Here is a 51,629-nt window from a genome sequence, read left to right as displayed (position 1 = left end):
CAAGTGTCCCCTCCCCGCCCCGTTTCCCTGTGTTTTAGATTTTCATTCCTTAGCAAAATGCCCTTTCTTTCCGCAGGCCCAACACGGTCCTCTGGGTTGGTTCCGACGTGGGGGAGGCGCTATTAGTGGCTTTTCCGACTGAGGACAGTTTGGTGCAATGTGGCCCACCCAGCCACACTTAAAACATGCTGTCATATTAGCCATCGTGGTGTGGACAGCCGCCTGGATCGGGGCCAGTTGCTCTTCTTTTGCGACATGCTTAATCATGTCTGCAATGCTTGACCTTGCCGGCAATGATCGTAAAATTTCTTCGGTTGTCAAATTGCATTGCTGGCGTAAGCATTCTGTGACAACTGCGCCTTTCGCTTCCGCAGGCAGGGACGAGGAGTCGACCGCTGCCTGGAGGCGGTCTACAAATTGTGTAAAACTCTCACTTTCATTTTGTTTTATTGTAGACCATGGTGATGGCTTGGCAACGACTCTAGAAGCTTCACGAATAGCTTCTCTGGCTGCACGGGTAGTTGTCACTACTTCACAGGGCCGCAGGCCCTGGGCCTGTGCCTGGGGGGTGGTCATTGCCGGATCTATACCCGTTAATCGCTGCAGGCTGGAGCCGTGTAGTGGATGATCCGCCCCGGTTACTTGAGCTAGTTGTGCTATACAGTTGTATTCCCATTCTTGATTAAAAACAATCATCCCTGCCCCGTCAAGAATCATTCTACAGGTTTGTTTTATATGGAACGGGAGCATATCATCTCCCCCAAAAACACCATCTATGAGGGTGGAGACCATGGCAGAATTAAGCCCTTTATCTGCGATTGCCTTAACAATCGCTTGTATATCTTTTGGATTTACTGGCGAGTAGACCCTCTGCCCCCCACCTGTCACCCGGACCGGGAACGCTAATTTGGGTGATGGGGTCCAGTCGGCGCAAGCAATCTTTATTTTCCTCCAGTCCGTGAGGGGGAGTCCTCCCCCTTTGTCCATCTGCGTTTCCTCCTCCTGTAGGCGTGAATCAGTTCCGACCCACTCGCCCCGGCTGGTGCCTGCTTCAGAGTCAGAGCTCGACTGACTGCTCCCTGCCGGCTCCCTGCGCCTTCCTGCCGCGCTCCGGCCCCGCCCGCTTTTCTTGTGGGCGGGCCGCTCCCTCCCTCTCGGTTCGCCCCCCCTCCTCGGCGGGCTGTTTGCCGTACGAGGACATTTTCCCCGGTGCCCGCTCCGATCGCTCTCTGCCCCTCGCTCGCGCCCTCCTCCCGTTCCCGGGTGCCCCCCCAGTTCTCTCCTCCCCGTTCCTTCTCTCCTCCCTCTCCTCGCTGTGTGCCCAATATGATACCGGCGCTTTCTCCTTTTTCCCGCCACGGGCGTCTTCGCCCCGCCCTCCGCCTTTCTGCTCGGCGCCATCTTGGGGCGCATACGGCGGCGGTCTAGGCCAGGCTGCCTCAGACTCCGCTTTCTCCGCGGCTCTCCTGGCCTCCTCGGCTAGCCTGCCCCAGAAAGATTTATCTCGATTCTGTCCCTCCGTTAACGTATCGGGGCCCGTGTCGGGACCCGGTCGAGGGGACGAGTCGCCCTCTTGGTGATCTTTGGGCTCAATACAATCAGCATCATCTGGGGGGTGCAAAGTCTGCGTGGCCGCCCCGACTCCCAATTTCGGGGTGGCCAACAAACAGTTCTCTGCCGCTTTCCAGGTCACCTGCTCTTGTATGGCCTTTTTCAGAGCCTGTACAACTTTCCCCAATGACTTAAGGTTTTTCCCACAACCCAAAGACATCGTTTCTTCGGCTAACACTTCAGTACATTTATCCCACACTTCGGGGTGGCGAATATCCACCAGCTGGGCAATAACCCCAGTTTGCAAAAGCCTCGCAACTGCGAGAGTAAAATCTTTGGGTTTACAATCAATACCCCACTGACTATGTAACTGCGATACGACCTTCGCAAGGGCTTCCATCCTCCTTGTTGGTCCGGGAGCATCCTCCCCGCCGGGCTGGGGCAGCTGCTCCAGCCGCCGTTCACCCGTCCAGGCGATTCCCGAAACCCCATTCCCGGGTTTCAGCACCACTTGTTGCCTTCGTTGACTTGACGACCAATCTCAGGAACAGCACGGCGACCAACCCCAGGCCGCTTGGGCCATCAGCTCGCAGACACCAATGTGGTGGACGGCAAATGGCCTTTATTGACGGGTAACACGGTGTTATATACCCTGAGTTTACAACATCACTTCCGTCTGCTTACGTCATAAACCAAGTGTTACTCGCTCCAGGGAGAGCGGTCTTATCTTCTTATCTTTCATTACAACACGACATCTTCCGACCGCCGAACCCTCACTACCACAGTAGCTCACTTCATCACAGGCGTTTTACAGTCCCATAGCCACCTGTGCTGGCATTCCTCTCACCTAATTATAGGTAACTGCTGTGTATGTTTCTACAGCAAAGCTTGACAGCAGGGCTTCCAGGACAGTTCAAGGGTCTACAGTCGTGGATTGAAGCCTGTTGGTTGCACGGTCTACACACAGTGAAGTCAACAGCAGAGTCTCTTAACAGCCACCTATGGGCGGAGGACTACAGTCCTTTGGCTTCAACAGGACACAGTGTTAAGCTTTTATTCTGCAGACTTGTGAAGCCAGGGGAGTTGAACCCTAGCCTCAGAAGTCCACACACCCTATCTCTGGTGGGAGTTATCTCTCCCACGCCACTTGAGGCACCGAATCTCCACCGTCTTGGCCGGCCCCAGCTAGCTGATGTCATGGCTTATTGATGAATCAAGGGCTAGGTACGATCCAAGTTGGATGCCAGAAGCAGTACAGCCACACGCTGCCTTCCTTGACATAAACACCAAGGAAGCCAACTCTAGCACGAAGCCCTGAAGCCCCTTCCTGCGCTGTGCTCTTTACCAAGACCACTGCAATACTCACAGTCAGAAAACAAGGGCAACAATACGGGCAAGTTCCCTGCTTTTAGCAGGGAGTTGAGAGCTGCCCCTCACCGTGTGCTGCCACCACCACCCTTTCCACCCAGGTGCCCTCTTGCTGCCACCTTCAGCAGCAACCGAGCATCCTCCTCCTCCTGCTGCACTGCCCAAGCTCCCCCAGCCCCACTCTGGGGCCACAGGCTCCCCTAGCAGGGGCCAGCGGGGCCACACAGGGCTCACGGAGGTGGCGCGGGGAGCGCAGCAGCTCAAGTTGCTCAGACCCCGGGGATGAGGAGCAGAGGGGTGGCCAGGGGCTGTTTTCAGCTCCTTCAGTGACACGTGGCCACAGGCCAAGGGCAGATGCCAAGCCAGGGTTCCCCCCCTCAGGCCACACAGGCGCTTTGCTGAGTATCACCCTTTATTGCTGCTGCTGGGAGCTACTTCCTCGCACCTGCTGGGGTGCCGGGGCAATGGGATTCAGCTGGTGACCCCCAGTCCAGCCCGGCTGCCGCGTTGCTGCATCCGTCCTGCGGGGCTGGAGGGGCGGGTGCGGCCGGTGTCCCTGGACAAGGAGGCTGTGGGATGAGCCTGACCTTTGTTCCAGTGGGCCAGTGGTGCCTGGGGCCGAGGGGCAGGGGCCAGCCCTGCAGCTGTCCTGCCCCAACAGCTCTATCTTGTCCTGCTGGGGAGGAGAGAATGGGTCGGCGAAGGCAGGGCGCTGAATTCAGCGGCCCCAAGCAACCCTCTGTACCCGTCTCTCCCGCAGAAAGGGAGGCATGGATCCCCCCCAGAGGCTCAGCATCACCCTCCCTCCCAACCTCAGTCACACCCACCAGATCCCTTCTTTCTTCATCCCTACCTTGCTGGGGAGCAGGGTGGATGGCTGGAGTGCCTCTGGGGCGCTGGGCTGGATGAGCGGGAGGCGCAGGCTGCGCTGCAGCGGGCGTGTGAGGGTATGCTGGCCCCCACACTGCCGTGGCACGGTGGGGTACCTGCATGCAGCCATCGGCTCCCTGCAGGATAGGGTATGGGAACACTCAGCACCCAGCACCCAACTCAGCACGTGTGGCTTCCGCGCCACTGAGAGAGAGAGAGACGGGGCAGCACAGGGGCGAGGCTGTAAAACCGCCAGGCCTGGGGCAAGCCCAGCTGAGCCTCTGTGGCACATCTCTGCTCCCCTGCCCTGCCCAGGGAGCAGGGTCCTTTGCCCCGATGCAGGGAAGGACTCTCCCTTGCTGGGGCAGGGCCACCATGCACCCCAGGGATGGGGATGGGTCCCGTGTCCCCTACCTGTGGGTTTGCTCCGTCTTTAGAACGGGCTGGGATCGTCCAGTGACGTGAGGGACCAGCGGTGGAAAGGGCGGGATGGGCGGGATAGGCCTGGGGAGGGCAAGAGCCGTCAGTGGGTGACAGGGGACAAACGACCCACCCTGGCTCGTGGCAGCCCCCCAAACCCCACAGGCTTGTACCTCACGGCACCCCCTGCCCGCTGCCCTCCGCAAGGGCTCCTAATCCTCCCGCCGAGCTGACGGGCAGGCCTGTGCAGGGGGCTGGGCACGATCAGACCCTCGCAGGCAGACACCCCCAACCCCATGCCTGGTCTGGAGCACCACCAGCACCCATCCTCCCCCATCCCACCCATGCAGACTCCTGATGCGCCTGTGCTGGGCGGTACTCACGAGCCAGGCACCCGCAGGCCGAGTTGCCTGTCACAAGACAGGCACTGGAAATCCACCAGCAGCTGCCTGGGGAGGGGACAAAGGGCTGGGTGAGTTGGGAAACCTGGGTTTCAGCCTGCTTCATCCCCCCCCCAACACCAACAAGGTCCCAGCCTGCTGGCTGCTTACAGAAGAAAGGGGATAGGATGAGGGAGAGTGGTTGGTTGTGGGCTCCCTCCTGGGAAAAAGCTCCACTTCATCTTAGGCACAGGAGAATTCCCAGAGCGGAGCACCCAAGAACCTCCAATGCCCTGGGAACCGCTGCCACAGGCACCGTGGCAACAGGGGATGCAGGCAAGGACAAAGCGGGAACAAGGCGAGTGCTGTCCCTCTTGCACTCACTTCCTAATCCCGGCTGCATCGTCAGCTTCCATTGGGGGTGCCGTTTCCTTGAGCTGCTCAAGGCTGCTCTTCCAGTGTTCATCCAGCTCTTGCTGGAATGGCCCCAGCTCCAGGCGATCCAGCTGCAGACAGACACACTCCCTCAGCCAGCGGCTCCGCGATGGGACACCGCGTCCCCAGGGAAAAGCCAGGAGCAGGAATCCTCAGGAGGATGCTGCCTTGGGCCACCGAGCCCCGAAGGTGCCGGTTTTGCGCAGCGGCGATGAGCCGCCCCTCACCTTGGAGGCCATCTCCTCCCGCAGCTGCTGCTGGACCTCGTGCAGCCCCTGCTCCTGGCCTGTCACCCGGCTCAGCACCTCCTGGTTTCTCTCCTTCAGCAGCTCCAGGCTCGCCTCAAATTGGGCGCGGCTGACTTTGCTTTCCAAGGCGCCTTTGTCTGCTTTCTAGCAACAGGGAAAGGCAGGAGAACGGTGGGGAAAGGATGGAGGTGCAACAGCCAGGGTCAGCCCATTGCAGGGGCAGAGGCAAAAGCACTCCGGCAGGACCACTGTGCTCCTCCCGCGGCTGTGTGGTCCCACTCGCCCCATCACCCCCCATTGCGTCGGTCCCACCAGCCCCAGGGACATGGAGGGGGGAGACAGAGGGACCTGCAGCTGGGCTAGGAATCCTCCCTCCCCCAGGGCCAGCTCTGCCACCAAGCTCCCAGGGGGACAAGGGGCATTTGTCACCCTGCCCAGGACCCCTTGGCTGCTGCTTAGGCCCCTTGAGGTTGTACCTCATCCATTCCCATCTCCAGGTCCTCCTTGTCTGCCTTCTCCTTCTCCAGCCTCTCCACGGACTGCAGCAGACCCTTCCAACACAGAAAGCATCCTATGACCTTGTGGCAGGAGCACCCCTGCTTCTCCCCACACACAGAATCCTCCGCGAAAGGTACTCTTAATCTCCACAGGGCAAATCGCCTGTGGTCCCCAGCCTGGGCTCTGCCTGGAGGATGCTCTAAGCCCACGGGGGTTTCAGCCACCTACCTCGATGTCTTTCTGCTGCTGGCGACTGTCATCCAGGAGGCTCCCCGTGACAGAGTTGAGCTTCTCACACTCCCCTTGCATCTGCAGGATGGCAGCCTGGATGCGCTTCAGCACCTCCTCGTCCTGCTCCAGGGAGGAAAATAACAAGGTAGTGCCACGCAAGGTGGGGAGGCTGCCCCACGGGGACAGACCTGCCTTACTGGGCCAGTGGCCACAGGCTCTCAGTGCCAGCAGGACATCTGCAGCACGCCTTCAATCTCCCTCTATGCTGCGGACCTTACGAGACAGGATGGGGGGGAGCACGCAACTCCCCCACATAGCACCGAAGCACAAAGAGCCGGGCACGGTTCTGGCAGCCCCCTCCCAAGTCCCCCACGCTGCCATCTCCCTACCTGGCTCTTCCCTGGCAGCTGCCTCACCGCCTTGCCCGTCTTCTTCCTCGACATGAGGGACTCCACCAGCCCCTGCAGCTTCTCATAGCGTCGCAGGACCATCCCCAAGCGCGTGCTCGTGTCGCTGCTGCACATGGGGCATGCTGCCGCCTCCTGCCCCGTGCTCTCCATCACTCTCACCTCTTCCAGCTGCAGAAGGGGAACAGGAATCACCTCTGAGACGGGACAGATGCAGCCAAGAATCCCAGGTGCCGTGGAGGCTCCGTGGCCCCAGCCAGCCACGGCACGTGCCTGGGAATCCCACCAGGACCACCTCAAAGAGCCAGCGGGTGGTGGCAGCTCCCCCCACGCCTCACCTGCTCCTGCTCCCCCTCGGCCCTCTGCCTCACCACCTGATCCAGTGCAGCCTTGCTTATTTGCTGCTGCTCTGCCAGATGCTTCACATCCCGCTTTCCCTCCTGCGGTGGGGACCTGGCCAGCGAGACAGGGGCACAGGCAGGCTTAAGTCTTCACAAGCTTACTTGCTCAGGGGGCGGCCCTCACCGCCCAGCATGGGATGCTCCCAGCCCTCCCGGGCTCCCCTGCAGCCCCACAGGGAACGAAACCCTCTCCTGTCCTTTTACCCCAAGAGCAGGCTCGGCTGGTCGCTCGCATCCGTTTGCCAGCTGGCGCTGGCCGCCTCCAGTTTGCCAACGGCGCTCTCCAGCTTCCTGATCTGGGAACGGCAGCGGGGGCAGAGTCAGGGCACGGCCCCTGTGTCACCCCAGCACAGGGGCTCTTCAGCTGCCTCCTCCGGGCCCAACTCTCGCAGCATCCCTGCGTCTCCCTCGGGGACTCCTTACCTTCCCCTTCTCTCCCTGCACCTCCCTGGCCAGGCCCTGCAGCTCCCTGGCCAGGCCCTGCAGGGATGACACCTGGGCCTGGAGGTCACCCAGCGTGTTGGCAACGCTCTCCTGGCCTAGAAGGGCATGGGACAAGGGGACACGCTGTCAGTGAAGGGCTCTCACCCTACGCGCCAGGCTCCCAGCACAACCAGCTCCACACCCAGCATTTCAAACACCCCCCACAAGCCTCCCACAGCTCCCACCTCCCTCCTGCAGGAGCGGGCGCAGCTTCTCCAGTTCAGTCCGCTCCAGCCTGCTGGCTTCTAGCTGGGCCACCTGCTCCTTCAGGGCAGCATAGAGGTGTCTGAGCTGCCCAATCTGCTTGACAGCCTCCACCGTCTCCGCGTAGCACTTGTAGGCGTTGTGGTAGGCACTGCCGGAGCCCGAGGGCAAGGCCAGCTCTTGCACGTGGGCCGTGGCCCTGGCATCAGCGTCCACTGGGATCTCGAATCCCTGGGCTGTCGGCAAGAGAGTCCCTGCTGCCAGGGGGCCAGCCCCGGCAAGCTGTGTGCTGAGCCGCTCCCCCGAGATGGGGGTCTGAGTGATGGTGGACTCCGCCTGCGTCCCCAGCCTGCTGGTGGTCTGGGTGCCCGTGGACTCTGGCCGTGTTGGCTGGGTCCCCAAGCTGGTGGTCTGCACGTCCCGAGACGCTGTCTGCATCATCGCTCTGGTGCCAGCATCCCTCCTGCGATCTGAGGGAACGCCTGCCTGCTGCTCGGGGGCCGTCAGAGCTGCCCCTGGATCCTCTAGCCCCGCTGGGCTCTCTCTAGGTCCCAGCACTGAGCTTGCCCCCTGTGGGGTGTCCGCATCTGAAGCGGGAGACTTGGTGGTAGCAGACGGCTCTTCTTCTTCTCGTCTGGGTCTTCCTCCATCTCTGCCCCGTTCTCCTTTGCTGCCCACCAGGCAATCCTCCAGCACGTCCCAGTGCACCATGTTGCTGACCTCCTCCGGGTCCGGGTACAGGCCCAGCCTTTCCTTCAGCATTTGCTGGGGAAGGAAGAGATCAGCCATGTAGCCAGGGGCACGGTGGGGCCCACAGGAGCACTCCCCCTCCCACCCAGCGCTGCTGGGGACCGTGCCCTAGTGCAGAGGGAGCGCCTGAACTGGGCCCCCAGGGATGCCGCCATCTCCTGTCCTGCAGCAGGATCCGGCGCGCTCGTAACCGTACCACGTCACTGCCCAGAGTCCTCAGGTCGCAGAGGCCTGGCAGCCGGCCAGCAGCATCCTGGCGGTTCCCCTAAAGTGGGGCGAGGAGAGGGACGGCAGTCAGGACACAGGAGCAGGACTGAACGGAAGCATCTGCAAATCATCTTGGGCACTAGACAGACGGACGCTGGGCAGGCGCGTGCCGGGGAGGGGGGCTGCTGCTGTATTGTACCAGTAGCTCTTGACCCTCCTTCCCAGCACCCACGGTACTTTCACGGGTGCTCAGCTAAGAAGCGCCTCAGCGCCACTTGGGTGGACACACACAGTTACCACCTCTGCCAGCAGCTTGAGCCGCAGGCAGCGCTGCCCATTTCTGCCCTCCCCGGGGCTCCAGGCAGGGTGGGGCTGAGCTCCCGTGCTTCCCTCTTGGGGCACCCTTCCCACTCCTCCCTCCCAGTGCCCTTCACACCGGGTGACACCCGAGGCCGGAGGACAGGGCCCGCAGGGAGATGCGGGGTGATGCGGGGAGGGGAGCAAGAGGCCAGCTCCCTCCTGGGGACAGCAGCAGCAGCAGCAGCAGCAGCAGCTCACCAAGCCAAGCGCCTCCTGGATCATGCGGATTTCTCCCTGCATGCGGGACTGCGCCTCCTTCATCTGGCTGATCTCCTCCAGGAGAGCCCGGTAGCCAGCCGTGTCCTAGGAGAGGAGGGGGGCAGGCGTGAGCCCCGCGGGAGGAGCCCTGCAGAGCAGGAACTCGGTCCCCACCCTGCCCCAAGGGAAGCCATCACACAAAGCCGTGCGGGCAGGGCTGCATCCAGCCCTGCCTGCCCGCGCCGAGCTCTGTGCAGGAGCGCTGAAGCTGATGCCCAGGGCAAAGAGCCGCCCCTGGAGGAGGAGGAGGCGCCTCAGCGGGGCCGCACCCGGGGGACTGGGGAGAGCCTCTACCTCAGAGCCGCTGCTCTCGTCGCCTTCCACCCTCTGCACCGGCTGCCCCACGCCGGCAGCCACATCAGCTTCGGAGCCGCCGGCGGTGTCCTGCAGCGGGTCCTTCGCAGGCAGCTGCTCACCCGCCTGCTGCGGCTGCTGCCCCGCGGCCGGGGTCCTTGCCCTGTCCCGCTCCGCAGGCTGCTCCAAGCCCCGGGGGGAGCGGTCCTGCAGGCCCAGGTGCCCCAGCACGGCCTGCAGCAGGCTGTGCAGCGCTCGGAAGTTCACGCTCTGGAAATCGGGCGCCGCGATGGCGGCGTCCAGCAACTGGCTCAAGCTGAGCGGAGCCATGGCTGCCGCTGTGGCCGACAACACGAGTCTGACCTGCTGGCGGGAGGAGAGACAGCGGGCAGCGGGCAGCCTGCCTCCTGCTCGTGCTCCTGCCCCCGCAGGGATGTGGCGGCCCCTTCCCCGCCGCCTCTGCCCCCTCCAGCCCCACCGCCGGCCCCCCTGACCCCCGCTCCCCGCGCCCCCCGCGCCCCCCGGCCCCGCACCTGCAGCAGCTGACGCTGCCCCCCGCCCTGCCGCGCCTCTTTACCGACCACCGCCGCCCGCTCCTCGACGCCCATTGGCCGAGCCCGTTCTCGACCGCACAGAGGCCGGCGCTGACGAACACACCCGTTGCCGGGCGACGCCCCGCGGCCCTCTCCCGTCCCGCAGCTGGAGCGCACGGGTGACGGTCCCGGGGCCGACCCCGCTTCCGCCAGCCCCTGCCCAGGGAAGCGGAGCGCCCCGGCAAGGCGAGCTGTGCTGCCGAGGGGGGCAGCGCTAGGCGGCGAGAGCAGGGCAGGTTTCGCTCTCTGCCTTAGGCGTGGCAATGCTGGGGGGAAGGCTGCTGCTGGCAGCATCACCGCGCACCTTCTGAGCACCTCGGCCCAGAGCAAAGAGCTGCACAAGCAGCAAAAGCAGCGCAGACAGACACGAGCTTCCACACAGCCCGAGGAAGGAGAGGACTCCGACGCATCTTGGAAGCAGAGTCCCCCATCAGACAAGGGCTGACAGAAAGAATCCTCAGGAACATCTTTCCCCGCAGAAACCTCCAGGTCCGAGCGTGCCAGAGAACCGACACCTCCCTCCTGCGGTGGGGCACTCGGAGAAGGAGGGGGGGCAAGCCGGAGGCGGAACTTGACAAGCCTTGCTCTTGTCAAAGAGATGAGAGATTCCTTTTCAGGCCTTAAAGAGAGATTTGCTCTGTGCAGTCTTCTCCCCACAACCTTTGGGACCCAGTGAATGCAGGCCGCCAGTTTTCCCAGAGCAGGTAGGGATTTTGAGTCATCTCCTGGCTTCAGGTTAGCCAACTGCTTCTGGCTTCTAGTCAGGGTAAGGTGTGAAGCGAAGCCTGAGGAGAACTCAGGCTGTGGTGCTGACTACGACCCAGGGGACACCGGCTCAACCCTCTGCTCACTGGGGCTGACTTTGCAGCGCAGACAAAGTGTTCGAGTGAGGACCAAGCCCCTCACGGGCCTTGCCCCTGCAGAACAAGGATGATGCAAAGCTCACAAAAAAGGCCAGCACATAAACTAGCGTCCCTGGCCTGGCTGGGAGACACGTGTGAGCTTGTTTCCAGTGCCCTGACACGAGACGCTGAGTAGCCCTGCGAACAGGTTGCCCTAAGCTGCCCCGTCTGGATGCTCCCCCGACTCGGGTTGCATGAAAGCCGTTGCTCTGCTGCGCAAGAGAGGAGAGGGCACTCAGCCAGCAAGGGGCTGCTTCGCTCTGCCTGCAGCAAACCATCTGGCCGGCCGTGCAGCCCCTGACGGAAGCGTTCCCTTCTGCGCTCTCAGGCAAGTCAGTCAGAAAGGGAAACATGAAGTTTGTCTCCTCTTGCTGCCCACCCGCGGGACGGCAAGGAGCGCTCTCGATTCCCTTCTCAAACAACGCGCCAGCCCCTGGTTTAGCGCTTCGATAGCCCGACTCCGTTAACATGGAGTAGAAACACAGCCCCCAGGCTGCTCACGACACAAGCCACTGGGGTCAAAACCCTCCCAGACGGGAACACAACAGCTCCAGAGAGGTCAGGCCCTCCCCGAACGTTTTTTGGTACCCCTTGCCAAGCTCCATTAAAAAAATATCCTTAGGAAATTGTTTTGCCGAATTATCATTCCAAATATAAAATTTACTACCTAGGGTCTCAGCACCTATTGCTCCGCTACAGAATCCGTTTTTCTATGAGTTTTATAATCACAATTATTCGACATATTGGTCCATTGTGTCCAAACATGTTTCTTATAAAAGCTTACCCCTGTAGGTGCCGATCCCCCAAAATAAAAACGTGACCCATTGCCTGCTTTTTTGTCGAAGTAACAGGTTTCTAAGGGATTGGTGAGCCCGCTCAACAATTGCTTGTCCAGTGGGTGAATTAGGGAGTCCGGTGAGACGTTTCACACCCCAAAGCGAGCAAAAGCGGTGAAACCTAGCAGAAGTATAGGCTGGAGCATTGTCTGTTTTAAGAGGTAGGGGTACACCTAAAACGGCAAAAGAGGCGTGAAGGTGTTTCACAACACGGTGAGAAGTTTGTCCGGTTTGAGCGATGGCCCAAATTGCCATGGAAAAAGTGCCGACCGAGACACGAACGTATTTTTGGCGTCCAAATTCTGGAACACGAGTGATGTCCATTTGCCAAAGTCGTAGCGGGAAAATGCCTCGAGGACTTACTCCAACACCAAGGCCAAGGCCTGTCTGTTGACGTGCAGGACAAGAGTTTACAATCCCTTTTACTTCAGTAACATTAGCGTGATCTGAAGTCACTTGAATCTTTATAACATGCGGCATACCAGTGAACCCTACACACCATGTAACCGATCGGAATAATGGGGGATTTAACAAATGCGCCCAGTAGACTTGTCCATTACCCGTGGTCACACATAATAGAACAGATATTACAAAGATTGCTGTCGTTGCCGTTTCTCTATGTTGTTGAGTTCTGGGGCTTTATACGTTCCGCTGGCAGCCAGTATGGTCCTGTACACGGCTGTACACGGCCGCATCCTTGACCCCATGTCAGCAATGGCACTGTTCCTTTCCACTCGTTATCATGTAGGCCTTTATATAGAACCAGTGGTGTGGGCAAGGAATCGATTGTCGGGTGGAGAAAATCCTTGCATTCCCTTTGTTTTTGTTTTTGTTTTGTTTTATATATCTTTCAGGTGACCCTGCTCGAGCAGGGGATTTGGACTAGACCATACCTCCAACATATGCCAGCCACAGGCTGCTGGGCCTGCCCTTTTTCTCCTGGATGGCTCTCTGATAACAGGCGAGGCCATCCCTCACATCAAGGTCTGGCATGGCATGTGTCCCCACCGCTCCACACCTGCTGGGTTGCAGCCGACAGCGGAGCTAAAGGTTCTTCTTGGTGGCAAACACAGAGGCCAAGCCAGTCTTGCCCTTGACTGTGGTAGCGGGCATTTGGCCAACCTCAGTCCTTGCACCTTGCTGTCAATGCAGAGCTTCACCGGCTTCATCCAGTAACAAGTCACTACTATGGCAAAGCACATACAGATTTACATTAGCAGAGTAACTATTACAGGGTGCAGCAGCATGTTGAAGATGCTGATGGCAGCGAGGGACTAGCCAAAGACATTTCTTACCAGTGGAGTTCTCCCACCCTCTTAATTTGTTCCATTACCTGCTTTATAACACTACCGTCATATTAGAATCTTTCTAGCTTTTGCCTTGGCATTTTCTAGCAGCTGCTGCAAATTTGCATGCTCTAACGTCTCTTTTGCAAGTGACAAACCCATACAGTCCAAGGTGTAGTTCCGTATTAGCAACTGGCTAGTAAATACAGGTGCTTTTATACACAAAATCACAGCCTCTGATAATAGCTACTTTACAAGCACACTTATTCAAGCTGTTACTTTTCAGTTGCCTCCAAGTGATGTTTTGCAATCATTCATTTTTCTCTGATTCTGCTTGGGGTATTCACGGTCGGCTCCTGTAGCTGAGGCACTGGGTTTTTCCACTCGTCTGTCCGACTCACGGCAAGGCTTGACAAACTTTGCAGGCAGCTGCCATGGACCTGTGGGTAGGAGCACGCAAATATACCCCCTCTGCCGGGTTATCAGTTCTTGAAAAGTAGACAGGTTAAAGTGTTTCCTTAAAGCAGAGGCATTCTGATGCAAAAGGAACGTAAAGCAGCTGCAGAAGTAAACTGCACATTTTTAACAGCCAAGGAGTTTGCTGCATCGTTACTCTTTTTTATTTCTCTGCCACCCTGACGCTGCTTAGGTGACGGCTGATAAAGCTTTGTGCACTGCCCCTCTCGCTTCTTCGGTTAGCAGTTCTTGTTTCAAGCGATCTGTTCCTCCAAGTGTTGGATTCACCCCCAGGTTACTTTAAACACGCTAAGCAAGGCTCCTACCATGCGCCCACTGTGTTGCAGGCGCTCTTTAGGCTTTGTCTGTGGTGTCTCTACAAACTGCCTCAATACTTGAATGGACGGAGAGGTTTGGGTTTTGTTTCTTGGGTTTTTGGTGTGGGTTTTTTTGTGTTTTTTTTCCCAAAGTTGTTCACCCTGCTTTGCACGGCTACAAACAGCGGCCTGCTTGGCAGCACCTGTAAATGCCTGCCTACTCCCCAGCAGCTACAGCTGCCTGCCTGCTTCAGCAGCAACCATCAATACCTGCCAGCCATCACACTTTTGCATTAACCCTTTCTTGCCCGAAATGTTAAACTGCTACCTGCTAAGAACTCTTACATGAACCCGACAACAAAAAAAATACGTAGAACACCATCTGCCCTCATCACACACACGTACACGTATGGGATCCCACAAGCACACTCCACACAACTACAATGTTTGAGACACAAAATCCAGACAATTATTACTCCCACTCCACAGTCCCACGTACAGAACGTGGCACAAGGACCCTGTGAGGACTATCGGGAAACCAGCTCCGAGAAGCATCATCGCAGTGCGAGGCGGCAGGCTCAACCTTAGCGAGCGCCCCCGCAGAGGCTCTGCCTCCCCCGCATTGCATGAGGCTTGGGCTTTTATACTGACCAAAATGCACACTCATTCCGACACAGGTGGCCAGCCTACGTCAGAAGAAGTGGCCAGCAATATCTGTAAAGGTCTCCAAGCGTCAATAGAAACATGGACTTACTTGTATTTGCCAACTTCTAGTACATGAGTATCACAGAGAGACTGTATCAAATGAGTGCTATATGAGGCCCCAAGTCCACAGTCTGCCACAGTCCTCCCGAAACCCCTGATAAGAGCACACGAGAGACCTTCCCCCCGCGGGTCTTGATCCAGCACCTACATCACAGGGAAAGCACACAATACATCTGCATCCCCCACCCATCTCGCTTCTCCCTCCACAGCCGCCCATTTATCATGAGGATCTGGGGGATATAAACCAGACCCCTTTTCCAGATCGATAGGCCCCGGGTCAAAAGGATCATCTTCATGTCTATCCTCAGTCTTCGCAGCCGCAGCAGCAACTGGCAGAGGTTCGGGGGGATGAGGGGCGTGGGGGGTGGGGGCAATGGGCTCCATGATGGTTTTTTCGTTTGGGGGTTTTTTCCCACTTCAGGAGCTGCTGATTGTGATGGTTGAAGGGGGTTTACGATCAAGGCTTGTACCGGCGCCGGTCCGGGCACCGATATCGGGGAAAATAGTTCATTTGAAGCGGATTCTGTCCCAGAGGAATTCGGCGAAAGCGCAGCAAACGCAGGCGCAGTGGCTGCCCTTTCACTTTTCTTCTGAAGTCTCTTTACTCAGTCGCCACAAGGTAGCTAATTTATGAACCTCCTTGGATCCCTTGCTAATTTCTTCCGGTAAAGCGGATCCAATCAGGTCCCAGGTGTGTAGCTCAAAAGCTGCACCCACTCCCAAAACTGGCTCCCGGTCCTTTGCCCATTTTAAAAGGACTTTCAAGGTACCGTCATCATACGTTAGCCCTCTCTTAGAAGGGTCTACAGTCGTGGATTGAAGCCTGTTGGTTGCACGGTCCACACAGACAGTGAAGTCAACAGCAGAGTCTCTTAACAGCCACCTATGGGCGGAGGACTACAGTCCTTTGTCTTCAACGGGACACAGTGTTAAGCTTTTATTCTGCAGACTTGTGAAGCCAGGGGAGTTGAACCCTAGCCTCAGAAGTCCACACACCCTATCTCTGGTGGGAGTTATCTCTCCCACGCCACTTGAGGCACCGAATCTCCACCGTCTTGGCCGGCCCCAGCTAGCTGATGTCATGGCTTATTGATGAATCAAGGGCTAGGTACGATCCAAGTTGGATGCCAGAAGCAGTACAGCCACACGCTGCCTTCCTTGACATAAACACCAAGGAAGCCAACTCTAGCACGAAGCCCTGAAGCCCCTTCCTGCGCTGTGCTCTTTACCAAGACCACTGCAATACTCACAGTCAGAAAACAAGGGCAACGATACGGGCAAGTTCCCTGCTTTTAGCAGGGAGTTGAGAGCTGCCCCTCACCGTGTGCTGCCACCACCACCCTTTCCACCCAGGTGCCCTCTTGCTGCCATCTTCAGCAGCAACCGAGCATCCTCCTCCTCCTGCTGCACTGCCCAAGCTCCCCCAGCCCCACTCTGGGGCCACAGGCTCCCCTAGCAGGGGCCAGCGGGGCCACACAGGGCTCACGGAGGTGGCGCGGGGAGCGCAGCAGCTCAAGTTGCTCAGACCCCGGGGATGAGGAGCAGAGGGGTGGCCAGGGGCTGTTTTCAGCTCCTTCAGTGACACGTGGCCACAGGCCAAGGGCAGATGCCAAGCCAGGGTTCCCCCCCTCAGGCCACACAGGCGCTTTGCTGAGTATCACCCTTTATTGCTGCTGCTGGGAGCTACTTCCTCGCGCCTGCTGGGGTGCCGGGGCAATGGGATTCAGCTGGTGACCCCCAGTCCAGCCCGGCTGCCGCGTTGCTGCATCCGTCCTGCGGGGCTGGAGGGGCGGGTGGGGCCGGTGTCCCTGGACAAGGAGGCTGTGGGATGAGCCTGACCTTTGTTCCAGTGGGCCAGTGGTGCCTGGGGCCGAGGGGCAGGGGCCAGCCCTGCGGCTGTCCTGCCCCAACAGCTCTATCTTGTCCTGCTGGGGAGGAGAGAATGGGTCGGCGAAGGCATGGCGCTGAATTCAGCGGCCCCAAGCAACCCTCTGTACCCGTCTCTCCCGCAGAAAGGGAGGCATGGATCCCCCCCAGAGGCTCAGCATCACCCTCCCTCCCAACCTCAGTCACACCCACCAGATCCCTTCTTTCTTCATCCCTACCTTGCTGGGGAGCAGGGTGGATGGCTGGAGTGCCTCTGGGGCGCTGGGCTGGATGAGCGGGAGGCGCAGGCTGCGCTGCAGCGGGCGTGTGAGGGTATGCTGGCCCCCACACTGCCGTGGCACGGTGGGGTACCTGCATGCAGCCATCGGCTCCCTGCAGGATAGGGTATGGGAACACTCAGCACCCAGCACCCAACTCAGCACGTGTGGCTTCCGCGCCACTGAGAGAGAGAGAGACGGGGCAGCACAGGGGCGAGGCTGTAAAACCGCCAGGCCTGGGGCAAGCCCAGCTGAGCCTCTGTGGCACATCTCTGCTCCCCTGCCCTGCCCAGGGAGCAGGGTCCTTTGCCCCGATGCAGGGAAGGACTCTCCCTTGCTGGGGCAGGGCCACCATGCACCCCAGGGATGGGGATGGGTCCCGTGTCCCCTACCTGTGGGTTTGCTCCGTCTTTAGAACGGGCTGGGATCGTCCAGTGACGTGAGGGACCAGCGGTGGAAAGGGCGGGATGGGCGGGATAGGCCTGGGGAGGGCAAGAGCCGTCAGTGGGTGACAGGGGACAAACGACCCACCCTGGCTCGTGGCAGCCCCCCAAACCCCACAGGCTTGTACCTCACGGCACCCCCTGCCCGCTGCCCTCCGCAAGGGCTCCTAATCCTCCCGCCGAGCTGACGGGCAGGCCTGTGCAGGGGGCTGGGCACGATCAGACCCTCGCAGGCAGACACCCCCAACCCCATGCCTGGGCTGGAGCACCACCAGCACCCATCCTCCCCCATCCCACCCATGCAGACTCCTGATGCGCCTGTGCTGGGCGGTACTCACGAGCCAGGCACCCGCAGGCCGAGTTGCCTGTCACAAGACAGGCACTGGAAATCCACCAGCAGCTGCCTGGGGAGGGGACAAAGGGCTGGGTGAGTTGGGAAACCTGGGTTTCAGCCTGCTTCATCCCCCCCCCAACACCAACAAGGTCCCAGCCTGCTGGCTGCTTACAGAAGAAAGGGGATAGGATGAGGGAGAGTGGTTGGTTGTGGGCTCCCTCCTGGGAAAAAGCTCCACTTCATCTTAGGCACAGGAGAATTCCCAGAGCGGAGCGCCCAAGAACCTCCAATGCCCTGGGAACCGCTGCCACAGGCACCGTGGCAACAGGGGATGCAGGCAAGGACAAAGCGGGAACAAGGCGAGTGCTGTCCCTCTTGCACTCACTTCCTAATCCCGGCTGCATCGTCAGCTTCCATTGGGGGTGCCGTTTCCTTGAGCTGCTCAAGGCTGCTCTTCCAGTGTTCATCCAGCTCTTGCTGGAATGGCCCCAGCTCCAGGCGATCCAGCTGCAGACAGACACACTCCCTCAGCCAGCGGCTCCGCGATGGGACACCGCGTCCCCAGGGAAAAGCCAGGAGCAGGAATCCTCAGGAGGATGCTGCCTTGGGCCACCGAGCCCCGAAGGTGCCGGTTTTGCGCAGCGGCGATGAGCCGCCCCTCACCTTGGGGGCCATCTCCTCCCGCAGCTGCTGCTGGACCTCGTGCAGCCCCTGCTCCTGGCCTGTCACCCGGCTCAGCACCTCCTGGTTTCTCTCCTTCAGCAGCTCCAGGCTCGCCTCAAATTGGGCGCGGCTGACTTTGCTTTCCAAGGCGCCTTTGTCTGCTTTCTAGCAACAGGGAAAGGCAGGAGAACGGTGGGGAAAGGATGGAGGTGCAACAGCCAGGGTCAGCCCATTGCAGGGGCAGAGGCAAAAGCACTCCGGCAGGACCACTGTGCTCCTCCCGCGGCTGTGTGGTCCCACTCGCCCCACCAGCCCCAGGGACATGGAGGGGGGAGACAGAGGGACCTGCAGCTGGGCTAGGAATCCTCCCTCCCCCAGGGCCAGCTCTGCCACCAAGCTCCCAGGGGGACAAGGGGCATTTGTCACCCTGCCCAGGACCCCTTGGCTGCTGCTTAGGCCCCTTGAGGTTGTACCTCATCCATTCCCATCTCCAGGTCCTCCTTGTCTGCCTTCTCCTTCTCCAGCCTCTCCACGGACTGCAGCAGACCCTTCCAACACAGAAAGCATCCTATGACCTTGTGGCAGGAGCACCCCTGCTTCTCCCCACACACAGAATCCTCCGCGAAAGGTACTCTTAATCTCCACAGGGCAAATCGCCTGTGGTCCCCAGCCTGGGCTCTGCCTGGAGGATGCTCTAAGCCCACGGGGGTTTCAGCCACCTACCTCGATGTCTTTCTGCTGCTGGCGACTGTCATCCAGGAGGCTCCCCGTGACAGAGTTGAGCTTCTCACACTCCCCTTGCATCTGCAGGATGGCAGCCTGGATGCGCTTCAGCACCTCCTCGTCCTGCTCCAGGGAGGAAAATAACAAGGTAGTGCCACGCAAGGTGGGGAGGCTGCCCCACGGGGACAGACCTGCCTTACTGGGCCAGTGGCCACAGGCTCTCAGTGCCAGCAGGACATCTGCAGCACGCCTTCAATCTCCCTCTATGCTGCGGACCTTACGAGACAGGATGGGGGGGAGCACGCAACTCCCCCACATAGCACCGAAGCACAAAGAGCCGGGCACGGTTCTGGCAGCCCCCTCCCAAGTCCCCCACGCTGCCATCTCCCTACCTGGCTCTTCCCTGGCAGCTGCCTCACCGCCTTGCCCGTCTTCTTCCTCGACATGAGGGACTCCACCAGCCCCTGCAGCTTCTCATAGCGTCGCAGGACCATCCCCAAGCGCATGCTCGTGTCGCTGCTGCACATGGGGCATGCTGCCGCCTCCTGCCCCGTGCTCTCCATCACTCTCACCTCTTCCAGCTGCAGAAGGGGAACAGGAATCACCTCTGAGACGGGACAGATGCAGCCAAGAATCCCAGGTGCCGTGGAGGCTCCGTGGCCCCAGCCAGCCACGGCACGTGCCTGGGAATCCCACCAGGACCACCTCAAAGAGCCAGCGGGTGGTGGCAGCTCCCCCCACGCCTCACCTGCTCCTGCTCCCCCTCGGCCCTCTGGCTCACCACCTGATCCAGTGCAGCCTTGCTTATTTGCTGCTGCTCTGCCAGATGCTTCACGTCCCGCTTTCCCTCCTGCGGTGGGGACCTGGCCAGCGAGACAGGGGCACAGGCAGGCTTAAGTCTTCACAAGCTTACTTGCTCAGGGGGCGGCCCTCACCGCCCAGCATGGGATGCTCCCAGCCCTCCCGGGCTCCCCTGCAGCCCCACAGGGAACGAAACCCTCTCCTGTCCTTTTACCCCAAGAGCAGGCTCGGCTGGTCGCTCGCATCCGTTTGCCAGCTGGCGCTGGCCGCCTCCAGTTTGCCAACGGCGCTCTCCAGCTTCCTGATCTGGGAACGGCAGCGGGGGCAGAGTCAGGGCACGGCCCCTGTGTCACCCCAGCACAGGGGCTCTTCAGCTGCCTCCTCCGGGCCCAACTCTCGCAGCATCCCTGCGTCTCCCTCGGGGACTCCTTACCTTCCCCTTCTCTCCCTGCACCTCCCTGGCCACGCCCTGCAGCTCCCTGGCCAGGCCCTGCAGGGATGACACCTGGGCCTGGAGGTCACCCAGCGTGTTGGCAACGCTCTCCTGGCCTAGAAGGGCATGGGACAAGGGGACACGCTGTCAGTGAAGGGCTCTCACCCTACGCGCCAGGCTCCCAGCACAACCAGCTCCACACCCAGCATTTCAAACACCCCCCACAAGCCTCCCACAGCTCCCACCTCCCTCCTGCAGGAGCAGGCGCAGCTTCTCCAGTTCAGTCCGCTCCAGCCTGCTGGCTTCTAGCTGGGCCACCTGCTCCTTCAGGGCAGCATAGAGGTGTCTGAGCTGCCCAATCTGCTTGACAGCCTCCACCGTCTCCGCGTAGCACTTGTAGGCGTTGTGGTAGGCACTGCCGGAGCCCGAGGGCAAGGCCAGCTCTTGCACGTGGGCCGTGGCCCTGGCATCAGCGTCCACTGGGATCTCGAATCCCTGGGCTGTCGGCAAGAGAGTCCCTGCTGCCAGGGGGCCAGCCCCGGCAAGCTGTGTGCTGAGCCGCTCCCCCGAGATGGGGGTCTGAGTGACGGTGGACTCCGCCTGCGTCCCCAGCCTGCTGGTGGTCTGGGTGCCCGTGGACTCTGGCCGTGTTGGCTGGGTCCCCAAGCTGGTGGTCTGCACGTCCCGAGACGCTGTCTGCATCATCGCTCTGGTGCCAGCATCCCTCCTGCGATCTGAGGGAACGCCTGCCTGCTGCTCGGGGGCCGTCAGAGCTGCCCCTGGATCCTTCAGCCCCGCTGGGCTCTCTCTAGGTCCCAGCACTGAGCTTGCCCCCTGTGGGGTGTCCGCATCTGAAGCGGGAGACTTGGTGGTAGCAGACGGGTCTTCTTCTTCTCGTCTGGGTCTTCCTCCATCTCTGCCCCGTTCTCCTTTGCTGCCCACCAGGCAATCCTCCAGCACGTCCCAGTGCACCATGTTGCTGACCTCCTCCGGGTCCGGGTACAGGCCCAGCCTTTCCTTCAGCATTTGCTGGGGAAGGAAGAGATCAGCCATGTAGCCAGGGGCACGGTGGGGCCCACAGGAGCACTCCCCCTCCCACCCAGCGCTGCTGGGGACCGTGCCCTAGTGCAGAGGGAGCGCCTGAACTGGGCCCCCAGGGATGCCGCCATCTCCTGTCCTGCAGCAGGATCCGGCGCGCTCGTAACCGTACCACGTCACTGCCCAGAGTCCTCAGGTCGCAGAGGCCTGGCAGCCGGCCAGCAGCATCCTGGCGGTTCCCCTAAAGTGGGGCGAGGAGAGGGACGGCAGTCAGGACACAGGAGCAGGACTGAACGGAAGCATCTGCAAATCATCTTGGGCACTAGACAGACGGACGCTGGGCAGGCGCGTGCCGGGGAGGGGGGCTGCTGCTGTATTGTACCAGTAGCTCTTGACCCTCCTTCCCAGCACCCACGGTACTTTCACGGGTGCTCAGCTAAGAAGCGCCTCAGCGCCACTTGGGTGGACACACACAGTTACCACCTCTGCCAGCAGCTTGAGCCGCAGGCAGCGCTGCCCATTTCTGCCCTCCCCGGGGCTCCAGGCAGGGTGGGGCTGAGCTCCCGTGCTTCCCTCTTGGGGCACCCTTCCCACTCCTCCCTCCCAGTGCCCTTCACACCGGGTGACACCCGAGGCCGGAGGACAGGGCCCGCAGGGAGATGCGGGGTGATGCGGGGAGGGGAGCAAGAGGCCAGCTCCCTCCTGGGGACAGCAGCAGCAGCAGCAGCAGCAGCAGCTCACCAAGCCAAGCGCCTCCTGGATCATGCGGATTTCTCCCTGCATGCGGGACTGCGCCTCCTTCATCTGGCTGATCTCCTCCAGGAGAGCCCGGTAGCCAGCCGTGTCCTAGGAGAGGAGGGGGGCAGGCGTGAGCCCCGCGGGAGGAGCCCTGCAGAGCAGGAACTCGGTCCCCACCCTGCCCCAAGGGAAGCCATCACACAAAGCCGTGCGGGCAGGGCTGCATCCAGCCCTGCCTGCCCGCGCCGAGCTCTGTGCAGGAGCGCTGAAGCTGATGCCCAGGGCAAAGAGCCGCCCCTGGAGGAGGAGGCGCCTCAGCGGGGCCGCACCCGGGGGACTGGGGAGAGCCTCTACCTCAGAGCCGCTGCTCTCGTCGCCTTCCACCCTCTGCACCGGCTGCCCCACGCCGGCAGCCACATCAGCTTCGGAGCCGCCGGCGGTGTCCTGCAGCGGGTCCTTCGCAGGCAGCTGCTCACCCGCCTGCTGCGGCTGCTGCCCCGCGGCCGGGGTCCTTGCCCTGTCCCGCTCCGCAGGCTGCTCCAAGCCCCGGGGGGAGCGGTCCTGCAGGCCCAGGTGCCCCAGCACGGCCTGCAGCAGGCTGTGCAGCGCTCGGAAGTTCACGCTCTGGAAATCGGGCGCCGCGATGGCGGCGTCCAGCAACTGGCTCAAGCTGAGCGGAGCCATGGCTGCCGCTGTGGCCGACAACACGAGTCTGACCTGCTGGCGGGAGGAGAGACAGCGGGCAGCGGGCAGCCTGCCTCCTGCTCGTGCTCCTGCCCCCGCAGGGATGTGGCGGCCCCTTCCCCGCCGCCTCTGCCCCCTCCAGCCCCACCGCCGGCCCCCCTGACCCCCGCTCCCCGCGCCCCCCGCGCCCCCCGGCCCCGCACCTGCAGCAGCTGACGCTGCCCCCCGCCCTGCCGCGCCTCTTTACCGACCACCGCCGCCCGCTCCTCGACGCCCATTGGCCGAGCCCGTTCTCGACCGCACAGAGGCCGGCGCTGACGAACACACCCGTTGCCGGGCGACGCCCCGCGGCCCTCTCCCGTCCCGCAGCTGGAGCGCACGGGTGACGGTCCCGGGGCCGACCCCGCTTCCGCCAGCCCCTGCCCAGGGAAGCGGAGCGCCCCGGCAAGGCGAGCTGTGCTGCCGAGGGGGGCAGCGCTAGGCGGCGAGAGCAGGGCAGGTTTCGCTCTCTGCCTTAGGCGTGGCAATGCTGGGGGGAAGGCTGCTGCTGGCAGCATCACCGCGCACCTTCTGAGCACCTCGGCCCAGAGCAAAGAGCTGCACAAGCAGCAAAAGCAGCGCAGACAGACACGAGCTTCCACACAGCCCGAGGAAGGAGAGGACTCCGACGCATCTTGGAAGCAGAGTCCCCCATCAGACAAGGGCTGACAGAAAGAATCCTCAGGAACATCTTTCCCCGCAGAAACCTCCAGGTCCGAGCGTGCCAGAGAACCGACACCTCCCTCCTGCGGTGGGGCACTCGGAGAAGGAGGGGGGGCAAGCCGGAGGCGGAACTTGACAAGCCTTGCTCTTGTCAAAGAGATGAGAGATTCCTTTTCAGGCCTTAAAGAGAGATTTGCTCTGTGCAGTCTTCTCCCCACAACCTTTGGGACCCAGTGAATGCAGGCCGCCAGTTTTCCCAGAGCAGGTAGGGATTTTGAGTCATCTCCTGGCTTCAGGTTAGCCAACTGCTTCTGGCTTCTAGTCAGGGTAAGGTGTGAAGCGAAGCCTGAGGAGAACTCAGGCTGTGGTGCTGACTACGACCCAGGGGACACCGGCTCAACCCTCTGCTCACTGGGGCTGACTTTGCAGCGCAGACAAAGTGTTCGAGTGAGGACCAAGCCCCTCACGGGCCTTGCCCCTGCAGAACAAGGATGATGCAAAGCTCACAAAACAAAAAGGCCAGCACATAAACTAGCGTCCCTGGCCTGGCTGGGAGACACGTGTGAGCTTGTTTCCAGTGCCCTGACACGAGACGCTGAGTAGCCCTGCGAACAGGTTGCCCTAAGCTGCCCCGTCTGGATGCTCCCCCGACTCGGGTTGCATGAAAGCCGTTGCTCTGCTGCGCAAGAGAGGAGAGGGCACTCAGCCAGCAAGGGGCTGCTTCGCTCTGCCTGCAGCAAACCATCTGGCCGGCCGTGCAGCCCCTGACGGAAGCGTTCCCTTCTGCGCTCTCAGGCAAGTCAGTCAGAAAGGGAAACATGAAGTTTGTCTCCTCTTGCTGCCCACCCGCGGGACGGCAAGGAGCGCTCTCGATTCCCTTCTCAAACAACGCGCCAGCCCCTGGTTTAGCGCTTCGATAGCCCGACTCCGTTAACATGGAGTAGAAACACAGCCCCCAGGCTGCTCACGACACAAGCCACTGGGGTCAAAACCCTCCCAGACGGGAACACAACAGCTCCAGAGAGGTCAGGCCCTCCCCGAACGTTTTTTGGTACCCCTTGCCAAGCTCCATTAAAAAAATATCCTTAGGAAATTGTTTTGCCGAATTATCATTCCAAATATAAAATTTACTACCTAGGGTCTCAGCACCTATTGCTCCGCTACAGAATCCGTTTTTCTATGAGTTTTATAATCACAATTATTCGACATATTGGTCCATTGTGTCCAAACATGTTTCTTATAAAAGCTTACCCCTGTAGGTGCCGATCCCCCAAAATAAAAACGTGACCCATTGCCTGCTTTTTTGTCGAAGTAACAGGTTTCTAAGGGATTGGTGAGCCCGCTCAACAATTGCTTGTCCAGTGGGTGAATTAGGGAGTCCGGTGAGGCGTTTCACACCCCAAAGCGAGCAAAAGCGGTGAAACCTAGCAGAAGTATAGGCTGGAGCATTGTCTGTTTTAAGAGGTAGGGGTACACCTAAAACGGCAAAAGAGGCGTGAAGGTGTTTCACAACACGGTGAGAAGTTTGCCCGGTTTGAGCGATGGCCCAAATTGCCATGGAAAAAGTGCCGACCGAGACACGAACGTATTTTTGGCGTCCAAATTCTGGAACACGAGTGATGTCCATTTGCCAAAGTCGTAGCGGGAAAATGCCTCGAGGACTTACTCCAACACCAAGGCCAAGGCCTGTCTGTTGACGTGCAGGACAAGAGTTTACAATCCCTTTTACTTCAGTAACATTAGCGTGATCTGAAGTCACTTGAATCTTTATAACATGCGGCATACCAGTGAACCCTACACACCATGTAACCGATCGGAATAATGGGGGATTTAACAAATGCGCCCAGTAGACTTGTCCATTACCCGTGGTCACACATAATAGAACAGATATTACAAAGATTGCTGTCGTTGCCGTTTCTCTATGTTGTTGAGTTCTGGGGCTTTATACGTTCCGCTGGCAGCCAGTATGGTCCTGTACACGGCTGTACACGGCCGCATCCTTGACCCCATGTCAGCAATGGCACTGTTCCTTTCCACTCGTTATCATGTAGGCCTTTATATAGAACCAGTGGTGTGGGCAAGGAATCGATTGTCAGGTGGAGAAAATCCTTGCATTCCCTTTGTTTTTGTTTTTGTTTTGTTTTATATATCTTTCAGGTGACCCTGCTCGAGCAGGGGATTTGGACTAGACCATACCTCCAACATATGCCAGCCACAGGCTGCTGGGCCTGCCCTTTTTCTCCTGGATGGCTCTCTGATAACAGGTGAGGCCATCCCTCACATCAAGGTCTGGCATGGCATGTGTCCCCACCGCTCCACACCTGCTGGGTTGCAGCCGACAGCGGAGCTAAAGGTTCTTCTTGGTGGCAAACACAGAGGCCAAGCCAGTCTTGCCCTTGACTGTGGTAGCGGGCATTTGGCCAACCTCAGTCCTTGCACCTTGCTGTCAATGCAGAGCTTCACCGGCTTCATCCAGTAACAAGTCACTACTATGGCAAAGCACATACAGATTTACATTAGCAGAGTAACTATTACAGGGTGCAGCAGCATGTTGAAGATGCTGATGGCAGCGAGGGACTAGCCAAAGACATTTCTTACCAGTGGAGTTCTCCCACCCTCTTAATTTGTTCCATTACCTGCTTTATAACACTACCGTCATATTAGAATCTTTCTAGCTTTTGCCTTGGCATTTTCTAGCAGCTGCTGCAAATTTGCATGCTCTAACGTCTCTTTTGCAAGTGACAAACCCATACAGTCCAAGGTGTAGTTCCGTATTAGCAACTGGCTAGTAAATACAGGTGCTTTTATACACAAAATCACAGCCTCTGATAATAGCTACTTTACAAGCACACTTATTCAAGCTGTTACTTTTCAGTTGCCTCCAAGTGATGTTTTGCAATCATTCATTTTTCTCTGATTCTGCTTGGGGTATTCACGGTCGGCTCCTGTAGCTGAGGCACTGGGTTTTTCCACTCGTCTGTCCGACTCACGGCAAGGCTTGACAAACTTTGCAGGCAGCTGCCATGGACCTGTGGGTAGGAGCACGCAAATATACCCCCTCTGCCGGGTTATCAGTTCTTGAAAAGTAGACAGGTTAAAGTGTTTCCTTAAAGCAGAGGCATTCTGATGCAAAAGGAACGTAAAGCAGCTGCAGAAGTAAACTGCACATTTTTAACAGCCAAGGAGTTTGCTGCATCGTTACTCTTTTTTATTTCTCTGCCACCCTGACGCTGCTTAGGTGACGGCTGATAAAGCTTTGTGCACTGCCCCTCTCGCTTCTTCGGTTAGCAGTTCTTGTTTCAAGCGATCTGTTCCTCCAAGTGTTGGATTCACCCCCAGGTTACTTTAAACACGCTAAGCAAGGCTCCTACCATGCGCCCACTGTGTTGCAGGCGCTCTTTAGGCTTTGTCTGTGGTGTCTCTACAAACTGCCTCAATACTTGAATGGACGGAGAGGTTTGGGTTTTGTTTCTTGGGTTTTTGGTGTGGGTTTTTTTGTGGTTTTTTTCCCAAAGTTGTTCACCCTGCTTTGCACGGCTACAAACAGCGGCCTGCTTGGCAGCACCTGTAAATGCCTGCCTACTCCGCAGCAGCTACAGCTGCCTGCCTGCTTCAGCAGCAACCATCAATACCTGCCAGCCATCACACTTTTGCATTAACCCTTTCTTGCCCGAAATGTTAAACTGCTACCTGCTAAGAACTCTTACATGAACCCGACAACAAAAAAAATACGTAGAACACCATCTGCCCTCATCACACACACGTACACGTATGGGATCCCACAAGCACACTCCACACAACTACAATGTTTGAGACACAAAATCCAGACAATTATTACTCCCACTCCACAGTCCCACGTACAGAACGTGGCACAAGGACCCTGTGAGGACTATCGGGAAACCAGCTCCGAGAAGCATCATCGCAGTGCGAGGCGGCAGGCTCAACCTTAGCGAGCGCCCCCGCAGAGGCTCTGCCTCCCCCGCATTGCATGAGGCTTGGGCTTTTATACTGACCAAAATGCACACTCATTCCGACACAGGTGGCCAGCCTACGTCAGAAGAAGTGGCCAGCAATATCTGTAAAGGTCTCCAAGCGTCAATAGAAACATGGACTTACTTGTATTTGCCAACTTCTAGTACATGAGTATCACAGAGAGACTGTATCAAATGAGTGCTATATGGGGCCCCAAGTCCACAGTCTGCCACAGTCCTCCCGAAACCCCTGATAAGAGCACACGAGAGACCTTCCCCCCGCGGGTCTTGATCCAGCACCTACATCACAGGGAAAGCACACAATACATCTGCATCCCACACCCATCTCGCTTCTCCCTCCACAGCCGCCCATTTATCATGAGGATCTGGGGGATATAAACCAGACCCCTTTTCCAGATCGATAGGCCCCGGGTCAAAAGGATCATCTTCATCTCTATCCTCAGTCTTCGCAGCCGCAGCAGCAACTGGCAGAGGTTCGGGGGGATGAGGGGCGTGGGGGCAATGGGCTCCATGATGGTTTTTTCGTTTGGGGGTTTTTTCCCACTTCAGGAGCTGCTGATTGTGATGGTTGAAGGGGGTTTACGATCAAGGCTTGTACCGGCGCCGGTCCGGGCACCGATATCGGGGAAAATAGTTCATTTGAAGCGGATTCTGTCCCAGAGGAATTCGGCGAAAGCGCAGCAAACGCAGACGCAGTGGCTGCCCTTTCACTTTTCTTCTGAAGTCTCTTTACTCAGTCGCCACAAGGTAGCTAATTTATGAACCTCCTTGGATCCCTTGTTAATTTCTTCCGGTAAAGCGGATCCAATCAGGTCCCAGGTGTGTAGCTCAAAAGCTGCACCCACTCCCAAAACTGGCTCCCGGTCCTTTGCCCATTTTAAAAGGACTTTCAAGGTACCGTCATCATACGTTAGCCCTCTCTTAGAAGGGTCTACAGTCGTGGATTGAAGCCTGTTGGTTGCACGGTCCACACAGACAGTGAAGTCAACAGCACAGTCTCTTAACAGCCACCTATGGGCGGAGGACTACAGTCCTTTGGCTTCAACGGGACACAGTGTTAAGCTTTTATTCTGCAGACTTGTGAAGCCAGGGGAGTTGAACCCTAGCCTCAGAAGTCCACACACCCTATCTCTGGTGGGAGTTATCTCTCCCACGCCACTTGAGGCACCGAATCTCCACCGTCTTGGCCGGCCCCAGCTAGCTGATGTCATGGCTTATTGATGAATCAAGGGCTAGGTACGATCCAAGTTGGATGCCAGAAGCAGTACAGCCACACGCTGCCTTCCTTGACATAAACACCAAGGAAGCCAACTCTAGCACGAAGCCCTGAAGCCCCTTCCTGCGCTGTGCTCTTTACCAAGACCACTGCAATACTCACAGTCAGAAAACAAGGGCAACGATACGGGCAAGTTCCCTGCTTTTAGCAGGGAGTTGAGAGCTGCCCCTCACCGTGTGCTGCCACCACCACCCTTTCCACCCAGGTGCCCTCTTGCTGCCACCTTCAGCAGCACCCCTAGCAGGGGCCAGCGGGGCCACACAGGGCTCACGGAGGTGGCGCGGGGAGCGCAGCAGCTCAAGTTGCTCAGACCCCGGGGATGAGGAGCAGAGGGGTGGCCAGGGGCTGTTTTCAGCTCCTTCAGTGACACGTGGCCACAGGCCAAGGGCAGATGCCAAGCCAGGGTTCCCCCCCTCAGGCCACACAGGCGCTTTGCTGAGCATCACCCTTTATTATTGCTGCTGCTGGGAGCTACTTCCTCGCGCCTGCTGGGGTGCCGGGGCAATGGGATTCAGCTGGTGACCCCCAGTCCAGCCCGGCTGCCGCGTTGCTGCATCCGTCCTGCGGGGCTGGAGGGGCGGGTGGGGCCGGTGTCCCTGGACAAGGAGGCTGTGGGATGAGCCTGACCTTTGTTCCAGTGGGCCAGTGGTGCCTGGGGCCGAGGGGCAGGGGCCAGCCCTGCGGCTGTCCTGCCCCAACAGCTCTATCTTGTCCTGCTGGGGAGGAGAGAATGGGTCGGCGAAGGCATGGCGCTGAATTCAGCGGCCCCAAGCAACCCTCTGTACCCGTCTCTCCCGCAGAAAGGGAGGCATGGATCCCCCCCAGAGGCTCAGCATCACCCTCCCTCCCAACCTCAGTCACACCCACCAGATCCCTTCTTTCTTCATCCCTACCTTGCTGGGGAGCAGGGTGGATGGCTGGAGTGCCTCTGGGGCGCTGGGCTGGATGAGCGGGAGGCGCAGGCTGCGCTGCAGCGGGCGTGTGAGGGTATGCTGGCCCCCACACTGCCGTGGCACGGTGGGGTACCTGCATGCAGCCATCGGCTCCCTGCAGGATAGGGTATGGGAACACTCAGCACCCAGCACCCAACTCAGCACGTGTGGCTTCAGCGCCACTGAGAGAGAGAGAGACGGGGCAGCACAGGGGCGAGGCTGTAAAACCGCCAGGCCTGGGGCAAGCCCAGCTGAGCCTCTGTGGCACATCTCTGCTCCCCTGCCCTGCCCAGGGAGCAGGGTCCTTTGCCCCGATGCAGGGAAGGACTCTCCCTTGCTGGGGCAGGGCCACCATGCACCCCAGGGATGGGGATGGGTCCCGTGTCCCCTACCTGTGGGTTTGCTCCGTCTTTAGAACGGGCTGGGATCGTCCAGTGACGTGAGGGACCAGCGGTGGAAAGGGCGGGATGGGCGGGATAGGCCTGGGGAGGGCAAGAGCCGTCAGTGGGTGACAGGGGACAAACGACCCACCCTGGCTCGTGGCAGCCCCCCAAACCCCACAGGCTTGTACCTCACGGCACCCCCTGCCCGCTGCCCTCCGCAAGGGCTCCTAATCCTCCCGCCGAGCTGACGGGCAGGCCTGTGCAGGGGGCTGGGCACGATCAGACCCTCGCAGGCAGACACCCCCAACCCCATGCCTGGGCTGGAGCACCACCAGCACCCATCCTCCCCCATCCCACCCATGCAGACTCCTGATGCGCCTGTGCTGGGCGGTACTCACGAGCCAGGCACCCGCAGGCCGAGTTGCCTGTCACAAGACAGGCACTGGAAATCCACCAGCAGCTGCCTGGGGAGGGGACAAAGGGCTGGGTGAGTTGGGAAACCTGGGTTTCAGCCTGCTTCATCCCCCCCCCAACACCAACAAGGTCCCAGCCTGCTGGCTGCTTACAGAAGAAAGGGGATAGGATGAGGGAGAGTGGTTGGTTGTGGGCTCCCTCCTGGGAAAAAGCTCCACTTCATCTTAGGCACAGGAGAATTCCCAGAGCGGAGCGCCCAAGAACCTCCAATGCCCTGGGAACCGCTGCCACAGGCACCGTGGCAACAGGGGATGCAGGCAAGGACAAAGCGGGAACAAGGCGAGTGCTGTCCCTCTTGCACTCACTTCCTAATCCCGGCTGCATCGTCAGCTTCCATTGGGGGTGCCGTTTCCTTGAGCTGCTCAAGGCTGCTCTTCCAGTGTTCATCCAGCTCTTGCTGGAATGGCCCCAGCTCCAGGCGATCCAGCTGCAGACAGACACACTCCCTCAGCCAGCGGCTCCGCGATGGGACACCGCGTCCCCAGGGAAAAGCCAGGAGCAGGAATCCTCAGGAGGATGCTGCCTTGGGCCACCGAGCCCCGAAGGTGCCGGTTTTGCGCAGCGGCGATGAGCCGCCCCTCACCTTGGAGGCCATCTCCTCCCGCAGCTGCTGCTGGACCTCGTGCAGCCCCTGCTCCTGGCCTGTCACCCGGCTCAGCACCTCCTGGTTTCTCTCCTTCAGCAGCTCCAGGCTCGCCTCAAATTGGGCGCGGCTGACTTTGCTTTCCAAGGCGCCTTTGTCTGCTTTCTAGCAACAGGGAAAGGCAGGAGAACGGTGGGGAAAGGATGGAGGTGCAACAGCCAGGGTCAGCCCATTGCAGGGGCAGAGGCAAAAGCACTCCGGCAGGACCACTGTGCTCCTCCCGCGGCTGTGTGGTCCCACTCGCCCCACCAGCCCCAGGGACATGGAGGGGGGAGACAGAGGGACCTGCAGCTGGGCTAGGAATCCTCCCTCCCCCAGGGCCAGCTCTGCCACCAAGCTCCCAGGGGGACAAGGGGCATTTGTCACCCTGCCCAGGACCCCTTGGCTGCTGCTTAGGCCCCTTGAGGTTGTACCTCATCCATTCCCATCTCCAGGTCCTCCTTGTCTGCCTTCTCCTTCTCCAGCCTCTCCACGGACTGCAGCAGACCCTTCCAACACAGAAAGCATCCTATGACCTTGTGGCAGGAGCACCCCTGCTTCTCCCCACACACAGAATCCTCCGCGAAAGGTACTCTTAATCTCCACAGGGCAAATCGCCTGTGGTCCCCAGCCTGGGCTCTGCCTGGAGGATGCTCTAAGCCCACGGGGGTTTCAGCCACCTACCTCGATGTCTTTCTGCTGCTGGCGACTGTCATCCAGGAGGCTCCCCGTGACAGAGTTGAGCTTCTCACACTCCCCTTGCATCTGCAGGATGGCAGCCTGGATGCGCTTCAGCACCTCCTCGTCCTGCTCCAGGGAGGAAAATAACAAGGTAGTGCCACGCAAGGTGGGGAGGCTGCCCCACGGGGACAGACCTGCCTTACTGGGCCAGTGGCCACAGGCTCTCAGTGCCAGCAGGACATCTGCAGCACGCCTTCAATCTCCCTCTATGCTGCGGACCTTACGAGACAGGATGGGGGGGAGCACGCAACTCCCCCACATAGCACCGAAGCACAAAGAGCCGGGCACGGTTCTGGCAGCCCCCTCCCAAGTCCCCCACGCTGCCATCTCCCTACCTGGCTCTTCCCTGGCAGCTGCCTCACCGCCTTGCCCGTCTTCTTCCTCGACATGAGGGACTCCACCAGCCCCTGCAGCTTCTCATAGCGTCGCAGGACCATCCCCAAGCGCGTGCTCGTGTCGCTGCTGCACATGGGGCATGCTGCCGCCTCCTGCCCCGTGCTCTCCATCACTCTCACCTCTTCCAGCTGCAGAAGGGGAACAGGAATCACCTCTGAGACGGGACAGATGCAGCCAAGAATCCCAGGTGCCGTGGAGGCTCCGTGGCCCCAGCCAGCCACGGCACGTGCCTGGGAATCCCACCAGGACCACCTCAAAGAGCCAGCGGGTGGTGGCAGCTCCCCCCACGCCTCACCTGCTCCTGCTCCCCCTCGGCCCTCTGGCTCACCACCTGATCCAGTGCAGCCTTGCTTATTTGCTGCTGCTCTGCCAGATGCTTCACGTCCCGCTTTCCCTCCTGCGGTGGGGACCTGGCCAGCGAGACAGGGGCACAGGCAGGCTTAAGTCTTCACAAGCTTACTTGCTCAGGGGGCGGCCCTCACCGCCCAGCATGGGATGCTCCCAGCCCTCCCGGGCTCCCCTGCAGCCCCACAGGGAACGAAACCCTCTCCTGTCCTTTTACCCCAAGAGCAGGCTCGGCTGGTCGCTCGCATCCGTTTGCCAGCTGGCGCTGGCCGCCTCCAGTTTGCCAACGGCGCTCTCCAGCTTCCTGATCTGGGAACGGCAGCGGGGGCAGAGTCAGGGCACGGCCCCTGTGTCACCCCAGCACAGGGGCTCTTCAGCTGCCTCCTCCGGGCCCAACTCTCGCAGCATCCCTGCGTCTCCCTCGGGGACTCCTTACCTTCCCCTTCTCTCCCTGCACCTCCCTGGCCACGCCCTGCAGCTCCCTGGCCAGGCCCTGCAGGGATGACACCTGGGCCTGGAGGTCACCCAGCGTGTTGGCAACGCTCTCCTGGCCTAGAAGGGCATGGGACAAGGGGACACGCTGTCAGTGAAGGGCTCTCACCCTACGCGCCAGGCTCCCAGCACAACCAGCTCCACACCCAGCATTTCAAACACCCCCCACAAGCCTCCCACAGCTCCCACCTCCCTCCTGCAGGAGCAGGCGCAGCTTCTCCAGTTCAGTCCGCTCCAGCCTGCTGGCTTCTAGCTGGGCCACCTGCTCCTTCAGGGCAGCATAGAGGTGTCTGAGCTGCCCAATCTGCTTGACAGCCTCCACCGTCTCCGCGTAGCACTTGTAGGCGTTGTGGTAGGCACTGCCGGAGCCCGAGGGCAAGGCCAGCTCTTGCACGTGGGCCGTGGCCCTGGCATCAGCGTCCACTGGGATCTCGAATCCCTGGGCTGTCGGCAAGAGGGTCCCTGCTGCCAGGGGGCCAGCCCCGGCAAGCTGTGTGCTGAGCCGCTCCCCCGAGATGGGGGTCTGAGTGACGGTGGACTCCGCCTGCGTCCCCAGCCTGCTGGTGGTCTGGGTGCCCGTGGACTCTGGCCGTGTTGGCTGGGTCCCCAAGCTGGTGGTCTGCACGTCCCGAGACGCTGTCTGCATCATCGCTCTGGTGCCAGCATCCCTCCTGCGATCTGAGGGAACGCCTGCCTGCTGCTCGGGGGCCGTCAGAGCTGCCCCTGGATCCTTCAGCCCCGCTGGGCTCTCTCTAGGTCCCAGCACTGAGCTTGCCCCCTGTGGGGTGTCCGCATCTGAAGCGGGAGACTTGGTGGTAGCAGACGGCTCTTCTTCTTCTCGTCTGGGTCTTCCTCCATCTCTGCCCCGTTCTCCTTTGCTGCCCACCAGGCAATCCTCCAGCACGTCCCAGTGCACCATGTTGCTGACCTCCTCCGGGTCCGGGTACAGGCCCAGCCTTTCCTTCAGCATTTGCTGGGGAAGGAAGAGATCAGCCATGTAGCCAGGGGCACGGTGGGGCCCACAGGAGCACTCCCCCTCCCACCCAGCGCTGCTGGGGACCGTGCCCTAGTGCAGAGGGAGCGCCTGAACTGGGCCCCCAGGGATGCCGCCATCTCCTGTCCTGCAGCAGGATCCGGCGCGCTCGTAACCGTACCACGTCACTGCCCAGAGTCCTCAGGTCGCAGAGGCCTGGCAGCCGGCCAGCAGCATCCTGGCGGTTCCCCTAAAGTGGGGCGAGGAGAGGGACGGCAGTCAGGACACAGGAGCAGGACTGAACGGAAGCATCTGCAAATCATCTTGGGCACTAGACAGACGGACGCTGGGCAGGCGCGTGCCGGGGAGGGGGGCTGCTGCTGTATTGTACCAGTAGCTCTTGACCCTCCTTCCCAGCACCCACGGTACTTTCACGGGTGCTCAGCTAAGAAGCGCCTCAGCGCCACTTGGGTGGACACACACAGTTACCACCTCTGCCAGCAGCTTGAGCCGCAGGCAGCGCTGCCCATTTCTGCCCTCCCCGGGGCTCCAGGCAGGGTGGGGCTGAGCTCCCGTGCTTCCCTCTTGGGGCACCCTTCCCACTCCTCCCTCCCAGTGCCCTTCACACCGGGTGACACCCGAGGCCGGAGGACAGGGCCCGCAGGGAGATGCGGGGTGATGCGGGGAGGGGAGCAAGAGGCCAGCTCCCTCCTGGGGACAGCAGCAGCAGCAGCAGCAGCAGCAGCTCACCAAGCCAAGCGCCTCCTGGATCATGCGGATTTCTCCCTGCATGCGGGACTGCGCCTCCTTCATCTGGCTGATCTCCTCCAGGAGAGCCCGGTAGCCAGCCGTGTCCTAGGAGAGGAGGGGGGCAGGCGTGAGCCCCGCGGGAGGAGCCCTGCAGAGCAGGAACTCGGTCCCCACCCTGCCCCAAGGGAAGCCATCACACAAAGCCGTGCGGGCAGGGCTGCATCCAGCCCTGCCTGCCCGCGCCGAGCTCTGTGCAGGAGCGCTGAAGCTGATGCCCAGGGCAAAGAGCCGCCCCTGGAGGAGGAGGCGCCTCAGCGGGGCCGCACCCGGGGGACTGGGGAGAGCCTCTACCTCAGAGCCGCTGCTCTCGTCGCCTTCCACCCTCTGCACCGGCTGCCCCACGCCGGCAGCCACATCAGCTTCGGAGCCGCCGGCGGTGTCCTGCAGCGGGTCCTTCGCAGGCAGCTGCTCACCCGCCTGCTGCGGCTGCTGCCCCGCGGCCGGGGTCCTTGCCCTGTCCCGCTCCGCAGGCTGCTCCAAGCCCCGGGGGGAGCGGTCCTGCAGGCCCAGGTGCCCCAGCACGGCCTGCAGCAGGCTGTGCAGCGCTCGGAAGTTCACGCTCTGGAAATCGGGCGCCGCGATGGCGGCGTCCAGCAACTGGCTCAAGCTGAGCGGAGCCATGGCTGCCGCTGTGGCCGACAACACGAGTCTGACCTGCTGGCGGGAGGAGAGACAGCGGGCAGCGGGCAGCCTGCCTCCTGCTCGTGCTCCTGCCCCCGCAGGGATGTGGCGGCCCCTTCCCCGCCGCCTCTGCCCCCTCCAGCCCCACCGCCGGCCCCCCTGACCCCCGCTCCCCGCGCCCCCCGCGCCCCCCGGCCCCGCACCTGCAGCAGCTGACGCTGCCCCCCGCCCTGCCGCGCCTCTTTACCGACCACCGCCGCCCGCTCCTCGACGCCCATTGGCCGAGCCCGTTCTCGACCGCACAGAGGCCGGCGCTGACGAACACACCCGTTGCCGGGCGACGCCCCGCGGCCCTCTCCCGTCCCGCAGCTGGAGCGCACGGGTGACGGTCCCGGGGCCGACCCCGCTTCCGCCAGCCCCTGCCCAGGGAAGCGGAGCGCCCCGGCAAGGCGAGCTGTGCTGCCGAGGGGGGCAGCGCTAGGCGGCGAGAGCAGGGCAGGTTTCGCTCTCTGCCTTAGGCGTGGCAATGCTGGGGGGAAGGCTGCTGCTGGCAGCATCACCGCGCACCTTCTGAGCACCTCGGCCCAGAGCAAAGAGCTGCACAAGCAGCAAAAGCAGCGCAGACAGACACGAGCTTCCACACAGCCCGAGGAAGGAGAGGACTCCGACGCATCTTGGAAGCAGAGTCCCCCATCAGACAAGGGCTGACAGAAAGAATCCTCAGGAACATCTTTCCCCGCAGAAACCTCCAGGTCCGAGCGTGCCAGAGAACCGACACCTCCCTCCTGCGGTGGGGCACTCGGAGAAGGAGGGGGGGCAAGCCGGAGGCGGAACTTGACAAGCCTTGCTCTTGTCAAAGAGATGAGAGATTCCTTTTCAGGCCTTAAAGAGAGATTTGCTCTGTGCAGTCTTCTCCCCACAACCTTTGGGACCCAGTGAATGCAGGCCGCCAGTTTTCCCAGAGCAGGTAGGGATTTTGAGTCATCTCCTGGCTTCAGGTTAGCCAACTGCTTCTGGCTTCTAGTCAGGGTAAGGTGTGAAGCGAAGCCTGAGGAGAACTCAGGCTGTGGTGCTGACTACGAGCCAGGGGACACCGGCTCAACCCTCTGCTCACTGGGGCTGACTTTGCAGCGCAGACAAAGTGTTCGAGTGAGGACCAAGCCCCTCACGGGCCTTGCCCCTGCAGAACAAGGATGATGCAAAGCTCACAAAACAAAAAGGCCAGCACATAAACTAGCGTCCCTGGCCTGGCTGGGAGACACGTGTGAGCTTGTTTCCAGTGCCCTGACACGAGACGCTGAGTAGCCCTGCGAACAGGTTGCCCTAAGCTGCCCCGTCTGGATGCTCCCCCGACTCGGGTTGCATGAAAGCCGTTGCTCTGCTGCGCAAGAGAGGAGAGGGCACTCAGCCAGCAAGGGGCTGCTTCGCTCTGCCTGCAGCAAACCATCTGGCCGGCCGTGCAGCCCCTGACGGAAGCGTTCCCTTCTGCGCTCTCAGGCAAGTCAGTCAGAAAGGGAAACATGAAGTTTGTCTCCTCTTGCTGCCCACCCGCGGGACGGCAAGGAGCGCTCTCGATTCCCTTCTCAAACAACGCGCCAGCCCCTGGTTTAGCGCTTCGATAGCCCGACTCCGTTAACATGGAGTAGAAACACAGCCCCCAGGCTGCTCACGACACAAGCCACTGGGGTCAAAACCCTCCCAGACGGGAACACAACAGCTCCAGAGAGGTCAGGCCCTCCCCGAACGTTTTTTGGTACCCCTTGCCAAGCTCCATTAAAAAAATATCCTTAGGAAATTGTTTTGCCGAATTATCATTCCAAATATAAAATTTACTACCTAGGGTCTCAGCACCTATTGCTCCGCTACAGAATCCGTTTTTCTATGAGTTTTATAATCACAATTATTCGACATATTGGTCCATTGTGTCCAAACATGTTTCTTATAAAAGCTTACCCCTGTAGGTGCCGATCCCCCAAAATAAAAACGTGACCCATTGCCTGCTTTTTTGTCGAAGTAACAGGTTTCTAAGGGATTGGTGAGCCCGCTCAACAATTGCTTGTCCAGTGGGTGAATTAGGGAGTCCGGTGAGACGTTTCACACCCCAAAGCGAGCAAAAGCGGTGAAACCTAGCAGAAGTATAGGCTGGAGCATTGTCTGTTTTAAGAGGTAGGGGTACACCTAAAACGGCAAAAGAGGCGTGAAGGTGTTTCACAACACGGTGGGAAGTTTGCCCGGTTTGAGCGATGGCCCAAATTGCCATGGAAAAAGTGCCGACCGAGACACGAACGTATTTTTGGCGTCCAAATTCTGGAACACGAGTGATGTCCATTTGCCAAAGTCGTAGCGGGAAAATGCCTCGAGGACTTACTCCAACACCAAGGCCAAGGCCTGTCTGTTGACGTGCAGGACAAGAGTTTACAATCCCTTTTACTTCAGTAACATTAGCGTGATCTGAAGTCACTTGAATCTTTATAACATGCGGCATACCAGTGAACCCTACACACCATGTAACCGATCGGAATAATGGGGGATTTAACAAATGCGCCCAGTAGACTTGTCCATTACCCGTGGTCACACATAATAGAGCAGATATTACAAAGATTGCTGTCGTTGCCGTTTCTCTATGTTGTTGAGTTCTGGGGCTTTATACGTTCCGCTGGCAGCCAGTATGGTCCTGTACACGGCTGTACACGGCCGCATCCTTGACCCCATGTCAGCAATGGCACTGTTCCTTTCCACTCGTTATCATGTAGGCCTTTATATAGAACCAGTGGTGTGGGCAAGGAATCGATTGTCGGGTGGAGAAAATCCTTGCATTCCCTTTGTTTTTGTTTTTGTTTTGTTTTATATATCTTTCAGGTGACCCTGCTCGAGCAGGGGATTTGGACTAGACCATACCTCCAACATATGCCAGCCACAGGCTGCTGGGCCTGCCCTTTTTCTCCTGGATGGCTCTCTGATAACAGGCGAGGCCATCCCTCACATCAAGGTCTGGCATGGCATGTGTCCCCACCGCTCCACACCTGCTGGGTTGCAGCCGACAGCGGAGCTAAAGGTTCTTCTTGGTGGCAAACACAGAGGCCAAGCCAGTCTTGCCCTTGACTGTGGTAGCGGGCATTTGGCCAACCTCAGTCCTTGCACCTTGCTGTCAATGCAGAGCTTCACCGGCTTCATCCAGTAACAAGTCACTACTATGGCAAAGCACATACAGATTTACATTAGCAGAGTAACTATTACAGGGTGCAGCAGCATGTTGAAGATGCTGATGGCAGCGAGGGACTAGCCAAAGACATTTCTTACCAGTGGAGTTCTCCCACCCTCTTAATTTGTTCCATTACCTGCTTTATAACACTACCGTCATATTAGAATCTTTCTAGCTTTTGCCTTGGCATTTTCTAGCAGCTGCTGCAAATTTGCATGCTCTAACGTCTCTTTTGCAAGTGACAAACCCATACAGTCCAAGGTGTAGTTCCGTATTAGCAACTGGCTAGTAAATACAGGTGCTTTTATACACAAAATCACAGCCTCTGATAATAGCTACTTTACAAGCACACTTATTCAAGCTGTTACTTTTCAGTTGCCTCCAAGTGATGTTTTGCAATCATTCATTTTTCTCTGATTCTGCTTGGGGTATTCACGGTCGGCTCCTGTAGCTGAGGCACTGGGTTTTTCCACTCGTCTGTCCGACTCACGGCAAGGCTTGACAAACTTTGCAGGCAGCTGCCATGGACCTGTGGGTAGGAGCACGCAAATATACCCCCTCTGCCGGGTTATCAGTTCTTGAAAAGTAGACAGGTTAAAGTGTTTCCTTAAAGCAGAGGCATTCTGATGCAAAAGGAACGTAAAGCAGCTGCAGAAGTAAACTGCACATTTTTAACAGCCAAGGAGTTTGCTGCATCGTTACTCTTTTTTATTTCTCTGCCACCCTGACGCTGCTTAGGTGACGGCTGATAAAGCTTTGTGCACTGCCCCTCTCGCTTCTTCGGTTAGCAGTTCTTGTTTCAAGCGATCTGTTCCTCCAAGTGTTGGATTCACCCCCAGGTTACTTTAAACACGCTAAGCAAGGCTCCTACCATGCGCCCACTGTGTTGCAGGCACTCTTTAGGCTTTGTCTGTGGTGTCTCTACAAACTGCCTCAATACTTGAATGGACGGAGAGGTTTGGGTTTTGTTTCTTGGGTTTTTGGTGTGGGTTTTTTTGTGTTTTTTTTCCCAAAGTTGTTCACCCTGCTTTGCACGGCTACAAACAGCGGCCTGCTTGGCAGCACCTGTAAATGCCTGCCTACTGCCCAGCAGCTACAGCTGCCTGCCTGCTTCAGCAGCAACCATCAATACCTGCCAGCCATCACACTTTTGCATTAACCCTTTCTTGCCCGAAATGTTAAACTGCTACCTGCTAAGAACTCTTACATGAACCCGACAACAAAAAAAATACGTAGAACACCATCTGCCCTCATCACACACACGTACACGTATGGGATCCCACAAGCACACTCCACACAACTACAATGTTTGAGACACAAAATCCAGACAATTATTACTCCCACTCCACAGTCCCACGTACAGAACGTGGCACAAGGACCCTGTGAGGACTATCGGGAAACCAGCTCCGAGAAGCATCATCGCAGTGCGAGGCGGCAGGCTCAACCTTAGCGAGCGCCCCCGCAGAGGCTCTGCCTCCCCCGCATTGCATGAGGCTTGGGCTTTTATACTGACCAAAATGCACACTCATTCCGACACAGGTGGCCAGCCTACGTCAGAAGAAGTGGCCAGCAATATCTGTAAAGGTCTCCAAGCGTCAATAGAAACATGGACTTACTTGTATTTGCCAACTTCTAGTACATGAGTATCACAGAGAGACTGTATCAAATGAGTGCTATATGGGGCCCCAAGTCCACAGTCTGCCACAGTCCTCCCGAAACCCCTGATAAGAGCACACGAGAGACCTTCCCCCCGCGGGTCTTGATCCAGCACCTACATCACAGGGAAAGCACACAATACATCTGCATCCCACACCCATCTCGCTTCTCCCTCCACAGCCGCCCATTTATCATGAGGATCTGGGGGATATAAACCAGACCCCTTTTCCAGATCAATAGGCCCCGGGTCAAAAGGATCATCTTCATCTCTATCCTCAGTCTTCGCAGCCGCAGCAGCAACTGGCAGAGGTTCGGGGGGATGAGGGGCGCGGGGGCAATGGGCTCCATGATGGTTTTTTCGTTTGGGGTTTTTTTCCCACTTCAGGAGCTGCTGATTGTGATGGTTGAAGGGGGTTTACGATCAAGGCTTGTACCGGCGCCGGTCCGGGCACCGATATCGGGGAAAATAGTTCATTTGAAGCGGATTCTGTCCCAGAGGAATTCGGCGAAAGCGCAGCAAACGCAGGCGCAGTGGCTGCCCTTTCACTTTTCTTCTGAAGTCTCTTTACTCAGTCGCCACAAGGTAGCTAATTTATGAACCTCCTTGGATCCCTTGCTAATTTCTTCCGGTAAAGCGGATCCAATCAGGTCCCAGGTGTGTAGCTCAAAAGCTGCACCCACTCCCAAAACTGGCTCCCGGTCCTTTGCCCATTTTAAAAGGACTTTCAAGGTACCGTCATCATACGTTAGCCCTCTCTTAGAAGGGTCTACAGTCGTGGATTGAAGCCTGTTGGTTGCACGGTCCACACAGACAGTGAAGTCAACAGCAGAGTCTCTTAACAGCCACCTATGGGCGGAGGACTACAGTCCTTTGGCTTCAACGGGACACAGTGTTAAGCTTTTATTCTGCAGACTTGTGAAGCCAGGGGAGTTGAACCCTAGCCTCAGAAGTCCACACACCCTATCTCTGGTGGGAGTTATCTCTCCCACGCCACTTGAGGCACCGAATCTCCACCGTCTTGGCCGGCCCCAGCTAGCTGATGTCATGGCTTATTGATGAATCAAGGGCTAGGTACGATCCAAGTTGGATGCCAGAAGCAGTACAGCCACACGCTGCCTTCCTTGACATAAACACCAAGGAAGCCAACTCTAGCACGAAGCCCTGAAGCCCCTTCCTGCGCTGTGCTCTTTACCAAGACCACTGCAATACTCACAGTCAGAAAACAAGGGCAACAATACGGGCAAGTTCCCTGCTTTTAGCAGGGAGTTGAGAGCTGCCCCTCACCGTGTGCTGCCACCACCACCCTTTCCACCCAGGTGCCCTCTTGCTGCCACCTTCAGCAGCAACCGAGCATCCTCCTCCTCCTGCTGCACTGCCCAAGCTCCCCCAGCCCCACTCTGGGGCCACAGGCTCCCCTAGCAGGGGCCAGCGGGGCCACACAGGGCTCACGGAGGTGGCGCGGGGAGCGCAGCAGCTCAAGTTGCTCAGACCCCGGGGATGAGGAGCAGAGGGGTGGCCAGGGGCTGTTTTCAGCTCCTTCAGTGACACGTGGCCACAGGCCAAGGGCAGATGCCAAGCCAGGGTTCCCCCCCTCAGGCCACACAGGCGCTTTGCTGAGTATCACCCTTTATTGCTGCTGCTGGGAGCTACTTCCTCGCGCCTGCTGGGGTGCCGGGGCAATGGGATTCAGCTGGTGACCCCCAGTCCAGCCCGGCTGCCGCGTTGCTGCATCCGTCCTGCGGGGCTGGAGGGGCGGGTGGGGCCGGTGTCCCTGGACAAGGAGGCTGTGGGATGAGCCTGACCTTTGTTCCAGTGGGCCAGTGGTGCCTGGGGCCGAGGGGCAGGGGCCAGCCCTGCGGCTGTCCTGCCCCAACAGCTCTATCTTGTCCTGCTGGGGAGGAGAGAATGGGTCGGCGAAGGCATGGCGCTGAATTCAGCGGCCCCAAGCAACCCTCTGTACCCGTCTCTCCCGCAGAAAGGGAGGCATGGATCCCCCCCAGAGGCTCAGCATCACCCTCCCTCCCAACCTCAGTCACACCCACCAGATCCCTTCTTTCTTCATCCCTACCTTGCTGGGGAGCAGGGTGGATGGCTGGAGTGCCTCTGGGGCGCTGGGCTGGATGAGCGGGAGGCGCAGGCTGCGCTGCAGCGGGCGTGTGAGGGTATGCTGGCCCCCACACTGCCGTGGCACGGTGGGGTACCTGCATGCAGCCATCGGCTCCCTGCAGGATAGGGTATGGGAACACTCAGCACCCAGCACCCAACTCAGCACGTGTGGCTTCAGCGCCACTGAGAGAGAGAGAGACGGGGCAGCACAGGGGCGAGGCTGTAAAACCGCCAGGCCTGGGGCAAGCCCAGCTGAGCCTCTGTGGCACATCTCTGCTCCCCTGCCCTGCCCAGGGAGCAGGGTCCTTTGCCCCGATGCAGGGAAGGACTCTCCCTTGCTGGGGCAGGGCCACCATGCACCCCAGGGATGGGGATGGGTCCCGTGTCCCCTACCTGTGGGTTTGCTCCGTCTTTAGAACGGGCTGGGATCGTCCAGTGACGTGAGGGACCAGCGGTGGAAAGGGCGGGATGGGCGGGATAGGCCTGGGGAGGGCAAGAGCCGTCAGTGGGTGACAGGGGACAAACGACCCACCCTGGCTCGTGGCAGCCCCCCAAACCCCACAGGCTTGTACCTCACGGCACCCCCTGCCCGCTGCCCTCCGCAAGGGCTCCTAATCCTCCCGCCGAGCTGACGGGCAGGCCTGTGCAGGGGGCTGGGCACGATCAGACCCTCGCAGGCAGACACCCCCAACCCCATGCCTGGTCTGGAGCACCACCAGCACCCATCCTCCCCCATCCCACCCATGCAGACTCCTGATGCGCCTGTGCTGGGCGGTACTCACGAGCCAGGCACCCGCAGGCCGAGTTGCCTGTCACAAGACAGGCACTGGAAATCCACCAGCAGCTGCCTGGGGAGGGGACAAAGGGCTGGGTGAGTTGGGAAACCTGGGTTTCAGCCTGCTTCATCCCCCCCCCAACACCAACAAGGTCCCAGCCTGCTGGCTGCTTACAGAAGAAAGGGGATAGGATGAGGGAGAGTGGTTGGTTGTGGGCTCCCTCCTGGGAAAAAGCTCCACTTCATCTTAGGCACAGGAGAATTCCCAGAGCGGAGCGCCCAAGAACCTCCAATGCCCTGGGAACCGCTGCCACAGGCACCGTGGCAACAGGGGATGCAGGCAAGGACAAAGCGGGAACAAGGCGAGTGCTGTCCCTCTTGCACTCACTTCCTAATCCCGGCTGCATCGTCAGCTTCCATTGGGGGTGCCGTTTCCTTGAGCTGCTCAAGGCTGCTCTTCCAGTGTTCATCCAGCTCTTGCTGGAATGGCCCCAGCTCCAGGCGATCCAGCTGCAGACAGACACACTCCCTCAGCCAGCGGCTCCGCGATGGGACACCGCGTCCCCAGGGAAAAGCCAGGAGCAGGAATCCTCAGGAGGATGCTGCCTTGGGCCACCGAGCCCCGAAGGTGCCGGTTTTGCGCAGCGGCGATGAGCCGCCCCTCACCTTGGGGGCCATCTCCTCCCGCAGCTGCTGCTGGACCTCGTGCAGCCCCTGCTCCTGGCCTGTCACCCGGCTCAGCACCTCCTGGTTTCTCTCCTTCAGCAGCTCCAGGCTCGCCTCAAATTGGGCGCGGCTGACTTTGCTTTCCAAGGCGCCTTTGTCTGCTTTCTAGCAACAGGGAAAGGCAGGAGAACGGTGGGGAAAGGATGGAGGTGCAACAGCCAGGGTCAGCCCATTGCAGGGGCAGAGGCAAAAGCACTCCGGCAGGACCACTGTGCTCCTCCCGCGGCTGTGTGGTCCCACTCGCCCCATCACCCCCCATTGCGTCGGTCCCACCAGCCGCAGGGACATGGAGGGGGGAGACAGAGGGACCTGCAGCTGGGCTAGGAATCCTCCCTCCCCCAGGGCCAGCTCTGCCACCAAGCTCCCAGGGGGACAAGGGGCATTTGTCACCCTGCCCCGGACCCCTTGGCTGCTGCTTAGGCCCCTTGAGGTTGTACCTCATCCATTCCCATCTCCAGGTCCTCCTTGTCTGCCTTCTCCTTCTCCAGCCTCTCCACGGACTGCAGCAGACCCTTCCAACACAGAAAGCATCCTATGACCTTGTGGCAGGAGCACCCCTGCTTCTCCCCACACACAGAATCCTCCGCGAAAGGTACTCTTAATCTCCACAGGGCAAATCGCCTGTGGTCCCCAGCCTGGGCTCTGCCTGGAGGATGCTCTAAGCCCACGGGGGTTTCAGCCACCTACCTCGATGTCTTTCTGCTGCTGGCGACTGTCATCCAGGAGGCTCCCCGTGACAGAGTTGAGCTTCTCACACTCCCCTTGCATCTGCAGGATGGCAGCCTGGATGCGCTTCAGCACCTCCTCGTCCTGCTCCAGGGAGGAAAATAACAAGGTAGTGCCACGCAAGGTGGGGAGGCTGCCCCACGGGGACAGACCTGCCTTACTGGGCCAGTGGCCACAGGCTCTCAGTGCCAGCAGGACATCTGCAGCACGCCTTCAATCTCCCTCTATGCTGCGGACCTTACGAGACAGGATGGGGGGGAGCACGCAACTCCCCCACATAGCACCGAAGCACAAAGAGCCGGGCACGGTTCTGGCAGCCCCCTCCCAAGTCCCCCACGCTGCCATCTCCCTACCTGGCTCTTCCCTGGCAGCTGCCTCACCGCCTTGCCCGTCTTCTTCCTCGACATGAGGGACTCCACCAGCCCCTGCAGCTTCTCATAGCGTCGCAGGACCATCCCCAAGCGCGTGCTCGTGTCGCTGCTGCACATGGGGCATGCTGCCGCCTCCTGCCCCGTGCTCTCCATCACTCTCACCTCTTCCAGCTGCAGAAGGGGAACAGGAATCACCTCTGAGACGGGACAGATGCAGCCAAGAATCCCAGGTGCCGTGGAGGCTCCGTGGCCCCAGCCAGCCACGGCACGTGCCTGGGAATCCCACCAGGACCACCTCAAAGAGCCAGCGGGTGGTGGCAGCTCCCCCCACGCCTCACCTGCTCCTGCTCCCCCTCGGCCCTCTGGCTCACCACCTGATCCAGTGCAGCCTTGCTTATTTGCTGCTGCTCTGCCAGATGCTTCACGTCCCGCTTTCCCTCCTGCGGTGGGGACCTGGCCAGCGAGACAGGGGCACAGGCAGGCTTAAGTCTTCACAAGCTTACTTGCTCAGGGGGCGGCCCTCACCGCCCAGCATGGGATGCTCCCAGCCCTCCCGGGCTCCCCTGCAGCCCCACAGGGAACGAAACCCTCTCCTGTCCTTTTACCCCAAGAGCAGGCTCGGCTGGTCGCTCGCATCCGTTTGCCAGCTGGCGCTGGCCGCCTCCAGTTTGCCAACGGCGCTCTCCAGCTTCCTGATCTGGGAACGGCAGCGGGGGCAGAGTCAGGGCACGGCCCCTGTGTCACCCCAGCACAGGGGCTCTTCAGCTGCCTCCTCCGGGCCCAACTCTCGCAGCATCCCTGCGTCTCCCTCGGGGACTCCTTACCTTCCCCTTCTCTCCCTGCACCTCCCTGGCCACGCCCTGCAACTCCCTGGCCAGGCCCTGCAGGGATGACACCTGGGCCTGGAGGTCACCCAGCGTGTTGGCAACGCTCTCCTGGCCTAGAAGGGCATGGGACAAGGGGACACGCTGTCAGTGAAGGGCTCTCACCCTACGCGCCAGGCTCCCAGCACAACCAGCTCCACACCCAGCATTTCAAACACCCCCCACAAGCCTCCCACAGCTCCCACCTCCCTCCTGCAGGAGCAGGCGCAGCTTCTCCAGTTCAGTCCGCTCCAGCCTGCTGGCTTCTAGCTGGGCCACCTGCTCCTTCAGGGCAGCATAGAGGTGTCTGAGCTGCCCAATCTGCTTGACAGCCTCCACCGTCTCCGCGTAGCACTTGTAGGCGTTGTGGTAGGCACTGCCGGAGCCCGAGGGCAAGGCCAGCTCTTGCACGTGGGCCGTGGCCCTGGCATCAGCGTCCACTGGGATCTCGAATCCCTGGGCTGTCGGCAAGAGGGTCCCTGCTGCCAGGGGGCCAGCCCCGGCAAGCTGTGTGCTGAGCCGCTCCCCCGAGATGGGGGTCTGAGTGACGGTGGACTCCGCCTGCGTCCCCAGCCTGCTGGTGGTCTGGGTGCCCGTGGACTCTGGCCGTGTTGGCTGGGTCCCCAAGCTGGTGGTCTGCACGTCCCGAGACGCTGTCTGCATCATCGCTCTGGTGCCAGCATCCCTCCTGCGATCTGAGGGAACGCCTGCCTGCTGCTCGGGGGCCGTCAGAGCTGCCCCTGGATCCTTCAGCCCCGCTGGGCTCTCTCTAGGTCCCAGCACTGAGCTTGCCCCCTGTGGGGTGTCCGCATCTGAAGCGGGAGACTTGGTGGTAGCAGACGGCTCTTCTTCTTCTCGTCTGGGTCTTCCTCCATCTCTGCCCCGTTCTCCTTTGCTGCCCACCAGGCAATCCTCCAGCACGTCCCAGTGCACCATGTTGCTGACCTCCTCCGGGTCCGGGTACAGGCCCAGCCTTTCCTTCAGCATTTGCTGGGGAAGGAAGAGATCAGCCATGTAGCCAGGGGCACGGTGGGGCCCACAGGAGCACTCCCCCTCCCACCCAGCGCTGCTGGGGACCGTGCCCTAGTGCAGAGGGAGCGCCTGAACTGGGCCCCCAGGGATGCCGCCATCTCCTGTCCTGCAGCAGGATCCGGCGCGCTCGTAACCGTACCACGTCACTGCCCAGAGTCCTCAGGTCGCAGAGGCCTGGCAGCCGGCCAGCAGCATCCTGGCGGTTCCCCTAAAGTGGGGCGAGGAGAGGGACGGCAGTCAGGACACAGGAGCAGGACTGAACGGAAGCATCTGCAAATCATCTTGGGCACTAGACAGACGGACGCTGGGCAGGCGCGTGCCGGGGAGGGGGGCTGCTGCTGTATTGTACCAGTAGCTCTTGACCCTCCTTCCCAGCACCCACGGTACTTTCACGGGTGCTCAGCTAAGAAGCGCCTCAGCGCCACTTGGGTGGACACACACAGTTACCACCTCTGCCAGCAGCTTGAGCCGCAGGCAGCGCTGCCCATTTCTGCCCTCCCCGGGGCTCCAGGCAGGGTGGGGCTGAGCTCCCATGCTTCCCTCTTGGGGCACCCTTCCCACTCCTCCCTCCCAGTGCCCTTCACACCGGGTGACACCCGAGGCCGGAGGACAGGGCCCGCAGGGAGATGCGGGGTGATGCGGGGAGGGGAGCAAGAGGCCAGCTCCCTCCTGGGGACAGCAGCAGCAGCAGCAGCAGCAGCTCACCAAGCCAAGCGCCTCCTGGATCATGCGGATTTCTCCCTGCATGCGGGACTGCGCCTCCTTCATCTGGCTGATCTCCTCCAGGAGAGCCCGGTAGCCAGCCGTGTCCTAGGAGAGGAGGGGGGCAGGCGTGAGCCCCGCGGGAGGAGCCCTGCAGAGCAGGAACTCGGTCCCCACCCTGCCCCAAGGGAAGCCATCACACAAAGCCGTGCGGGCAGGGCTGCATCCAGCCCTGCCTGCCCGCGCCGAGCTCTGTGCAGGAGCGCTGAAGCTGATGCCCAGGGCGAAGAGCCGCCCCTGGAGGAGGAGGCGCCTCAGCGGGGCCGCACCCGGGGGACTGGGGAGAGCCTCTACCTCAGAGCCGCTGCTCTCGTCGCCTTCCACCCTCTGCACCGGCTGCCCCACGCCGGCAGCCACATCAGCTTCGGAGCCGCCGGCGGTGTCCTGCAGCGGGTCCTTCGCAGGCAGCTGCTCACCCGCCTGCTGCGGCTGCTGCCCCGCGGCCGGGGTCCTTGCCCTGTCCCGCTCCGCAGGCTGCTCCAAGCCCCGGGGGGAGCGGTCCTGCAGGCCCAGGTGCCCCAGCACGGCCTGCAGCAGGCTGTGCAGCGCTCGGAAGTTCACGCTCTGGAAATCGGGCGCCGCGATGGCGGCGTCCAGCAACTGGCTCAAGCTGAGCGGAGCCATGGCTGCCGCTGTGGCCGACAACACGAGTCTGACCTGCTGGCGGGAGGAGAGACAGCGGGCAGCGGGCAGCCTGCCTCCTGCTCGTGCTCCTGCCCCCGCAGGGATGTGGCGGCCCCTTCCCCGCCGCCTCTGCCCCCTCCAGCCCCACCGCCGGCCCCCCTGACCCCCGCTCCCCGCGCCCCCCGCGCCCCCCGGCCCCGCACCTGCAGCAGCTGACGCTGCCCCCCGCCCTGCCGCGCCTCTTTACCGACCACCGCCGCCCGCTCCTCGACGCCCATTGGCCGAGCCCGTTCTCGACCGCACAGAGGCCGGCGCTGACGAACACACCCGTTGCCGGGCGACGCCCCGCGGCCCTCTCCCGTCCCGCAGCTGGAGCGCACGGGTGACGGTCCCGGGGCCGACCCCGCTTCCGCCAGCCCCTGCCCAGGGAAGCGGAGCGCCCCGGCAAGGCGAGCTGTGCTGCCGAGGGGGGCAGCGCTAGGCGGCGAGAGCAGGGCAGGTTTCGCTCTCTGCCTTAGGCGTGGCAATGCTGGGGGGAAGGCTGCTGCTGGCAGCATCACCGCGCACCTTCTGAGCACCTCGGCCCAGAGCAAAGAGCTGCACAAGCAGCAAAAGCAGCGCAGACAGACACGAGCTTCCACACAGCCCGAGGAAGGAGAGGACTCCGACGCATCTTGGAAGCAGAGTCCCCCATCAGACAAGGGCTGACAGAAAGAATCCTCAGGAACATCTTTCCCCGCAGAAACCTCCAGGTCCGAGCGTGCCAGAGAACCGACACCTCCCTCCTGCGGTGGGGCACTCGGAGAAGGAGGGGGGGCAAGCCGGAGGCGGAACTTGACAAGCCTTGCTCTTGTCAAAGAGATGAGAGATTCCTTTTCAGGCCTTAAAGAGAGATTTGCTCTGTGCAGTCTTCTCCCCACAACCTTTGGGACCCAGTGAATGCAGGCCGCCAGTTTTCCCAGAGCAGGTAGGGATTTTGAGTCATCTCCTGGCTTCAGGTTAGCCAACTGCTTCTGGCTTCTAGTCAGGGTAAGGTGTGAAGCGAAGCCTGAGGAGAACTCAGGCTGTGGTGCTGACTACGACCCAGGGGACACCGGCTCAACCCTCTGCTCACTGGGGCTGACTTTGCAGCGCAGACAAAGTGTTCGAGTGAGGACCAAGCCCCTCACGGGCCTTGCCCCTGCAGAACAAGGATGATGCAAAGCTCACAAAACAAAAAGGCCAGCACATAAACTAGCGTCCCTGGCCTGGCTGGGAGACACGTGTGAGCTTGTTTCCAGTGCCCTGACACGAGACGCTGAGTAGCCCTGCGAACAGGTTGCCCTAAGCTGCCCCGTCTGGATGCTCCCCCGACTCGGGTTGCATGAAAGCCGTTGCTCTGCTGCGCAAGAGAGGAGAGGGCACTCAGCCAGCAAGGGGCTGCTTCGCTCTGCCTGCAGCAAACCATCTGGCCGGCCGTGCAGCCCCTGACGGAAGCGTTCCCTTCTGCGCTCTCAGGCAAGTCAGTCAGAAAGGGAAACATGAAGTTTGTCTCCTCTTGCTGCCCACCCGCGGGACGGCAAGGAGCGCTCTCGATTCCCTTCTCAAACAACGCGCCAGCCCCTGGTTTAGCGCTTCGATAGCCCGACTCCGTTAACATGGAGTAGAAACACAGCCCCCAGGCTGCTCACGACACAAGCCACTGGGGTCAAAACCCTCCCAGACGGGAACACAACAGCTCCAGAGAGGTCAGGCCCTCCCCGAACGTTTTTTGGTACCCCTTGCCAAGCTCCATTAAAAAAATATCCTTAGGAAATTGTTTTGCCGAATTATCATTCCAAATATAAAATTTACTACCTAGGGTCTCAGCACCTATTGCTCCGCTACAGAATCCGTTTTTCTATGAGTTTTATAATCACAATTATTCGACATATTGGTCCATTGTGTCCAAACATGTTTCTTATAAAAGCTTACCCCTGTAGGTGCCGATCCCCCAAAATAAAAACGTGACCCATTGCCTGCTTTTTTGTCGAAGTAACAGGTTTCTAAGGGATTGGTGAGCCCGCTCAACAATTGCTTGTCCAGTGGGTGAATTAGGGAGCCCGGTGAGACGTTTCACACCCCAAAGCGAGCAAAAGCGGTGAAACCTAGCAGAAGTATAGGCTGGAGCATTGTCTGTTTTAAGAGGTAGGGGTACACCTAAAACGGCAAAAGAGGCGTGAAGGTGTTTCACAACACGGTGAGAAGTTTGTCCGGTTTGAGCGATGGCCCAAATTGCCATGGAAAAAGTGCCGACCGAGACACGAACGTATTTTTGGCGTCCAAATTCTGGAACACGAGTGATGTCCATTTGCCAAAGTCGTAGCGGGAAAATGCCTCGAGGACTTACTCCAACACCAAGGCCAAGGCCTGTCTGTTGACGTGCAGGACAAGAGTTTACAATCCCTTTTACTTCAGTAACATTAGCGTGATCTGAAGTCACTTGAATCTTTATAACATGCGGCATACCAGTGAACCCTACACACCATGTAACCGATCGGAATAATGGGGGATTTAACAAATGCGCCCAGTAGACTTGTCCATTACCCGTGGTCACACATAATAGAGCAGATATTACAAAGATTGCTGTCGTTGCCGTTTCTCTATGTTGTTGAGTTCTGGGGCTTTATACGTTCCGCTGGCAGCCAGTATGGTCCTGTCCATAGCTGTACACGGCCGCATCCTTGACCCCATGTCAGCAATGGCACTGTTCCTTTCCACTCGTTATCATGTAGGCCTTTATATAGAACCAGTGGTGTGGGCAAGGAATCGATTGTCGGGTGGAGAAAATCCTTGCATTCCCTTTGTTTTTGTTTTTGTTTTGTTTTATATATCTTTCAGGTGACCCTGCTCGAGCAGGGGATTTGGACTAGACCATACCTCCAACATATGCCAGCCACAGGCTGCTGGGCCTGCCCTTTTTCTCCTGGATGGCTCTCTGATAACAGGCGAGGCCATCCCTCACATCAAGGTCTGGCATGGCATGTGTCCCCACCGCTCCACACCTGCTGGGTTGCAGCCGACAGCGGAGCTAAAGGTTCTTCTTGGTGGCAAACACAGAGGCCAAGCCAGTCTTGCCCTTGACTGTGGTAGCGGGCATTTGGCCAACCTCAGTCCTTGCACCTTGCTGTCAATGCAGAGCTTCACCGGCTTCATCCAGTAACAAGTCACTACTATGGCAAAGCACATACAGATTTACATTAGCAGAGTAACTATTACAGGGTGCAGCAGCATGTTGAAGATGCTGATGGCAGCGAGGGACTAGCCAAAGACATTTCTTACCAGTGGAGTTCTCCCACCCTCTTAATTTGTTCCATTACCTGCTTTATAACACTACCGTCATATTAGAATCTTTCTAGCTTTTGCCTTGGCATTTTCTAGCAGCTGCTGCAAATTTGCATGCTCTAACGTCTCTTTTGCAAGTGACAAACCCATACAGTCCAAGGTGTAGTTCCGTATTAGCAACTGGCTAGTAAATACAGGTGCT

General features: G+C 59.7%; 4 protein-coding genes across 4 annotated transcripts; all 4 read right to left on the bottom strand.

Moving 5' to 3' along the window:
* Window positions 1–1,057: 1,057 nt before the first annotated feature.
* LOC136017490 (uncharacterized) lies at window positions 1,058–9,830 on the bottom strand. Its single transcript, XM_065685804.1, has 18 exons — window positions 9,366–9,830; window positions 9,012–9,116; window positions 8,443–8,511; window positions 7,478–8,261; window positions 7,233–7,289; window positions 7,014–7,105; window positions 6,391–6,579; window positions 5,999–6,124; window positions 5,749–5,823; window positions 5,252–5,416; window positions 4,974–5,095; window positions 4,593–4,658; window positions 4,204–4,293; window positions 3,773–3,926; window positions 3,365–3,592; window positions 2,989–3,119; window positions 2,116–2,171; window positions 1,058–1,869 (listed from the first exon to the last, which is right to left on the bottom strand). The coding sequence occupies exons 1-18, from the start codon at window positions 9,693–9,695 to the stop codon at window positions 1,058–1,060; spliced, it is 3,651 nt and encodes a 1,216-aa protein (XP_065541876.1). The 5' UTR covers window positions 9,696–9,830.
* Window positions 9,831–16,166: 6,336 nt separating this feature from the next.
* On the bottom strand, window positions 16,167–22,651 carry LOC136017489 (glutamine-rich protein 2-like). The gene is made up of 16 exons (XM_065685803.1): window positions 22,192–22,651; window positions 21,841–21,945; window positions 21,272–21,340; window positions 20,307–21,090; window positions 20,062–20,177; window positions 19,843–19,934; window positions 19,576–19,690; window positions 19,220–19,408; window positions 18,828–18,950; window positions 18,578–18,652; window positions 18,105–18,269; window positions 17,827–17,948; window positions 17,446–17,511; window positions 17,057–17,146; window positions 16,626–16,779; window positions 16,167–16,448 (listed from the first exon to the last, which is right to left on the bottom strand). The coding sequence occupies exons 1-16, from the start codon at window positions 22,519–22,521 to the stop codon at window positions 16,185–16,187; spliced, it is 2,859 nt and encodes a 952-aa protein (XP_065541875.1). The 5' UTR covers window positions 22,522–22,651; the 3' UTR covers window positions 16,167–16,184.
* A 6,292-nt stretch (window positions 22,652–28,943) lies between these two features.
* Window positions 28,944–40,486, bottom strand: LOC136017488 (uncharacterized). Its single transcript, XM_065685802.1, has 18 exons — window positions 40,296–40,486; window positions 35,484–36,300; window positions 34,951–35,409; window positions 34,600–34,704; window positions 34,031–34,099; window positions 33,066–33,849; window positions 32,821–32,936; window positions 32,602–32,693; window positions 32,335–32,449; window positions 31,979–32,167; window positions 31,587–31,709; window positions 31,337–31,411; window positions 30,864–31,028; window positions 30,586–30,707; window positions 30,205–30,270; window positions 29,816–29,905; window positions 29,385–29,538; window positions 28,944–29,207 (listed from the first exon to the last, which is right to left on the bottom strand). Exons 1-18 carry the CDS (start codon window positions 40,484–40,486, stop codon window positions 28,944–28,946), a joined length of 3,996 nt encoding a protein of 1,331 aa, XP_065541874.1.
* A 793-nt stretch (window positions 40,487–41,279) lies between these two features.
* LOC136017487 (glutamine-rich protein 2-like) lies at window positions 41,280–48,256 on the bottom strand. The gene is made up of 16 exons (XM_065685801.1): window positions 47,795–48,256; window positions 47,444–47,548; window positions 46,878–46,946; window positions 45,913–46,696; window positions 45,668–45,783; window positions 45,449–45,540; window positions 45,182–45,296; window positions 44,826–45,014; window positions 44,434–44,556; window positions 44,184–44,258; window positions 43,687–43,851; window positions 43,409–43,530; window positions 43,028–43,093; window positions 42,639–42,728; window positions 42,208–42,361; window positions 41,280–42,030 (listed from the first exon to the last, which is right to left on the bottom strand). Exons 1-16 carry the CDS (start codon window positions 48,122–48,124, stop codon window positions 41,767–41,769), a joined length of 2,859 nt encoding a protein of 952 aa, XP_065541873.1. The 5' UTR covers window positions 48,125–48,256; the 3' UTR covers window positions 41,280–41,766.
* Window positions 48,257–51,629: the final 3,373 nt, after the last annotated feature.

This window comes from Lathamus discolor, chromosome 6, assembly GCF_037157495.1.
Source record: "Lathamus discolor isolate bLatDis1 chromosome 6, bLatDis1.hap1, whole genome shotgun sequence".
NCBI classification, from domain to species: Eukaryota; Metazoa; Chordata; class Aves; order Psittaciformes; family Psittacidae; genus Lathamus; species Lathamus discolor.
The sequence above is the reverse complement of the archived record's forward strand: the minus strand, read 5'-3'. Positions and strand labels throughout refer to the sequence as shown.

Excerpts from the sequence above, each read along its gene's own strand:
- LOC136017487 (XM_065685801.1), bottom strand. The coding sequence starts at position 48,124 with ATGGCTCCGCTCAGCTTGAGCCAGTTGCTGGACGCCGCCATCGCGGCG. Across the intron at positions 44,259-44,433 it reads AGCAGCAGAAAGACATCGAG|GGTCTGCTGCAGTCCGTGGA; the intron begins GTAGGTGGCTGA and ends CTGTGTTGGAAG. Across the intron at positions 43,852-44,183 it reads TGGAGATGGGAATGGATGAG|AAAGCAGACAAAGGCGCCTT; the intron begins GTACAACCTCAA and ends CCCTGTTGCTAG.
- LOC136017488 (XM_065685802.1), bottom strand. The coding sequence starts at position 40,486 with ATGGAGCCCATTGCCCCCGCGCCCCTCATCCCCCCGAACCTCTGCCAG. Across the intron at positions 31,710-31,978 it reads AGCTGCCAGGGAAGAGCCAG|GACGAGGAGGTGCTGAAGCG; the intron begins GTAGGGAGATGG and ends TCCCTGGAGCAG. Across the intron at positions 31,029-31,336 it reads TGGAGATGGGAATGGATGAG|AAAGCAGACAAAGGCGCCTT; the intron begins GTACAACCTCAA and ends CCCTGTTGCTAG.
- LOC136017490 (XM_065685804.1), bottom strand. The coding sequence starts at position 9,695 with ATGGCTCCGCTCAGCTTGAGCCAGTTGCTGGACGCCGCCATCGCGGCG. Across the intron at positions 6,580-7,013 it reads CAGCCGAGCCTGCTCTTGGG|CTGGAAGAGGTGAGAGTGAT; the intron begins GTAAAAGGACAG and ends CCCCTTCTGCAG. Across the intron at positions 5,824-5,998 it reads AGCAGCAGAAAGACATCGAG|GGTCTGCTGCAGTCCGTGGA; the intron begins GTAGGTGGCTGA and ends CTGTGTTGGAAG.
- LOC136017489 (XM_065685803.1), bottom strand. The coding sequence starts at position 22,521 with ATGGCTCCGCTCAGCTTGAGCCAGTTGCTGGACGCCGCCATCGCGGCG. Across the intron at positions 21,946-22,191 it reads ACGAGAGCAGCGGCTCTGAG|GACACGGCTGGCTACCGGGC; the intron begins GTAGAGGCTCTC and ends CTCCTCTCCTAG. Across the intron at positions 19,691-19,842 it reads CAGCCGAGCCTGCTCTTGGG|GTCCCCACCGCAGGAGGGAA; the intron begins GTAAAAGGACAG and ends CTCGCTGGCCAG.